Below are 70,722 nucleotides of genomic sequence, written 5' to 3'. Positions count from 1 at the left end.
CATCTTCTTCCTCGACGCACGGGCAGCGTGGAAGATTGACCCCCTTTGTCTTTCTGCGAGTGATGAGGAAACCCATCACAGCAGGGGAATGCGTGCCGGCTTGAAACAGATCTAGTGAACTTAACAACAGGCAAAGGAGTGCTCACAGACAGGGCTTAGGGCTTTGTAAAACCAACGTGGTAGTCATACGACGTTGTTGTAATTTATTTTACCAGGCCACCTGGCCGTAAGTTACATCCACGCAAGTCACGTCTTGTTCCTTTGTGGGTTGTCAAGCCCGCGAGGACGTCTCGCGTACCTCCAGCGGTGCGGCGGAGCGGCGGGGGGGGGGCAGTATACGCGTACCAGAGATCGGAAACCGCTGGGTTAGTTAAGCCACATGCCGGAGGGTGCGAGCTATCGTTGTCGGAAAAGAGAGGACACGGCCGCTCGTTCCTCGGTACACGGCCTGGCTCAAAACGAGTTGGTCCGCACACCATTCCTGCGGGCAGTGTGCCGTAATTGAGTTAGCGTCGTGCTGAGACATCTCTCCCCGATTCTCGCCTTCGGTTGCCAACTTCTCGGCGTGGTGCCGTTGCGAGCCGGGCCGCGGTGGTGTGGTGCCGAGGTCGAAGAATCCCGCCCGGGAGCCCTGCCCGCGGAGGGGCGGCACGTCGCCTCGTGTTTCACGGCAAGAGAATTTACATTTCAAAGAAAGCAAAAGTGTGGGAGGGGGGGGGCCTCCTCCTCCTCCCGCCTCCTCTCGGAGCACCGCGTGACACCCAGCGGCGTGGCATGGTGCCTTGAAAAAAGTTGCGTTTGTTATCGTGGCACTGCCACGGTGTTACATGCTGAAATACCGCAGCGGCCGTGGTTTATTTTTAAATCGAGTTTTAATGGCCTCGTGGCCGTAAGAGGAGGAGTAGTAGCGAGCAGATATTTTTGTAGCCGACGATGTTTGCCCCCCACCCCCCTCCCACCACCACCAAACTGCCGCTTTGCTTTAATGTTTGGCCACGATACGAAGATGACCGACTCGCTTACACAGCTTGCAGCGTTCGAGTAGAACTCTCAGATGCGGACGCCCGTGGGCACACAAGTCACACGGAATGCCGCCGCCGATCTCGGAAGCGAAGCGAGGTTGAGCTTTGATAGTTGCTTGGGGTGCCCGGCCCATGTGGACAAGAGGCGTTACAGGATGCCGCTGGGCTACACTCTGGACAGTGCAGCACGTATGTGTATGTAGAACTTCTTTCGCACCGTACGTAGCCAACCGTGCTAGGCGCAGTGTGGGGGGCACTGCTAACGGCTCCTCCCGTGGCTATGCTCCCCGCTTGCAACTCCGATGAGCACCGTTGGCTACGTACGGTGCGAAAGAAGTTCAACATACATCACATCGTGGATAGGCAAACGTTGCACTCTGGTGGTAGTGCCGTACGCCGATGGCTACTCCAGGCCAGCCAAGTCGTGGTACAGCCCCCCCCCCACCCCACTCAGTGCGTTGACATCTGAAAGCCTCTCCAACCTTGCGACATCACACGTCATTCGCCGTGTCACTTTCCTTCATTCAACACACACATACACCAACCCGCCCTCACCAGAGTGGTGAAGTATGGCCAACCCCCCCCCCCATACCCCCCATCACACACACAACCTCCACGACGTAGAAAGCTTCTCATCCTGCGGTGGGTTGACACAAGAGCTGTGTACGCACGCAGCGCACTTGTATGTACGTGCGATGCCAATTGTCTGACGAGTGTGTGTAGCTAGTCCCCCGACATTGCTCGGTTTGCGGTAAAGGTGTAGATGACTGTGACACCTTCCGTGACACCTTCCACGACAAGCTGGCCAGCACGGAAGGGGGAGGCCACAATGCCCTCGCGAGAGGCTCGCGAGCAGGAGACCCCCATGTTCGCTAGCGGGGCTGCACTTTTACATTGTAGGGGCTGCACTTTTACATTGTAGGGGCTGCACTTTTACATTGTAGGGGCTGCACTTTTACATTGTAGGGGCTGCACTTTTACATTGTAGGGGCTGCACTTTTACATTGTAGGGGCTGCACTTTTACATTGTAGGGGCTGCACTTTTACATTGTAGGGGCTGCACTTTTATCTTCACCTTCTGGCTATCAGTCCTTGAGTACTCCGTGTTGCAAGTGACGAGGTCCTTTCCGAGTGTAACAGCAAATATAAACAGAATTCCCGTTCCGTCTTCACACGTGAAGAGTCCATCAGCCTATTGGCTTTCCCGACCATTATTGTTATTATTATCAACCAGCATTTGTTTAAGCGAGCAAACTCTGGTCAGGTTTTAACCTTCTGGGCCTCATCAGCAGTTCGGCTTGTTACATTCCGCTGTATTATTTATTTACCAGGCGCCACGGTGGCGGAATGTTAACTACCTCGCTTGGTATGCAGGAGGTCGTGGGTTCGATTCCGACCCTGACGCCTGCTGCTGTATGTTTGGAGTTTTTGTGTCTCTCTCCCCGTGGTGGCGTGGATTTTTCTCCGGCTCCAACGGTTATTCCCTCCAACATTTAGTATCAACTTCAAGCTCTTTCGGCGTTAAGTTGGGTCTTTCGGCAAAATCACGTAGATAGGTTCAAAGAAAATAACAAAAAATACAAAAAACTACAACGTTTCGATCGCAACACAAGCGATCAAAACGTCGTACGTTTTTGTTATTTTCTTTGAACCTATCTACGTGACTTTACCGAAAGACCCAAGAATACTTAGAATCAACATCACGCGTTTAGAGTATTTAGCTTTTATAACAGTCCACGCGATAAGCCACGTCGTTGAGCTTTCATTTGTGGCCAGGTTCGCTTTTGAAAAAAGAGCTATTACAGCTCAGTGGGCCTTACCTGGTAAGACAAAACAAAAAATGTTTAGAAATCATCAGAGCCTATTGGCAAGAGCGCACCGTCGAATGCAAAGATAAAAAGCTTAATACCGCACGCGCGTTGGTGTGCAGGAGCACGGTGGGGGGTAGTAGGGGTGGGTGTCTGTGTTTTACTCCCGGGAATTGCGGCAGGAGCGCGTCCTCGACGCGGCCACGTCTAGTGGGTTACAAAGAGGGCCGGGGAAAGTGGCCCGCCACCCACCGCTGTGAGCACTTTAGTTAATCCGGCACAACAGCGTTCGTGGAGATTGATTGCTTTTGCTTCTGAAGCCCCCGTTATTGCGCACACTGAAAGAAAACACTTGTAGACCGACCCCCCCCCTCTCTCCCCGACTTGCCGCCGTCTCCCCCCGCCATGAGCTTGTATAGGGAGTAACAGAATTCTGGGTTCCTTAACCTTTAAAGTGGCACGGGCCATGGGTCATACCCGCAGTAAGTAAGCCACTCGTTTAGCGGCTTCGCAAAGGGGCCATCTCAGCTTTGTTTGCTGTTTCTAAGAATGAAAAACAGCGCCGGTCGCTTGATGGGAACGTCGTCTTTTTCAATCCGTTTGGGGTATTTTTGTTTTGTTACGTCTCTGTGGGTTTCCCCTGCCCCCCCCCCCCTATTTTCCCGTTGCTGCGATGTTTGTTACGCATAGATGTTTACGCGCGCGTCGAAAAGGGGGCTCAATTTCGATTTAGTTTTTTCTTTGACCCCGTGTTTCTATCAACGGACAGCGGCGAGCAAACGTCGCGGTGGTTGAGAGGAACCGAAGCGGGGCGATTTGCGCGTGATCACACACACACAGAACGGATCCAGCTCCGAGGTTCCGGCCTGTTTATCGCGCCACGATAAACGTGGCGGGTCGGAGGAGCCCAACGCATTCATAATAATCGCATCCTCTTTCCTCTTCCTGCGCCTTAACATTTAACCGACTTTGCATCTTCGCGGATGAATCCCGAGACCGCGCGTTGGCCAGTAAGTTGTGCTACGGTAACCATTATCTCTCGCGCACGTCAACCGAAATTGATCCTCTGCTAAAAAAAATCAATTGCTTCTGGTGACCCTCGACCTGAGACCGCAGAATTATCCGTATTCGGCGCACATCTCTTGAGCAAAGTGAAAACAAAATGTTCCATTACGGTATTTAAGCGTGGGCTAAGCTGAGTTGGCTCACGATGAACTTAATTTCAGCCAGCCTCCCCCAAGGCGTGGAGACTTAATACTCATGCATGTGGACATATCTTACCCCCCCCGAGGGCTGGGCGAAAGACACCGAGAGCCGGATAATAGCGGAGAGCTTTCATTCAAACGATGGCCCTCCAAAGTGATTCCATGTCTTCCCCTCGGCTGGGAAAGACGGTATGTGGGACCGCTCCAGAATGTGTGAACTTCTGACCGCAGATATTGCGGACGCCAGGATTTGTACGCGCTCTCGGTTATGCGATGCCTTTTCATCTGCTGTCATGCTGTGCCTGACGCTTTGTATCTTTAGTTGTTTTTTGTCGGGGAGGGAATCGCAGTTTCTCGATTGTCATGGTTTTTTTGTTGTTGTTTTGTTATCCGCCCCACGTCAAATTTGTGCACGCGGACTAGCGAGGGCTGGCGCAGCGGTCCCATGCCTGCCAGAAAATGTCGTGACGCTGTTTTATATTTGAAAAGTCATGGCAATGAACCAAAAGGACGGACTACTCTCCTCTCCCGACCGCGCCGGACAGCGTTGCGAGGACGCTCCGTTTTCGAGTGTTGTCGGCGCTGTGGTACAAGCGCGCGATTTCGAGAGTGATTAATGGCGTGGAAGGTCAAGGCAGCTCTTTAAAATTCGTGATGGCATTTCGAAAGGGCAGTAGTGATTGCCGAGCAGTTGAACCTATTGAGGGTTTTCAAGAACCCCATGGTCAAAATGAGTGCCTCGAGAGGAGGCCGGGTGACTCAGAGGTGCAAGAGCTGTGCAGGCGATGCCGAGATCTCCGATTTGAATGCGGGTTTCAGCCACCCACACGTGGTTTAACGGAGTTATAAGTGCATTAAGTTGATGGTCTCAGCCTTCGTCACCAATGGCTGGATTACAGTTAAAAACAAATTAATTTGGCTTTGCACTTGATTTCACTAAACTCCAGCCCGGAATATAAACAAAAACATAGCTTTGAAAGTGTGACCCCCTATTGTGTAAAGGATGAAAAGGCCACTTGAAGGATTTTTGGGGGAGAAAAATCTCTCCCCGCATCCATTCTCTGGCACACACTGCTCTGCGAGATGTCGGCGTGGATCCATCATCTCATGCCATGACGCAGATAGCACAATTGGAATTACACTGGGCGAAACAACACCAAAAAGGCTGATATACATAAAAACAAAAATTCGTACGGAACTATTTTTTCCTTCTAAAAGACTTCACGGCAAGGAAGCACCATTGGTAATACACATTCGAGCACAATCGGCCCCTTCTCGAGCAGTGGCTGAACGTCCGAGGCGCCTTCCCCCTTTCGCGTCTGCTCGTTGCTGGCGATTCTTGGAGCGAGCTCTCAGCGCCGTGGGACCTCGGTATCGGCGGTGCGGGATGCCTGCGCGCCGACCGCCGAGATAGCGCGCTCCGCCGTGAACCCGTACCGCTTCCCAGGAGGGAACCCGATGACAGAAGCCGAAGGCCGAATAAACACCGCATGTATCTGGAGTTATATTTAAACGACAGCCACGTAGTCCAACCTTGGCACATGGTCCATTTCCTTCCCAAAGCCTCGTCGTCATCATCGTCCTCAGCCATGGTCAATCCACTGCTGGATTAAGGCCTCCGCAGCTGCCGTCATCTCTCGCGCACACGAGCTGATTTCATCACTCCGTCTCCTTGATGCACGTCCTGACAGTATCACCAATCAGAAGTCCTAGAGTTAACTTTGGCCAAATTGATCCGAATGGTCCAGGCTATGTCATATCCAGCTTGGAGACGTGACCACAGGGCCTTTCCAGGTGTTGTAGGCGTGGGGTTGGGAAGGTTTGGCCAGGAGATGGCAGTGCTGAGTTCTACTCTTTTGTATTCCTGGTGGATTTTCTCCAGGTTCTACAGTTTCTTCTCACATTAAAATGGCTACTTGTTCGTGGAAGTTATTAAACATCCCAATGTAAGGCCTTTATGAAAAAGTCTCGATATTGAGTGAGGGTTTTCTTGGTAAATAATTGTAATTATTCCGAAGATATATTATACATGTGAAATATAATGGTGTGACATTAATAGATGGAAGCATCTTGATATCGTGGAATGGAAGTTGATATGAAGTTTATGACTTGTGCCTTAAAATGGGAGAATTATTATTTTAAATGTAAGTTGCAGAGGCAGCTAAACTGGAATTTAATCATGCGGTTATTATTATTTTTATTATGTTGGATTTGATTACTCACAGAGGGCTGCATTTTTGAATCGAGGACTCTCTAGCGTAAGCTTCCGGAATGTTTTTTTTTTGTCTCATAAGAATGTTGGGGTTTTTTTGTGTAACGAGACAATGTCCGACTCAGCACACATTACTGTATATCGGAGTTACATTTGAGAGGCCGAAAGAGGAACACATGGATTAGAGAACACACGCAAGTTAGAGACGCGACCGTTGGGAAAAAAAAGTGTGTGGGCTTAGCGGGACCGCGGCACGGCTGGAAGGGATGAAAGCCTGTGTGGTCAAGACTCACGTCAGACAGCCAAAGTGGGTAAAATACGCCAGATGAAATCAGTTGGTGTACAGCTGTTATGTGGTTTTGCTACGTCGCACGACAGATGCTAACATCGCTTTCGGAGACCTTCATCCAGCAGTGGATAGTTCATGGCTTCTTCGGTGGAAATGATAGAGTAAAATGCAATGAGGCCATAGGCCCTGCATTCAGCAAAAAGCGAATCACCTGCGTAAAATATCTCGACTCGTCAGCTGTCGCGCGTTATCCTCCAGTTCCTGACGACTCGTGGCGAAACACAAATGCCGCCCGATGCGCGCCAAAAACGCATGTGGTCATCGTTACCGCGTCTACCAAAGCACCTGGCGAGGAACGGGAACACAAATGTAATGGCTTTTTATCGCGTCCATCACTCGGCGCACGCACGCACGTACGCACGCACAAGCGCGCACGCGCGCGTGCGTTGCTGGCCCACTTCAACTCCCTCTTTAAGCTTTAAGAGTCGCTGGAGAGCGAAGGACGTGTAATTAAATTCAGCTGACTGGGCAAGCGAACGGACGCACGGACGCGTGCCTTTCAAGTCCACGCGCCAGGCGCTGAGTGATGTCATTAGCGTCCGGCGATGTCATAGAGCTGGCGTCCGCTGCGGGAGACAATTTGGGTCGGCGTTGGCAATTACCTCGTCAATCGACGTGTTCCGTGCGCTCGGAACCTCCGGTCGGGTGTCGGGACTCGCGACACGACGATGGGAGAGCCGCTCGGTTGGTTTGGATCGATTTGTTGGCAAATGCCGTCGCCCCACGCCCCATAAATGGCACGATTCGATCGTCCCACTCCGCTCCGCGTAATAGTGCGGCACGCAAGTCGCAGAACATGACCGCGCGTCGCGTAAAGAAGCGGGCCCTGCGCTTGGGCCTTTGCCTGGTGAAATAAAAATGTCTAGATTTGAAGCTTTCGTGACTGCAAGCATTCATATTCTTAGGTTTTTTCGGTAAGGTCACGTAGGTAAAACATTAAAATTAATAAAAGTAAAATAAAATAAAAATCACGACGTTTCGGAGGCCACACAAGCTTCCACCTGAAGACGGAAGCTTGTGTTGCCTCCGAAACGTCGTGATTTTTATTTTATTTTACTTTTATTAATTTTAATGTTTTACCTACGTGACTTTACCGAAAAAACCTAAGAATATGAATAGAAATAAAAATGGCTTGCGGTTGAATTGCTGGCTCACGGCACTGCTGCTATCCGCGGGGCCTTCACGAGAGGGCGTTTGAGAGAACCTCTCTTGACGGTGGTCATCTGTCAGCTCTTCCACGAAGGCCGACGTCTTGGAGCAGGTGGGAGGACCCAAACTTGACCGCAGGCGACCTATACCGATCGACTCACGAAACGTTTTTGAGCTTAGTAAAGAAAAGCAGCATTCCATTTTAAAATCTAGATTGAAAACTAATTTACTTAGAACTTCTTTTTTGTTGTTTAGTTTGTTGTCCTTCCCCCTCCCCCCGCACTTCCGATTAGCACGGTTGGCTACGTACGGTGCGAAAAAAGGTCAACATACGTACATGCATACGCATCGCAGACAGTAAATGTACCAACCAGAGCAACAACACAAAAGCAACAAATGAATGACGCGAACCTGACGCCAGAACTCTAATCCGTAGCGTGGCCGGTCATACTTCATCATACATACCATACATCAAGATGAAAGCGATTACCTGTTGCATGTGACCTGCTAAGATACGGTGATCGCGGAGACCTGAACGTTGACGAAACTAATTTTCAACAAAAGCTTAAAAAGTGTTAAAATAAAGCTTGTACAAGTGCACGCTTGGGAATGACACTGACACAGAGAGAGAGAGAGACATGAACACAGGGATTGGAGAGCGTACACAAGTTATATTCTTGGTTCTTTCGGTAAAGTCACGTAGAAGGGAAATAATAAAATAATATAAATATAAAACAATAAAATTTATCACGACGTTTCGACTGCAACACAAGCAATCATCCTCAGGTGGATAAATAATATAAATATAAAACAATACAAATTCTCACGACGTTTCGACTGCAACACAAGCAATCATCATCAGATGGATGATTGCTTGTGTTGCAGTCGAAACGTCGTGAAAATTTTTGTTTGTTATATATTTATATTATTTTATTATTTCCCTTATACGTGACTTTACCGAAAGAACCAAGAATATGCATCCCTGCAGTCACGAAAGCTTTACATTAAAAATCGTAAACAAGTTATGAACATCATGGTGACTGCTGAAGTTAGCAGGTAGTGAGTGGGGTAAGGTCACGTCGCAGGAATGGACGACGGCCCAGTGGTCGAGACTAACGACGGAGTGGCAGCCAAAGGAGGGGACGCGCCCGAGAGGACCTCCACTGCGGGAGACGGAACAAGGAAATCCGTTTGTGTGCGGGTGCTCATTGGACGTTTGAAATCGAGGAACGGCGAGACAGCCACGGCTTGGGAGACGTCTTCATCCGGCAGTTGGATTGATCGTGGGCGATGATGACGTGACAGCAGGGCCTGAGAAGTCATTGACATAAGAGGCTTTCATTTATTCATTATATCTTTTTGCCGTTCCTGTGCCCCTTTGAAACAACAGCGCGCGCCCAGAGCGACCCGAATTTATTTGACGAGGGATTTAGTGGCCCCGACGGGTAACCCCCCCTCCCCCCGCCACATTCGACAGACGGAGCCGTGCGTAAAAATTCCTCTCCCGACTTCCTGCCGCCTCGGCATTGTGTGCTTTATAAAGCAAGCGCAGTGCACGGCTTTACAAGGTAAAGGCGCGGCCCTGCAATTGCTTGCCGCCGTCTCCCATGGGCGCTGCTCGAGTGGAGACGTGGCCCACTCTGCGCGGTGAGAAATCGCGACCCGCGCCGTCGTTACGCCGGCGGCGACCGAACATCGACCAACGATCTCCCAGTCTCCCACAACAACAACAACAAATCAACTGCTGCTGGCAGAAGGACCTCCCGCTCGGTGGATCTCTAAGACAGCCAACCTCCTCGAGGGGATTTGGTCTACATCATGGGACCTCCTTTGCCAGTGATAATAGGTTTTCCCCCTTTTATCTGGCAACAAAACAGGTGTTAAGATGGTTAAACACCAAACTGAAACCTTTTACAAGGAATCATGTCTGCATTAACCACAATGCTTGTGGTCAGAATGCAAACAAAACAGTACTCTGAAAATAGATGCATTGTCCTTGAAACTGATTGGTCCACACCAGAGACAGCTTTCTTTTGAGCCTTTGTCTCAAACGGTGTTAGACCAGAGGACGCCAAAAGGTGTACAAAAGGGCTGTACGCCTTTTGGCGTCCTCTGGTTAAGATGTGTTTTAACATCTTAACACCTGTTTTGTTGCTATTATCACGGTATTTGGTATTTTTCTTCACGCTGCTCAGACACCTGCGAAGAGGTTGTAGTGCCCACACTTCACCCCACTGCACACAACCGGCCTATCGACCAACTGCGGGTGAACCCTTTGACACTGCTGGGTGGACAGAGGTGGTGGTGGTAGTTGGGGGGGGGGGTGGTAGGATTTAAGAGCACAGTGTATGCGCGCGTTTAATTTGCGGCCGGAAATATAAGCTGCCGTTAAACCGAAATGCAAGCTAATTAAAATGACGTGCAGCGGCGTTTGGTGATGGAGCCGTAGCGAGCGGGGAGGGCTTGGTCCTGAGCGAGCCTCGTGCCGGTTGCCCCCCATGACGCTCGCTGCTTGACGAGTCGCAGTGCAAGAGGGGGGGGGGGGGGCTTCCCCTCCCCTCCGGGATGGAGCCCTGCTCGCACGCCACTGCATGATTCATTGCGCGACCCATTCACTTGGTTCAGCCAAAGTCTGGCAAATCGCTTCCTCGCATTGATTTGTTAAGTTGCGGCCTTTGTACAGAAACACAGCAAGATTCGACTTTCGCTGAAGCCTGGACAGCTTTCTACGGCCAGTGCTTTGTTTTAGCCGTAACGGTTCGGGACCCGCTGTTCCGGGAATCATCCATTTTTATATAAATTTGCCTTCTTCAGTCTGTCTTTCCGACAGACCTGTTCTTCACCTGAGGACGTCTGCTTGCGTTGTGGCCGAAACGTCGTGAGAATTATTTTATTATGTTTTATTTTTATTATTTTATCATTTCCCTTCTACGTGACTTTACCGAAACAACCAAAAAGATGAATCCCTGCAGTCACGAAAGCTTTAAATTTGCCTTATTTAATCCCGTTGATTGTTATCAACCTGTCCGTATGACTCTATGAATAAAGGGTACAATAATCTAGGATTACCGCACCTCTGATTAGCACGGTTGGCTACGTACGGTGCGAAAGAAATGAAACATACATCAATCACATCATGGATAGGCAAACGTTGCACTCTGGTGGCAGTACCGTACGCCGATGCCTACTCTAGGCCAGCCAAGCGGTGGTACAGCCTCCCCCACCCCACTCAGTTCGTTGACATCTGAAGGCCTCTCCAACCTTGCGACATCACACGTCATTGGCCATGTGACTTTCATTCATCTCGCGTCCATCAAACCAACTTAGTGCAACGACGACCATTCGTGGTGGTGGGGAGGCACAGGCCCCCAGCCCCCCCGTACACGGTCAGTCTTGGGTGCTTGAACCCTCAGCCGTGCACGGCTCCATCGAGCAGACGACGCTGGAGCAGATGAGCGAGGGAGGCATCGTCTGCTCTTCACACAGCGGACAACTGTACGGACGTGGTTCATGCCACCAGTGGATCTTCGCATTCTCATCTCCTTAGCAGCAGCTGAATGCTGCTCGCAGTCGTGGTCTCTACGTAGGTGAGCCGAGGGGTCCCGTGGTGGTGGTCCTGGTAAAAATAACTATTCTGAAGGAGCAGGGGGTAATGTGACATCTCACTGTGCAGCTTGAAATGTTACATTATTATCAACAATTAAATATTTCCGAGGACAAAGCCATGTTGGAAACATTGCAAAATCATGGCAGTGCGTTATTGCTCTTCCTTGTTGCTATAAACGCCGACACAGAATTCCTCCACTTGTTTTACAATGTTGTCTACTGCTCGACGAAGTCCTCCCGCTACGCCATATCGGTCGTGGGGGTTGTTTGACAATACTTCACTTTGCTGGTAAACACAGGTCGGTGAAGTGCGGCTGCCAAGCAACGGTTGTAGAATTCACGTGCCACTGATGTTAACTGTGGCCGCGAAATGAACTCGGATCATCATGAAGTCCTCACAAAGAGAAATAGAATTTGGTACGCGAGTGCAGCGGGGTCTTGCTGCTTCACAATTATCTCTTGCGTGCCGCTTCACTCTGCTGATGTTCTATGGCATGCTGTTAACGTCTTTGATGTTAGTGTCCACAATATAAACATGTTGGGGATTCTTTGGCAAAGCAGTCTTCTTTGGGGATGTAAATATACGTTGATTAATATCCAGCTCACGACCGCTAATTTTATGTAAATAAAAACATTGCATGTGTAATGTTTAAACAAGATAGAGCTGATACAAGATGTAAGTTAAAAGTCCTTAAGAATGTGGAAGGTTTTTTTTTCGAGATGATGTTGAATCTGGCAAAAAAATTGGTTTGTTCTGAAATTGAAACTGTCAAACATCAATCTCTTCTCTCCCTTGGGAGATTTCATTCCCAAGAAAATCTGCAGCCTGGATGATACAGATTGTAAATGAAGGCAGGTTTATCAAAAATATATAACGTATTCAATATCATTGCACCAAACGATTACCTTGTGAACTTTTAGCAATTTAATACGGAAGCATCGTTTATGATTTATAAATTGTTAGAATGGTTTCCACAGGAGAGTATGCTTCAAATTAAGTTCCGTCTCTTAGGGAATTCATATTGGGGGCAAGTTTTATATTTAAAATATTTGGATTTCAGATTCTTATGTTTTCAAAGACACATTTGTAGATACATTTTCACATTTCAGATTATTATGTTTCAAGGACACATTTCTAGATACATTTTCACATTTGAGGTTACTTTATACGACACAATAGCCTGATGCGTCTTCGTGCTAACAGACATGACATTACCGGATGCCACGTGGCAGCCACCTTTTGCGGGAAAGCACGGACACATGGCACTTTGTGTGACGTCATATTTCCGGAAAAATCCCAAAAAACTAACTTTGGATTGTCAGAAATTTCGTATCTAGGGCCAATTTTCCGATATTTTGGATGAATCCAAAGAACTGGAACGTATGCCTAATTAATATTTATCAGCTGTCTTAAGTTTGATGGAATTATTCAAGCTTACAGAGGCTGACTTCAGGACAGTATTCGTATTGTACGCGTGTCATCTTGGTATTAGGCATTTAACATTGTGTGAATTCAGCGACTTAAATCGATTCTTGGATTCACGATACACGCGTCGAATTGTGCGTGATAATTAATTACGTAGACACGTTATCATCACCAGCAGCCATGGTCATTTCTGGATGAAGGCTTCTACAACATTGTACCGTCATGATATATGTAAATGCACATTTTATGGAAAAAAATTACGCAGTACAACTTTATCCCATGTCGCTTGCAACACAAACGAGATGGTGAAAATAGGAGACGAGAAATGATTGACTTTTGAACAAAATTGTGATTCGAAATTGTGGCAATCCATTGTAGCGCTGTCAGGTGAATTGTCCCTGTCCTAATACAAGGAGATGCCTCTGCTTACGAACATTCGACTCACACGAACATTCAGAGATACTACAAAACTCTCCGTGTGTCCAGTTGCCCGTTCGAACCAAGAGTCGTAAGTTCAACCGCCGCACAATAGATGGTGGTGGTGACATCTACAACTGCAGAACGTGAAGAACCAGTGGCATCTACATCTACAGATTATGCAACTTTTAAAGCCATTCTCCGTGTTTAGTGTACATTCCGTAAAACATGTTTGGATTCGACAGAAGAGAAGTTAGGACTTATGAACAAATCGACTTACGAACAGACTTCTGGTAAGATATTTAATTAAAATAAAAAAGTTATTGCAGCATAATTGCTCGTGTTTTATCGTACATTGCCCACTTGCACCACACCATGAATTATTCAATGCTATTGAATCTGAGTATAACATTTTACATCTTGGCCACTATACTGACATGGGTCGGAAATATGGAATCTGACAAAAAAAGAAAACCCCCCCTTCAAAAGTGCGCATAGAAGCACCGAGAGATGGGCGCTTGGAATTACGCTGAGAGGATGAGGAGCACGCGGATTAGAGCACATCTACAAATTAGAGTGAAATGACAATTATTCTCAGGTTTTTTCGGTAAAGTCACGTAGGTAAAAACATTAAAATTAATGAAAGTAAAATAAAACAAAACAAAAATAAAATTCACGACGTTTCGGAGGCAACACAAGTCTCCGTCATCAGGTGGGACCGTCACAGCCGAATTAGCTGCATCAAGTGTGACGGTCCCACCTGATGACGGAGACTTGTGTTGCCTCCGAAACGTCGTGAATTTTATTTTTGTTTTGTTTTATTTTACTTTCATTAATTTTAATGTTTTTACCTACGTGACTTTACCGAAAAAACCTGAGAATATGAATCATTGCAGTCACGAAAGCTTCAAATCTAGAATGAAATGACAATGTTGACTTAAAAGATAGGAAGTGGGGTTGTGCAGGACACGTCGACAGAAAGGACGGGAGGCTGCGGTTGACGCCGAGCGCTGGTGCGGCATCCAGAGGAGAGGCATCGTCGGAGAGGATGAGCACCACGCAAATGTCAACTCCCTCGCCTGGTATGCAGGAGATCGCGGGTTCGATTGCGATGGATTTTTCTTCGGGTCCTCCGGTTTTTCACTCCACATTTAGAAACGTGCGTTTAAAGAGTTTGGCTGCTATAAATTTCCACGTGATGATAAGCCACTTCTTTGAGCAATCATTTGTGGCCAGGTTGCATCTGAAAAATAACTATATAGCTCAGTCGGGATGCCTAAAATGTAAAAGGTGCAGCTCTGCAATTACTTGACGATGCAAATTCTAGTGGAAGGGCCTCCACGAGAATAAGTTCCAGAAATCCCCCTCCTGAGGGTATTCGGCCTACTCTTCGACGCTGGCTAGACATCCTGGAAGAGGCGGGGGTTCTCACGACGAACCCCATTCATCCTGCTGGCTGGACAGAGGCGAGTGAAATTCAAGGTAAAACACAACCTTTTGTTTTAACTGCCGCGCTAAGAGATGAAATCGAACCGGCCAACCATTACACACCACGGCATCGTCCATCAATTTGTCTCGGTGCATTCTGCGATGATGTCTTTGTGTTGCGGACACATGCTTTGTAAGTGATGCCAGTGCATTTCTGAGGCGTCGACATTTCACTGGGACCGCTCAGCGGCGGAGGTTTTATTTGTGTTTGCGTAGCTGCAAGGCATGAATCGCGCTAAATCGTTCGTCGACCGCTTGATGCCGTTGCATAATTACGATTGGGCAGGATGTGGACGATGAGTATCGCGTTCAATGTTGCCTTTGTCATCCAAGGAAAATGTCTCGCTGGTGCTCCCCCCCACACACGGACACAGGAGACGTTGCAGTGTTTGGAATTGAGGACCACAGATAAAATACGGCGCTCGCCTGGAGCCCTGGCAGATTAGGGCTTTCGAAAAGTTGACTTTTTAGTGGATTTTTGTGGCTTTGACCGAATATTGCACTCCGTCCCTGGGAAGGGATTTAGATTATTCTCCTCGACGTTTCTGCCTATTATTTCCACGGGTATTTCTCGAAGCAAATGTGTGAATGACAATTTGTGAAAATAAAATGATGGTGCAATAATAAACGGTGAGATTATTTTAAACGCAATACGTAAAAAAAGCTCAATAAATAATGTATTACGTCTGGGAAAGTGTTGCCTCCTTGCGTAGTATGTGCGTATAATTTTGTCATTTTAATTATAATGAAAATATCAAGCTGTTTTCAGTGGCGTTTGTAGCAAAGCCCAGATAAATTTATTTCGATACACATCTTTAAAAAAATAAAGTTGATGTACTATCCTTTAAATAACGTTCACGACGGTTCAATGGGGGCGCTACGGTTAGAATTAATTCTGGGGACGCGCAAGTGTATTGTATCACTCCTTGCCTAATGATTCTACCAAGTCAATCACCAGCACAAGGAACTGATGGAAGATCCGCCGCAGGGATGAGCTTGGCTTCGGCCTTCGTAGAAGACAATGGAGCTGCGTCCAATCAAGGTCGAGCAACGCACAACAGGCTCGGCCATTTCCCTCACAAATGAACGCTGACAGTCGTCCTGTTGTGGACGTGCTGCGAGGGAGCGGCGGTTGCTCTAAACGTCGCCTGCTACATACTTTTCCTTTGAATGCCACACACCAGAGGTCGCAACCGGGTACCCGATACCCGTACCCTACCCGATACCCGGCTACCTGTTCCCTGCCGGGTACGGGTACGGGTAGCCGTTTGCGACCCTGGTGCGGCCGGGTACGGGTCCGGGTAGGCCGTGAGTCACTGGTGAATCACCGTTTGTCACTCATTTCGGGTAGGGTACGGGTAGGGTACGGGGTACCCATTTGCGACCCTGGTGCGGCCGGGTACGGGTAAGGAATCAAACCCCGTTTGCGACCTCTGCCACACACACGGTGTTATTCACAAATATGTTGAGTTTCTTTGCCTTCTGCGAACGCGGTGAAGTGCAATCCGTTGATACGCATGGACCGTATGTTGAACTTCTTTCGCACCGTACGTAGCCAACCGTGACAATCGGAGCACTGCCCGTTAACGAATACACGAATGCACTCGCTTACATGGGGGAGGTACAAGCTCCCAATGGCATCGAAAGGACGACCAGACTCAACGCACAGTTGTTGTGGTGCCATTCGCTTTTCAAATGCAAGACAAGAGAGCGAGGATTTTCTGTTTGCACATAGTCACTTTAAGATGTTTTCTTGTTCATGTTTTTGTTTTTTTTGTTTGTTGCGGTTGCACCCGATTCAAGAGCCGAATGGCTCACGGCAAAACCTAATAAATGAAACTTGAAACTTGAGTGTACCACGGCGGAGTTTCCACCAGGTGGTGCTGTGTTGGTGTTTTTTTGGTGCGTGTCCGCAGGCCCAAAAATCTCGCTCATAAATACTGACTCCCGTTTAACTGGCTCACTTTGCACTTGCAAATCAAATTATATTGTGACCGATCCAGGATGCGATGTACAGAGCTGACACGACTATAAAAGTTACATCCTGGTAACAGAGCTATCAGAAAAATATATCTGCCATAACAATAACTTTGGCTGTTTTAAAGCACTTGTTTTTCCGTTTACTTGCTTAGTGGTGAATGCACCGAGCCATGGACCTGGCAACGCAAGTTTGATTCCCTTCCACGGCTAATAGAAGTCACTCGCCACCGATGTTCACCACCGACGTTTAGCAGTGGCCAGGAATGAAACTCAACGCATTGCGAAAACTCCCGCTCATTGTGGTGAAATATGGTGAAATGACCCCTGTGAATGAAACGCGTGGGGAGGCCTTCATCCAGCAGTGGATTGACAAAGGGCTGTAGATATACTTGCTCGTCTGTTTGGTAAATATGCCATTTTTGTAAACATTCACGACAGTATTTGCGAGTACGTTATTCAAAAGGGATGCTGAAATAAACTAATAACACTGTGTCGTCACGTCAGTTCCGTGATGTAAATTGAAAAGAGTTGTGGTCAGATGTGCAAACACATTTTTAAAACTTGTTTTCCACAGAACCAAGTTACGGGCTCTTCTAGCCGATTCATTTTTTCCCCTTCCTCTCACCCACCTTCCCTTCAAACAACATTCGACTTGCTTTGCAAACAGTCCAGAGGGGTCCAGGGCTATGCAGCTAAGTAACCCGATAATATATTGACTCTTGCTAGTTACGTTTTTGGACCTCTACAGAAGTGATCCCCGCCCCCGCCTGCTTATTCGTACATTTGGACAAAAATAATAAGTAGAACGATATTGGCTTTGAGGTCTTGACACGGCCTCAGTGAGAATTTGTAACTGAAAAAACGCAAAGTTGTTTAAAAGCCCTGTTTGGCACCAGGCGCCCCTGAGAGCTTGTGGTGGTGCTTTTAAAATATTCTGGCCACCTGGCACAGCTATGGATTTTATAACCGGTCTGACTGCAGAGATATCTTTTAATATATATACGCACACACACACGTATAACTGAGCTGCCTTACCATACCTAGCTGAAGTCATCCACCAGACTGCACGTGTCTTCAGGGGAGCTGTGTTAAGAGGAAGCCAAGTAAAATCTAGAGTTAATACCCCCGTGTCGTAATACCTCCCTCCGCATAGTTCCAACTGCCGATTAGACGGGCACGGCCATAGGGCCCCCCCCACCCAACTCCTCCTCCTCCTCCCACCTTCCTGAGCGTGGCCCTCGATTGGGCTGCCCGACGCGGCGGATTGACAGAGTTTGAAGCGCAAGGCGGGCCAATTTGGAAATCAGTGCGATCTGTGCCTTTCAGAGCTCCAGGCCGCATGTCTTGGATCTCATTCAACCAAAACTGGGCTGGGGGACCGGTATTTAATTCTGGCAGCGAGGGCTGAGCAACAAGTGAAAGAGAGAGAGGGAGCGAGAGGAGAGAGAGAGAGTGGCCGGGTTGGGAGTTGCTTTCCAGATGCAGGGCTTGCGAGCTGCAGTGCGCAACACGGGGATCGGGCTGAGGGCGTTTTTTGCAGAGAAGGTAGAGTCTGCTGTTGTAAACGACCTCTGAATTGCGGTGTCTGTTTTGCGACCAAAAAAAAAACCTTTTTGTTGGGAGGATCTGCAAAATGTTTGAAATTTTTGGTTTTGATTTAAAACTGTTTTGCGGAGTTTGCGCACTGTAAATAAATATTGAGGACCGCTAGAAAATAAACTCCTGCGGTGACGTTTGAAGATATAAATGTTACTCATTTAGAAATTTACAAACATTAAAAACATGTAACTATAAATCAGTTCCTATAAATCTCTGTTTGTAAGATAATAAAAAAGTGCTTTTTAGAGTTAATGGGAATTTTTACAGCAAACCCACCGAGTTGAGGCTATCACAAATTGCAGTAAATTAACCAGAGCAATATCACAATCTTGGATCTGCCAGCTCTCTCGTATCAAAGACCCAGGGCTCTGGGCAGCAGCAGCAGTTCTCCGCGTCGCTCCGCGAGCTCTCGTTATTTTTGGATTCTCCGCCGAGCGTTCGCTGCCCCGACGCTGGGCGTCCGGACGGCCTCCTCCGCCGGGAGGGCACAACGAGGACACATGGCCATGCCGGATGGGGGGCGGCTGTCCAGCTGCTGCCTGCTGCTGCTGTTGGGGATGAGCGCGTGCCGAGCGCGGGCCCAGGGTGGCGCGGGGGCCTCCTCGGCACGCGGCGGCGCCGGCGGCGGCCGCTCCGTCGGCTCGGCCTCTTCCCCGTCGGGAGGCGTGGACGCCTCGGGCCGGCGCTACCACCGGCTGCAGCACGGCGCCTGCACCTACACCTTCCTGCTGCCCGAGCTTGTGGGGGCGGCGGACGGCTCCGGCTCCGGCTGCAGGGCGGCCCCGGCGGCGGGGGGCGGCCCCCCCTTCCCGTCGCCGTCGCTCAGCGGCAACGCCCTGCAGCGCGACGCGCCCCCGCCCCCCGCCGCCGCCGAGCCCGACTGGGCGCTGCAGCGCCTGCAGCAGCTGGAGGTGGCGATGGAGAACAACACGCACTGGCTGCGCAAGGTAGGCGCCTCCTACGGGGCTCGCTCGACCTGCGGCTGAACTAGAGATTGGCACGGCCACCGCCAGCCTACCATCTGTTGTAGGTGCCCCCCCTGCCCCCGAGTTAGCTGAATGGCATTATTCACAAATCAATTTGCTTCGAAAATTGAATTATTTTTTCAACTGCATTTTTGTTTGTTTACTTTGACATAATAAATGACCAAGTGACCGTTGGGGAAATTTAAAATATATTGGGGGTTTTCATGCAGGGCTTGTCATTGAATGCTGTCGGAAAGTAATTAGATTTTTTGCAAGTGTGTCATTTTTGTATTTCATCGAGTGGCAAAGTGGCCTTGTGCTGCCCAGGATGCGTCAGAACGCATCCGAGCTCCTACATCTCGGAAAGTCAAACCCTGTTACACATTTCCTGGCTATGCCCCCTTATCCATCCCGTGCGATTTTTTATAATGAAATCTAAATTAAGCTTCTGCTTGGCCCAATTATACAGGAATTAATTTTTACTTCATGCTGAACTTCATATATTTCTGCCAACTCCAGTGGCCTGCACTTGTAGATTTGAGGGGAAATGAAACTGCGGCGAAATTGGACTTTTAACGATTAAATTACGCGGTGGAATGACGGCTTACTTAGTGCTGGGCCGACAGCCGCGTGTCTCTCACGAGCCGTGTTCAGGCGCTGCACGCGGTGGCTGGGGTGCGGTAAACTCTGGGGTAAGCCACGTTCCTACTGCGTCCCCTACTCCGTGATCTCCCGTCTCGCGGCGTGAGCCAGACTCGCAACCTTAGACTTGCGTTCGGGACCAGACGCATTGGCGTGCGCGCGTCCCACCTCCGCAAAAATGTAGAAAATCCTTGAATGCGGCACCTTGCTCAGGAAACCAGGCACTGACCCCCACCGCTTTACAAATTTGTATTTTGCTGAGCAGTCGTGTCCACTAAGGCTCGGGTTGAAAAGCAGCTGATTAGCACTTATGATGTGGGGGGGGGGGTTCTATAGAAACTGTGCTGTTTCTGCGCCGACCTTTCAAAAGTGGCGTGCATGTAAGCGGGAGGAGGGCACTACCACACACTCTATTGCTCTAATCTAAAACAGCACATATGCCACCGAAAACCAGCGAAGGGGAAAAAAATAGACAGACAGCGTTTGTCCAATTAATAGGGCGTAACGTTAAACTAGCGCACAGGCATTGCCGTCCGCGGTGTAACGGTCATCAGCGCGTTGGACTTGGCAACTCAGAGGTCACCGGTTCGATTCGATCTCCCGGCACTGCAGTGGTTAAACAACGGTTGCTTTAAATCGTAAATAATCTTGCCCATCGCTGGGTACAAGCCCAGTGAAAGTTGACAGGCGGGGTCGTGTGTCGTGTGGGGAAAAGAGTGGATTGCTCCAACACCTTCCAAGACGTCTGGCTTAAAATAATCTCTTGGAGGGGCTGTCTTCAAGCTGCCCTCGAGTAGAGGTTCTTCTGGTAGCAGTGGTGTGGGTAGCTTTACCTTTTTTTTTATGAAACTGCATGCACTAAGCATACATAGCCTGCACCTCATCACTCTAATAAAAGCTTCGTTTCACCGGAATAACTTTGCTTTTTAGTGCAATCGTTGAAGAATTTATTTATTTACTCATGGGCTGTGGATAATTTAACAATAAGCAGCCACATATGCCGCGTTGAGCAAGGTGGGAGGGCTGGCAGGGGGCGGGGTAGACAAAATATATTATGCAATTGTTTGCGAGAAATATTTTGGAATTGCGAGTTGGCGCGCCTGCCTGCCTTGCCTGCCTGCGTGCGTGTGCGAGCGTGGGTGAGTGCGTGCGTGAGCGCGTGTGCCAGTGTGCGTGTGTGCGAGCGAGTGCATCCGTGTGCGGGTGCGTGCGTGCGTGAGTCCGTGCGTGCGTGAGTCCGTGAGTGAGTGAGCGAGCCCTTCGCTCGTGGTGCTGTGCAAGACGCGGGGTCAAGCGCGGGGGGGGGGGTGGATGGGGGTAGAGCGCCCGAGTGTTTACAGACGCGGCGTGGGGACCGCCGACTCCTTCGTGTTCACACGCCGTGGCTGAGCTCAGCTCCGTCTGGGGCCCAAGGGTTTTTAAACGCCACGCGGCATCGCGCGTTGGGAAACGCGCGGACGGAAAAAAACGCTGCCGCAGCGCTGGGAAGGAAGCGGTCTTCGTCGCTCGGGCGGCGCTGACTCAATTCGTAACGAGGCCGAAAGTTGCGAGAGCACGCAGCCGTTACGCTGCTGCGGATGCTGCTGCTGCTGCTGTTGCTAACAAGTCGAGAGTCGCCACCGTGGAAGCAACGGTCAGCACGCCGGACCTGGCGATCGCTCGCTCATATTCAATCTCCCGGTGGGGCAGTTGAAGAAATGGGGAAAAGTTTTTTCTACTTGAAATCCACCCCCCCCCACTCCATCTCTGTCCACCAAGCAGTATAAAAAGGGTTCAAGACGTCTGTCCAGTGTGGAAGAGTAGGCCAACTACTATCTAGAGGGGGGGGGGGGCACCCTTGAGCCCCCGCTAGCGGAGGCCCTTCCGGCAGCAGTGGCGTGAGCCGGCAATTGCAGGGCTGCACCTTGACCTTGCCCCCCCCCACCGCATGCCCCCTCCCTTTTCAGTGACATTGCAGCCCTCAAATCTTTTTCTCTCCGCTGGTGCAACAGCAGCAGCAGCAGCAGCTTGTGTATTCTGCACAAACGTAGAAATTGTGCAAATTAATCTTCGTCAGGGATGAAATAAAAAAAGTTGTACCAAGAAGAGGGGTCTAAAATGGAGCTGGCGAAAGGCCTCCACTGGTCACTGCTTTTAATGACCCTATTGGGGGTCAATTAGTGCTTGAGAAAAGGCAGCTTACTTGCAAGAGGTAGTCCTCAACTGGACACGTCACCTTTGGTGATGAATGATCCTTCGACCCCTGGAGATCGAGTCTATACTTTTCTGTTTCTCTCGCGCCCACGGGATTGAAGCCTGCGGTGTTTTACGTTTGCCCCGGTTTCTCACTGCTTGCAAGACGAGCGTTCGTTGCAACAGTAGCAGCCGTAGCAGCAGCGCCGGCGACAGGGGGCACACCGTGGCGAGAGAACGTGGCGGTGGTAGTGGTGGCGGTGGTGTTGGTCAGAGTTGGCCGGCGTCTGTCGATTAGCCGCAGACGTACAGTGCGTGGTGGCTAAAAATAGTCTCGCACGGTATCATCTGTGCTGCGTCGGAGCGTAGGGGGCACGAGCGCTAGAGGGAGAACAGCCACCTTCTTCTACTACCCTGCTTAAAGTTCAGGCCAGCCACCTCCCCTCCACCCTCTCCTCTAATTGTTACATTCAGTTCTACAAATTTGGTACAGAAATAGAGGACAATTAAGCGATGGGCATCGCAGCCTTTCTTCACAAACACGGCGGTGAGAGCCAGAGCAGAACGCACGACAGCCGCAAGCGGATTGCAACGTTACTCATTCTGCTTAGCGTTCAACGTTTGTTTCGCGATCGTTTGACACCGGCGAAGTTGTGCCCCAACTTCCCATGCCCTCTCCCAAGTGACGAACTGTCCCTGTATAAGACGGCGCTTCTCGCCACACCAAGAATGCGCACTTGCACTTTTGACAGCATGGAAGTTTAAAACGCGACATTTCCACGGAAGGGGAAGCGGCAGTTAACACGGAATGCAGGACGAATAGCTTTCATTCTGGGGCTCCTACACTTCCATTTCTCCCGTTGGCTCCCCATTGATGGGTGCCACGGTGGCGAGATGTTAACTACCTCGCCTGGTATGCAGGAGGTCGTGGGTTCGATCCTGATCCTGACGCCTGCTGTATATGGACTTTGCGTGTCTCTCTCTCCATGGTCACGTGGATTTTTCTCCGGCTCCTCTGGTTTTTCCCTCCACATTTAGAATCAACATGCGTTTATAGCATCTGCCTGCTATACATTTCCACACGATAAGCAACTTCGTTGATCTACCATTTGTGGCCAAGTTGCTTCTGAAAAAGAGCTGTATACCTCAGGGGGCCTTACCTGGCATGCCTTACGGATTGGCGTGCGTTGGTCTTGCAAAACTGGCCATCACTGCTCCCGTTCGCACGAACAAATATTCCCGGCACTGCATCAAAAAAAACAATTAGGGTGCTTGGCAGGGGATGATGCGGTTCCTTAAGCTGTGCTTGGGAAATGTTGCTACGAGTTAACGCTTTGCTGGCCTAACAAAAAAAATCCGTGAATGAATTAAGAAATGAATTCTCCATTCACACAACACACACCTCCTCCTGCCCCTGAAGCACAATTTAAATAAACCCTGCAATACGCAATGTGTTTTTGGCCGACCGCTGCAACAGAAAATCGTAACGCATGCGCTGTCGCTGCGCATTCTGTGGCTGGTGTCGTGTAATGTTCGCCACTTTTTCCAGCGCCCCAATAACAACCACATACCCAAGTTCTGCTGTATTTTGGGGTCGCATAGCCAGACATGGTGCGTTAATAAAGAGTTCTTGATAGCCTGGGACATTGCGCAGTGTGTCAATGCCACCCACAACATTACCCAATACCACCACCGACCACCACCACGATACCAACACGGCTACTGTACAACATTCTGGCAACCGCTTCTGCCATCGCTACCAACATAACCACGATCAAGACCACTGCTACTACTACCAACAAAGTTACTATAACTAGCACCACCACCATTACTACCAATACCCCCATCAACACCACCACCACAAGCAAAGCTACCACTAGCAGCGCCACCACTGCCAACATCACCACTCTCACAGCAACATCAACCACTCCTCTCAACACTGCGACTACTAACACTACCACCAACATTACAACCGCCAGTACTACCCCCACCACCACCACCAGCAGCCGCAGCAATAACACAAACACCCTAACAATCCTCACCATGACGACCATCGCCACCACCACCACCCTGCTTTGTGGCTAAATTCATTTTTGTACATTCTGCTGAGGCCTATTCCTTATATTGGGGGTTAGGGAACACGCTTCATGGCTGCACATAACGTGTTCTTCACGGTTTGGGAAGTTATGTTCTTGACAGATTTCAAGCACTGCCTTTAGCGGCGGCGGCAATTCGACAGCGATAAAAAAAGTATACGGTCTTGCGTGTGCAGACCGGAAACAAATAACATTGTGTACGCAAACAGATACGTTCAATAGTAACACGTGAAAGGGATCCTGCCCCCCCCACCCCCCAGAATGCTTTGCATGTCAAGCTGACATGTCAAGATGACACGCATATCTCCTTGGGGGTGTCCGTTATGATTTGCTGTTAAATGCTTCGAAGGTTTTTGCAGTTTTGCTCAAAAGGTCTCCAAAGTGTTTTTCGGATTGTCCTGCAGTGCTGCAGTAAAAACCAAGGACACATTTGACCACTGCTTTGCTGCGGATAACATTCATTTCCACATATAACATCATTATCATCATCATTATCATCATCGTCGTCGTCGTATGTCACTACCAACTTAATGTGAAGTTGTTTCGGATGTTCACGGTCATTTATTTACAATTATTTTCCATCAAAAGTGTTTACACATTGCTTCAAGCCCGTTCAGAGAATCGTGGAACCATACTCTTAGGTTTTTTTCGGTAAAGTCACGTAGGGGAAAATAAAGAAATAAAAGAAGCAAATAATAATAGAAATAGAAAAATAAATATTATTTATTTATTTTTACCTACGTGACTTTACCGAAAAAAACCTAAGAGTATGAATCCTTGCAGTCACGAAAGCTTCAAATCTAGAATCGTGGAACCGTTTCTTTTCGCCGTATCAGAGAATTAAACTTGAACTTTGTTCTGGGCTGCGTAAACATAGCTGCGTATAAAACCGCCCACACATAGGCAGCACGATATTTTGATGCAAAACAAATGGCCGAGGCCAATGGGGGGGGAGGAGGAGGAGGGGATGGAGAGAGGGGGGTTAAGTATCAGGGGGTGAATGGAGCTGTGAGTCAGCAGTCTTTCCTGACAAAGTGCTGATGTCAGCCAACCTTCCGCAGAGAGCGAGAAAGACATAGCCACTGGCAAACTATCTATCTGCAAAAATAAACTCCGGAAGCAATAGTTGATTAAATAGTTTACTGCTCCTTCGCCATTTTTTGACTGAAGATGAAGCTAAACAAAATCCTACATCCTCATCGCATAACAACAAAGCTCATGTCCCCCCCCCTCCCTCCCCAGCTCGCCGCCGCCCACTCACAACATTTATTTATGTTTTTAAACATGTTTTCTGGACAGTGTACATGTAACGATAAAAGGATGCAGCTTCGTGTGGAATCCGGTTGCTTGAACGTTTCTGGTTAAATTGCCGTGGGTTTACGACGGTAGGGTCAGGCCAGGGTCACCCGACGAGCTCTGTATTTCACGCTAAGAAGAAATGACACTTCTTACATTTTTCTCTTTCTTCCCGTCGTTACACTGTGTGCCCCCCCCCCCCCCGTTGGCTGTAAACTTGGCAGGAAATTGGCTGACGCACACGGTAGCTCCTCGGAAGACCTGGGGACAGAGGCTTTGTTGTGCTAAGCGCTCTTAACCGCCGCTCACTCGTAAATCCCCTGGCATGACAAGGAGCGGCAATTATATTAAAATGCATTCTGGTTTATTTTGGGTCAAAACCACGAAGAAAGTTTTATTGGCCCCGCTAAAAAAGCTTAAATGCGCAGCCCTGCAATTGCCCAGTGGCACCAATGCCGGCAGAACGGCCTCCACTTTGAGCCTCTCCACAACACAATACGTTGGGCCGAGTCTTGCACGCCGGCGAGACGTCTTGAGAAGCGGTGTTAGTACAGACACTTTACCCCCACCATACGCGACGCGCCCACCGACTAACTTTGGTGGACCTGTTAATTGACTGCTTCGTGACGTTATTAAATTGAGGGCCATCATCTTCGTATTCACGCGCATTGCGGCTCTTGAAATAGTTTTAGTTATCGAATTCGAATAAAAAAATGGCTTTCCTTGTAATTTCTATTCCCTGATTGAAGAGAAGAAAGTTGATTGGATAAACTTTCGCACTGAATCGTTGGTCTCTTTTTTTCAAGAGGGTCCTGCTTTCAGTTTTTACTTTAAAGAAGTTTTCAGCCAATGAATTAACATTTAAAAACTGTCACACGCGGAGATCGAACCATACCGGCCACCTCTAGGAGTCCAGTGTGCTAACCATTGCAACCAGGGCTTTACACAGCTCGTTAAATTAGCGTCGTGGTGTTAATGCTTCATTACGGGATGCCATCTTGGCTCATTCGTACATTTATTCGCGTATACTGGTGATTCGCGGAGGCTGGATGTGTAATTTACCACCTGCTCTTGCGTTGCCCAGTTTTGTATGTGGGAGAAACTATGTAGCATTGATTGACATTGAATGCTGTGTTGTGTGTGTGTGCTTAGTAAGGCACAAGGCAGGCTTCGTCCTTCCTTGACTGCAGTTACTGGGAAGTTCGTTTTTGGAAGAACAGAAAGTTTAAAAACTCCTTCAAATTTGTATTGAGATGCAGTCACATTCCATCATCATCATCACCAGCCATGGTCAATCCACTGCTGGATGAAGGCCTCCCCAAGCAGTCACCACATGTCACGCTCCTGCGATGTATTAATCTGGCTAGCATCTGCACGTGAGCTAATTGCATCGCTCCATCTCCCTGGCAGGCTACCTCTTCGATGTGTTCCATTCCTTGGCTGCCACCCCTTCATTATTCTTGACCATCGGCCATCATCCCTTCTGCCAATGTACCCTCTCCAAGCCCAATTAAGTCCATTTACAGCAACTTTTTTATGCGAACTGAAACTTCAAAAAATATGTGATGACGTTTTGAGTGGCATATTTGTGCCAGTAAGTGCGTGGCTTGCAAATGGAAGGTTTCAAAATTTCAAAAACCCAGTTGGGGGCTGGCTTAGGCCATCATCACTCCATAAACAGTGGTTGTCCTATGGAAAGACTCTTCCTCGCGCCAGGAGGATGAGGAAAAATCCACTGGGGTCTCACGGTTGTAAGCAGAAGAGTGCCCGCTCACGCCACTGCTAGGGGAAGGTGCCACAACGAGAGGGAGCTCAGGAGAGGCCCTGCAGAGAGTATTTACGGCCCTGTGCTGGCATGGCCATGATGTAATAGGGCGCTAAAGCACTTTAAAAAATTAGTTTCCCAAGAGGTTTGCTTTCAAATGCAGTCTAAACACCGATCGAGTGGCAAATAAATGGAAACCACGGTCCTCGTTAAAGGGTGAACTGGGTCACAGCCACCCAAACTATTACTTTAACATTTTCAAGAGTTGTAATTATTGGCAGGAGCTTTCACGCAGCACCTTTTCATCTAAGTGGACCCTCATGGCCATGTCTAATGGTGATAATCAGCGAAACCTCCGGGCTATTTGCGTTGTAATGATAACGCCGGGAGTTCTCGTGGAGACGAGAAACGGAGCCGGGTGTCCCCGAAGGAAAAGCCCAAGCGAAAGACAAACACATCCCGCCCTTCCCTTCTTCACCTCCCACTCCTTAAGCACACACACACACTCGGTGGCCGTAGTAGTGACGTGGTCCAGCAGTAGCACGTCTGTTGCTTGTGGCAGAGCTGGGCGGTTCGAATTCCGCGGTCCACCACGGTTAATTATGCGGGGCGGGGTAAAGATTTTAAAGAATTCTACGCTATTGTGTGCCGGGCCAAATTTTGAAATATTGCGAAAATTTACTGGGAAACGCACAGCGATTGTCGCCCCTTATTGCGAAAGGCATAGAAATAGAGTACTGAGACTCAGCGATGCTTTCCTGGTTTAATCAGCGTAATAATAAATACTGTCAAACGCATAGATGCTACGAACTCAACTACAATACTGTATTACGAACTCAACTACCATACAAGGGGAAGTAGCACATCTCTTGTTTTAGACATTGGGAGTGGGCCTGGAGCTTTCTGTCAGCTTTCTGGGGTCTCTGGGGAGGTCACGACCGCGTACCCAACGCAGCCATTGCAGCTGCGCGAGTCACAGTACTGGACCTCACGCATTTCCCCTCGGCATCACGAGGAGGAGGGGGGGTGATGCCAACTCCAGCTACAAGCGATGATGAAATTCTTGCTTGCAACTTTAATCAGCTAGACGAGACCAGGCTATTGTGGATTTGAATAGAGTGATTGGATAGATGTATGTCAGTGCATGCAGTGGGAATATGGCAGGCGTAACTTAAGAGATGGCAAGCCGATGGTCAGCGGGCACAGCCCAATGATAGGTACTGGTGCCAAGGACACAGGCCCATATTCTCTGTTCCATCACAATGTAGTCCAGCAAGCATCACCACACACACAAAGACACACACACGCGCGCGAACGCACGCGCATTCATGAACCCCACTTTGGAGGAACATTGTTGTGTCTGCCTGCACTAAATCAGATCCGGAATTGTACACAGTCCAGACGAAAGCTGGGGTCAGAGTTTTTAAGTCTTTGCATATTTGTCTTGTAAGCCCATTCATTAGACTGCGCTGCCCAGGCAAGGCATTCAAGGCAGCACGTTAAAACACTGCCCCGTCTGGATATGTATGTGTGTGTGTTGAACTTCTTTCGCACCGTACGTAGCCAACCATGCTAATTGGAGATGCGGGGGAAGGAAAAAAAATGCATCTCATGAGAGCCCCATGAAGTGCTCGTTATGCGCGGTTATCTGTCTATAGATATCACACAACGGTTGCCAATCTACTAAACGTGCAAAACACCAAGACACATCATCGGAAGTTGAAAACTACACGTAAATGCGGGTACGCCAAATACACGGCCATGTCATGTGTGGTGGAGTTAAGCGTGGGTACGTCTTTAACCCACCCCCCCCTGCCTCTGTTCACTCAGCCTTACACCACAGTCGTTCTATTGGCAAGTTGAGCGTGGTGGGGCAGAGTGTAGGTTCTCCAGTGTGGAGGAGCTGGTCAAAATACGTTCTAGAGGAGCTCTCCCTTCTGGTAGCAGTGGACTGAGCAAGTACTTCACCTTTACCTTTCATTGACCTCTTCGGATCGCCTTCTTCTAAGTCCTCCGAGGTCAAGGGCTCATTTCCTGGGGCGATCGGGCCATTGCCAGTGCAGCTGCCCCATGCTATGAAATGACGCTTTGCCTTTGCTAATAAGACAGTCATTAGATATGCTTAAGTCCGTCTTGAAAGCTGAACTCTTTAAACTGGCTTCTACCCTCTAGATCTGGATGTTTACCCTGTAGGTTATGTTCATTTCCTGCATTCCATACATGGAGGCGCAATGGGATCTATGTAGGAAATGCGCCCTACAAATAAACGTTATGTTTAGGCTTTTAAATAAACTATTTTCTCTATACAGTATATTGTAGTGTAACTTCTCCCTATTATTTTAGCGAGGTATCTATGAATGGATCAGCCCATACTGTATCGCACCCTCGTCTCCCATTCCCTTCAATTGGCGCGGGGAGTTTATGTTACGCGATGTGGGGGGAGCGGGGAGAAGGGAGGCAATGTGGTAGGTCACGGGGATTAGTGTGAAAAGGCCAAATCGCCCAATAGACTCCCCCCAGCCCCCAAAGGGTACAGCACATCCGGCCAAGTGCCACCGGCTGTGGGCCAGTTGTGGCTGTTGTGGTTTGTTTTCCAGGAGCCGTGAATGGCACGTGGCTCCGGCTTGGAACACGTTACATGGTGTACTTGCGTTTCTATCACTCCTTTGCTGAAGCAGCAAACATCGCGCACGCAGATCCGTTGAGATACTCATGAGAGCACCGCCTCGAGGCACAACTCTTGTTTTCAACCCTTAGCCAGTAGTGGAAATTCCACGTTCCTTTCGCGTGGGCGAGCCAAGACCTAGGACAATCACTGGCGACTTCAACACGACGTGGCACTTATTTTAACGTCAAAGTCAAGCGTCGGGGATTTCCCTTTCACATGAGCATTGGGGTAGTGCTCACCTCCTGTTTACAGCCCTGAGCCAGTGGTGGAAATTCCACATTCCTTGGTGGTGAGGGGGGCGGGCGGGTCTCTCCAAAGGACAACCACTGGTGACTTTGCCAGAAAGTGGCAATAATTATATTGACACTGGCAGGAAGATGGGCCGATTCAACCCCGAACCAGAGATTGAACTCTCAACCTTCCGATCGCAAGCCGTTTTGCCCTGCCGTTGAGCCACCTGGCCAGATGCCGGGCCTGACCGTGCTTGCGTGTGAAGTGCAAATCTAAGTATACATTTTCACACGCGATTAATGATGTTAAACTGCAAAAACTGAGAGCGAATATTGAAATAACGTTGCCCATTATTTAATGTTTACGTTACACAATTTCTCAAACATGCGATCGTCCAAATCGACCGCGAGAAAACCTGTAACCTGAAAAAAGTTCGCGAGCGGCGTCGCTCGCAATATAAACAGGGGTCCATTACTTGGCTGACCTCCAAAGGGCCGATCTCTGTTAGAGCCATAAATCTGCCCGAATTCAAGTGAAAAATCTCTGTGCCAAATGCCAACTCGGTAGCATTATAGGGGCTTCTGGAAACGATCCATACAAGATGTTCCCAGTCAAAATGTTATGTTTGAGGTACCATAAAACCAAATGTGGGCAAACACAGACTCAGTCGGGGAGGCCGAGGTGGTAGGGGGAAGGGAAGCGATAAGGTTTGTGCCGCTGCCTATCTGCACGAGATGTCTGTGCCACTTTGTTCCTGCCCGTTTTACGAGACCCGTTATCTTGGAGTGGGGGCCTCCGAAACTAAATTCAAAGCAGCCAATGTCCGGTTTTTTTTAACGAAGGGGGAGAAAAAAACTCCAGTGTTTATTTTACATTTTTGTTGAGTCATAAGATGCTGTTTTGAAGTGACAAAAAAGGGACAGTTACAGTACGTTGAGTTGAAACATACTTTTGCGGAATTTTTTTCCTTCCGACTCCACAAAGCGTGTGCAAGCTCGTGTGGTGTTATTTAAGTGAATGTTGAGATTTCAATTGATGCTCTACACATCCAGACCACTTCACACCGAACCCTTGTCCAGACACGTGTCTTGACCCCGTGACAGATAAGCCCCCCTCTCTCAAACATTCCAGCAGGCAATCTGAATGAATCTGTTACATAAATCTACATTTTCCTCCAAACTAACCCAACCCTCACCCCCTTTGCCTGCACTTTTATTGCTAAGAAAAATTATGTCTAAATACTGTATATACAGATTGTACTTGAAACAGAATATTACCAAAAAATAATGGCATGGCCTCTTAAAATCCAGTTTTAAATCACATTTAGAAGCAATGAAATAACACTAGAATTAATCATATACTTTGATAGAACCCAAAATTAATTGTTACAACAAAATGACCGGCAGACTAAATAAGGCCTTTAATCTTATCGACCTAAATAAAGTTTAAGTGTTCTTGCAAGCCTCTAACCGAATTGTGATCATATCGCCATGTGAAGTTTAATATACGAACGCATATGATATGTTGGCCTCACGTTAATGTCTGCGCATGTGGGAAACTGCAGGACTTAGCAGACAGAAGCATATGCAAGCACAGAAGTGGATGTGTAGTTTGTAACGATGAGATAATTCCAGGCCCTATAGACCGTCATTTCCGAGGTCCGCAGAGGGCTTCGGAGCCTTCGGGCTTCAATGATAAACCACGAAGAACTATACTCTTAGTTCTTTCGGTAAAGTCACGTAGGTAAAAAATGAAATTAAAATTAATAAAAATAAATTAATAAAAATAATTAAAATTAATAATTTATTATTTTATTTTTATTAACTTTAATTTCATTTTTTACCTACGTGACTTTACCGAAAGAACTAAGAGTATGAATCCTTGCAGTCACGAAAGCTTCAAATCTAGAATTAACACGAAGAACTAACGTGGAATAACATCTAAACTACTCTCAGTAAGAAATATGTAGAAAATAACCTCCAGGATTTGTTTTTCTTTCAAAAACGTAATTTTTTCTAACCTCTTCATAGGACCCACGTTATCCGTGCATTTTCCACCTTCGTCCAGATACGAAGCCTTCCCGAGGCAGAATCTTGATGCCCCTTTGCTGATTCCAACGCGCGAGTATTCGCACGTGCAGTTTTATTCGTAGTGACTTTAAAATTGCCAGAAGGGAGCAAGACTCCAATTGTCTCCCCGGTGATGGTCCTCGTCTCGTGGGCGGTTATATTCCTCCTGAAGAGGGGCTAGAGACCAGATTTTTCACACACACACACAAAAAGGCTAGAAATGTGATTTAGTCAAATATAGTGTTATGTACGCACTGCATGTTGAACTTCTCGCACCGTACATTCCCAACCGTGGCTAATCGGAGGTGCGGGGGAATGTACAACAAACTAAACACACAAACAGCAGCTCTTACAGCGATGAGTTTCACTGCTACATCCGTACGTGACGTCACTGTAAAAGAGCCCCCCCCCCCTTCATTAATATTCGTGTCCGCGTGGAAATTTACACTCACGCACAAGAAGGTCGCGCACTCCACATGCCGCACACCTCCCCTCATTAATAATCATGAGCGGGTGACGTCACTTCACATGCCGCACCCCTCCACAATAACGATGAGGGGGTGACGTCACTCCACATGCCGCACCCCTCCACAATAACCATGAGGGGGTGACGTCACTCCACATGCCGCACCCCTCCCCTCATTAATAATCATGAGCGGGTGACGTCACTTCACATGCCGCACCCCTCCACAATAACGATGAGGGGGTGACGTCACTCCACATGCCGCACCCCTCCACAATAACCATGAGGGGGTGACGTCACTCCACATGCCGCACCCCTCCCCTCATTAATAATCATGAGCGGGTGACGTCACTTCACATGCCGCACCCCTCCACAATAACCATTAGCGGGTGACGTCACTCCACATGCCGCACCCCTCCACAATAACCATTAGCGGGTGACGTCACTCCACATGCCGCACCCCTCCACAATAACCATGAGGGGGGTGACGTCACTCCACATGCCGCACCCCTCCCCTCATTAATAATCATGAGCGGGTGACGTCACTTCACATGCCGCACCCCTCCACAATAACCATTAGCGGGTGACGTCACTCCACATGCCGCACCCCTCCACAATAACCATTAGCGGGTGACGTCACTCCACATGCCGCACCCCTCCACAATAACCATGAGGGGGTGACGTCACTCCACATGCCGCACCCCTCCCCTCATTAATAATCATGAGCGGGTGACGTCACTTCACATGCCGCACCCCTCCACAATAACCATTAGCGGGTGACGTCACTCCACATGCCGCACCCCTCCACAATAACCATTAGCGGGTGACGTCACTCCACATGCCGCACCCCTCCACAATAACCATTAGCGGGTGACGTCACTTCGCATGAGCTGAACAATTTTTTATTTAAAACTTGCTGTAATATAAATCGTCCTTGGACGGGCAAAAAAGCTCGTACATTAATAGGCCAATAGCGCTAAGTTGCACACTTCAGTATTGTCCACCACATTGATTTTTTTTTACCGAAATTGACACAAATCAAATAAAAAAAAACTTTTTCTCTCTCCCAACGATTCAAAGTAACGTTTTCATACCTTCTCGTCTTCTTCCTTGCCGAAGAAACTTGTCATTCAGACTCTGTCTACTCGACAGACCTGCTCTCCACCTGAGGACGTCTGCTTGCGTTGTGGCCGAAACGTCGTGAGAATTATTTTATTATGTTTTATTTTTAATATTTTATTATTTCCATTCTACGCGACTTTACCGAAATAAACCAAGAAGATAACTTGAACCCCTCGGGATGTTTTCACGAGAATTATCGCCGCTCCAACTGATTCAGGAATCGCGTTGGAGGATCGTGAGGGGTTGTGGGTGGGGGCAGGCGGGGGGAGTCGTAAATTAATTATTTTGGTGCCGTAAATATAAGATTGGTCGTCGCGTTTGAATGTGGACGTCGTAAAACCACGCGCGGGCGAGTGCGAATCTGACTGTCGTAAACCGGAGCGTCACCGTAGAAAGTTTTAGCCCAAGGGGCCGTCCATAAATGACGTCACGCGCCTAGACGGGGTGGGGTCAGACATTTGTGACGATTCTAGATCTGAAGCTTTCGTGACTGCAAGGAATCATCTTCTTAGGTTTTTTCGGTAAAGTCACGTAGAAAGTAAAAACCTAAGAAGATTTGTGACGATGTGTGACGAAGGGGGGGGGGGGGGGTGAGAAATGTGACGTCACATCAAAATGCGCAAACTTTAAATAAATAAATATTTGTTATAACAACACTTTATTGTTATAACAACACTCCTAAATACGCACTACAATGACAATAGTTTAAAGCGATTTGAAGCGTGTTATATTTTCAAAATGGAAATATGGTTTGGGGGGGGGCAGAGCTATGTGACGTCATATTTGAGGGGGGTCTGACTTTTTGTGACGCCGTGTGACGAGGGGGGGGGGGGGTAAAAAATCGTCCAAAATCGCGTGACGTCATTTATGGACGGCCCCAAACTTTTTAGCGGCATTTAAAAATCTAAAACATTCGTACAATCGATACTTCGTTGAATGTTAACGTTTCGAAAATTGGGCTTTTATAAAATAAAAAAATCCGGACAGAGTAACCACGAAGTGACGGAGACTTCACGGCGCCTGTGCCAGGCTAGGTGCACTTTGAGGCCACGTGAAGTGTCGAAGTCTCGCTGACAGGAAGAGGTCTCGGGGACAGACCCAGCAGGTGCCATGGGTTGGTGAGAACTGAGATGACCGGCAGATGCACCCAGCTTTGCCCCCCGACTGTTGTGTTCCCTGTTCCTGTTCCCATGAACAGGGAAAACAGAGTGACAGACACACTCACGCTTACCCTTTGGTTCTTTCGGTAAAGTCACGTAGGTAGAAAAATAAAATAAAACAAACAATAATATTTTGATTTAAAGCTTTCGTGACTGCAGGGATTCATATTCTTGGTTCTTTCGGTAAAGTCACGTAGAAGGGAAATAATAAAATAAAAAAAATATTAAACAATAATATACCACGACGTTTCGATCGCAACACAAGCGGTCGTCCTCAGGCAGTGGAAGTGCTGAGCCAGCGAGAGAGCTGTTACAACAAGAACACTCACACTTGCTCCATTCTAGTCTGAGATGGTGATTCATGGACAAACCACGAAGGGCCTCACTGACCACGTGGGCTTTGGCCCTCGACCATCACACGGGGTGCGCCGCGTGCGATGGTCAGGCGCTGTAGTCCGACGTTTCGCTCTCCACGTGCTGGGAGTTTATTCAGGAACTGACTCGGATCAGCTCAATAAGCTGTACAGCATTGCCGGCTGCTGACGCTTTTGCCACTTGTTCCTGATGCTGATTGGAACAGCTCTCTCATCTCGGCCGGCAGATTTAGTTTTTTTTACCTTTAGGGAGCGCTATTCCTTTCATATGCACACGTGGTGGAGTTTTCACCCGGCGCTCCGGTTTCCTCCGAGACAAACAAAACACTTTTTCACAGGAAGCTTTTATATTTTTTTGTAGTGGAGAGTGCGTGGAAAGGAGGCGTGAGGAGGAGGGGAGTGAGACTTGAGGAGAGAGGCAGGCAGGAGAAAGTCCACGGATGCTTTTGAAGACGGTGAGGGCGATTGGATTGGGAACCGTGGGAGTGATGCATAGCCGTCAACCCAGACGGTTTACCCCGTATGCTTGTGCAGGGAGATTGAGTTTTCAGGTCCATACGGCGTGCAGCCGTTTCAATACTGGCACACAAAATAATTGTCTATTTGTTTGTGTTTCTCCCTTGTGGTGATGGGACTTTGTAGGATGAACGTTGAGGTTTTGTCAGGGGCACGGGGTGACCGATGAGGTCTGAATTGGTCTGTGAGAAGGTAGGGCACTGATAAGGGGTTGACAGGCATCGTGACGGGAGGGAGTATTGCGGTGATGTGGTGATGTTTATGGTGCGGGTGAGAAATCTGGCAGAGGTGTTTTGATTAATCGAGAGTTTGTAGTAGCGGGAGTCGGGGGGGAGGGGGAGGCCTTTTGAGGGATGGGATGAAGGCACAAAACGACGATCTCGGCACAAAGCCGGGTAGGGAAATGGTGAATGCGGGAAATTTAAGTTGATTTTGTTTTACCAGGCGAGGCCATGATGAGTCTCGTTCGCACGAGTGACGGAGTCGCAAAATGTACAAAAGCAAAACAAGCAAAGTACTGCGTTTAAGCAAATAGAAACCAGAACCCAAACATCTCTGTCATATGACAAATGGAAAATATGTTGCACAGATGTAGATAATAATAATTAATATATATAAGGCGCCCCTTAATGCATCTCAGAGGGCGTCAAGAATTGAAACGAGGGAAGCAAGTAAGAAGAAACTGGGGGAGAGAACGACTGATGTGACGAGACGAGAACGATTGAAAGAGATCAAGTGAAGGCTTTCTAAACAGGTGATGGCTGAGGGTTCTTCGGGCGAGACTTTAATTGCACCTCCATCGCCTTGGGATGGATTCTTTCACCCTCCGATGGCAGAGAAATCCCTCCGCCCCCTGCAGAGTTGCGATTGTGATGAGCGGGGTGGGGGGGTATGAAGGTCGTAGTAGCCACGACCTCGATTGATGACGAGCGCGTCACGGCCGTGGTTGGTGCCGCACGCAGCTGGAGGACTCGGTGAGGGTGGAGGTGGCGCCATCGCAGCAGCAGCAGCGGCAGCAGGAGCAGCAGCAGCAACAGCAGCAGCGGCAGCAGCAGCAGCAACAGCAGCAGCAACAGCAGCAGGAGCACGCGGCCGCCGCCATGCTGGAGATGGGCACCAGCCTGCTGAGCCAGACGGCCGAGCAGACGCGCAAACTCACCCACATGGAGACACAGGTGGGGGGGAGGGTCACCCACATGGAGACACAGGTGGGGGGGGGGGTCACCCACATGGAGACACAGGTGGGGGGGGGGCTCACCCACATAGAGACACAGGTGGGGGGGGGGCTCACCCACATGGAGACACAGATGGGGGGGGGGCTCACCCACATGGAGACTCAGGTGGGGGGGGGGGGTCACCCACATGGAGACACAGGTGGGGGGGGGGTCACCCACATGGAGACACAGGTGGGGGGGGGGGGGCTCACCCACATGGAGACACAGGTGGGGGGGGGGGGCTCACCCACATGGAGACTCAGGTGGGGGGGGGGGGTCACCCACATGGAGACACAGGTGGGGGGGGTCACCCACATGGAGACTCAGGTGGGGGGGGGGGCTCACCCACATGGAGACTCAGGTGGGGGGGGGGTCACCCACATGGAGACACAGGTGGGGGGGGTCACCCACATGGAGACACAGGTGGGGGGGGGGGGGCTCACCCACATGGAGACACAGGTGGGGGGGGGTCACCCACATGGAGACTCAGGTGGGGGGGGGGGGTCACCCACATGGAGACACAGGTGGGGGGGGGGGGGGTCACCCACATGGAGACACAGGTGGGGGGGGGGGGCTCACCCACATGGAGACACAGGTGGGGGGGGGGGGGGCTCACCCACATGGAGACACAGGTGGGGGGGGGTCACCCACATGGAGACTCAGGTGGGGGGGGGGGGTCACCCACATGGAGACACAGGTGGGGGGGGGGGGGTCACCCACATGGAGACACAGGTGGGGGGGGGGGGCTCACCCACATGGAGACACAGGTGGGTGACTAACGGTGACTAAGGGTGACTACGGTTGATTAAGGGTGACTACGGGTGACTAAGGGTGACCGCGCGTCGCGCCGTGGCAGGTGCTGAACCAGACGTCGCGGCTGGAAATCCAGCTGCTGGAGAACTCGCTGTCCACCCACAAGCTGGAGAAGCAGCTGCTGCTGCAGACCCAGGACATCGGACGCCTAGCGCAGAAGAACAAGTGAGGAGGCCGCCGCGTCGCGTCGCACCGCGCGGCCGTCGGGTCGAGACGATTGCCGGCAGCTCCTCAGTGGCGCGGCCGCCGTGGGTACAGGGAGGGTCCGGACCCCCCCCCCCCCCCCCCACTTGTTTAGCCGTGGCCGAGAGACGCCGCCAACACGCGTCGTGCGTGTGACCCCCCTACCCTGCCCCCCACCCCTGGCCCCCTCCTCTGCCCCCCCCCCGCCCCTACCCCCTTCCCCTGGCCCCCCCTGCCCACTCCCCCACCCCTGGCCCCCTCTACTGTACCCCCTCCCCCCCTCCTCTGCCCCCCCTCCCCTGCTCCCCCTCACCTGCCCACTCCCCTGCCCACTCCCCTCCCTCCGTCCCCTGCCCCCCTCTCTTTCTCCCCTGCCAACTCCTTCCTCCCCTGCCCCCCTCCGCTGCCCGCAGGGAGCTGGAGGTGCGGCTGTGGGAGCTGGGTGACAAGCACCACGCGGAGCTGCGCGCTCTGCGCGAGGAGAAGGCCGAGCTGGAGCGACTGGTGGGGAGGCAGAGCCAGGCGGTGGGCGCGCTCGAGCGCCAGCTCGGAGCCGCCACCGCCAACAACTCGAGGCTGCAGCGGCAGCAGCAGGAGCTGACGGAGAGCGTGCGCTCCCTGCTCGCCCTGCTGCCGCAGTACGCGCAGGGTGAGCGGCGCACGCGACGGCGTCACCCGGGCAACGTGCGCGCCGTGCCGCCGCTGAAATCCACGGCCACTGCAGCCGCTACGGCCACTGCCGCCTCGAGCCACCATCACCACAGTCACCACCACTACAGCCACCATCACCACAGTCACCACCACTACAGCCACCATCACCACAGCCACCATCACCACAGTCACCATCACCACAGCCACCATCACCACAGTCACCACCACTACAGCCACCATCACCACAGCCACCATCACCACAGTCACCATCACTACAGCCACCATCACCACAGTCACCACCACTGCAGCCACCATCACCACAGTCACCACCACTACAGCCACCATCACCACAGCCACCATCACCACAGTCACCATCACCACAGCCACCATCACCACAGTCACCACCACTACAGCCACCATCACCACAGCCACCATCACCACAGTCACCATCACTACAGCCACCATCACCACAGTCACCACCACTACAGCCACCGCCACTACACTCACCACCACTACAGCCACCATCACCACAGCCACCATCACCACAGTCACCATCACTACAGCCACCATCACCACAGTCACCACCACTGCAGCCACCATCACCACAGTCACCACCACTACAGCCACCATCACCACAGCCACCATCACCACAGTCACCATCACCACAGCCACCATCACCACAGTCACCACCACTACAGCCACCATCACCACAGCCACCATCACCACAGTCACCATCACTACAGCCACCATCACCACAGTCACCACCACTACAGCCACCGCCACTACACTCACCACCACTACAGCCACCATCACCACAGCCACCATCACCACAGTCACCATTACCACAGCCACCATCACCACAGTCACCACCACTACAGCCACCGCCACTACACTCACCACCACCACAGGCACTTCAGCCACCTCGATTGAAGCCACTGCGCCTAAAGCCACCGCTCACGGTTGGGATTTGTGGAGTGCCACCTGGGGTTGCCACCTGTCCTGGTTTTCCCAGGACATCCTCGAGTTGAGGTAGCGACTGTAGTTGCTGTCCTGGGAAATCTGTTGCTTCAGAACAATAATCCACCATTCAAGACAATTCCTGTATTGTAAGGTATTCTCATTCCCAGGATATGTCCAGGTTTGTTTCTGCACCTCAGAGGTGTCAACCCTAGCGTCACCTCAGAGATGGAGCCATGGGGTTGTCCCGCATGCATCACGTGAGCGTGGGATACTGCAGGATGTTCACAGTATAATACATTTAGTGTCTTTTAGAACGACAATATGCGTCTAATCAGCCACCTCAGAGGTGGTCATGTAAGCTCAGAGTTCAAAACACTGAGCTGGCACCACTGAGAACCTGGATTAAAATTTGGGTTTCAGCCACCCATGATTAATCGATGTTCCCAAGTTCAAGAAGTGGATGGTCTCAGGCACAAAAAGCTATCATAATATTAAAATTGGCAATATTCCAGCTACGAGAATGAAAGATTGGCTTGACCATCTCGTGACGGTTCCATACACGAGTGTGTGTGGGGCAGTGCGCTCCATGCTGTGTAGAGCAGCGGTCGCCAGCCTGAGCATCCGCAGCCGCGTGCCGCTCTTTAAGGACTGCATGCGGTGCGGCTCTTGAAATTAGAAGAATTAGAAGAAAATTGTCTCTTCTTGTTATTTTCGTTGCTGACCCCTGACCACGGAAGTCCAGTTCAACCATGGGCAGGGATGGGCAACCTGCGGCTCTTTTAAGGACTGGCTTCGTGACGTCATTTATGAAGGACCCACCGTCTGGTATTCAAATTGCATTGCGGCTCTTGAAATATTGAGGGGTTTTTGTTGTTGTTGTTACCGAATGCGATACAAATAGCTCTTCTTGCTATTTTGGTTGGCGACCACTAGTGTGGAGGATTAAAAACACCCACGTGGAGACACAGGCGGGGGGGGGGGGGGCTCTCCCACGTGGAGACACAGGCGGGGGGGGGGGGGCTCTCCCACGTGGAGACACAGGTGGTGGGGGGGGGGGAGCTCACCCACATGGAGCCGCAATGCAATTTTCAGTCGAAACTATTATCTGACAACCACGATGCACTGCTCTGCAAGACTTCCACATGGATTCTTCATCTCTTGACGACACGCCGCTAGCCCAACTGGAATAAATTGTGGGAAATAAAGACCAAGTGTGAGTAAATAATCAAAAGCAGCCTTTAAGAGCAGCCGAGTATCTCAGAACGCTGTACATCTTGGGGAAGGGCCATGGGATTACATGTACAATTTTGAAGGTACAAAACGTTATACCGCAAACAAGCGGAGGAACTTTATGGGGAAGTCATGGGATTAATATCTGCGTACAGTTTATTTACATGGTAGCAAGGGTGGAATAATTCATGCATACAGTACGCACGGGGATTTGCGGCACAGTTCTTTGGGGAATGAGTGGGAAAATTAGTCGGAGGCGGTCGAGAAACATAAAGTTTCAATTCCAAAATAAATAGCGGGAGGGAATTTATTTAACCAGGTGAGGACCTGCCTAAATACGCATCAATCCTGTGGCGAGGGAGCCCTCCCCCCCTCCTTGTAAGGTGGACAATAAAAGTAAAGAGGCAAAGGTGCAGCCCTGCAAGTGCTTGCGTATGCCACTGCTGGTGGAAGGGCCTCCACTCCACTAAAGGGAGCTCTAGAGAGAATCTTTCAATCGGAACTCTGGCCTACTCTTTCATGCTGGCCAGACACTTTGGATGAGGTGTGTGTACCCGTGATTTTCCGAACCATATGCGACCTGCCGATGGATTGCGGTGGACACATTTATACTTTTCGGTGGACAGAGGCGTGGGCGGAAGGACAGAGGCGCGAGCTGCGGAGGGGGGGTGGAATTTAAGAAACCTGTAACATTTTTCTTGGTTATTTCGATAAAGTCACGTAGAAGGGAAATAAAAAAAATAATAAAAATAAAACAATAAAATTCTCACGACGTTTCGATTGCAATACAAGCAATCATCATCAATTGTGAAAACCACAGCAAGAAAATTTTAAAAATGTGGCGGTTTTTTTCCTTCAATTTTTCTTGCTGTGGTTTTCACACCTGATGATGATTGCTTGTGTTGCAATCGAAACGTCGTGAGAATGTTATTGTTATATTTTTATTATTTTATTATTTCCCTTCTACGTGACTTTACCGAAAGAACCAGGAATATGAATCCCTGCAGTCACGAAAGCTTTAAATCGAAACCTGTATCATTGTTTCGACTGCCGTGCCATGATTCAAGCCGCCGACCTCTGGATTGCATGTCCAATGTGCTCGGGCATTAGACCACGGCAGCATCGGTGGGTAGACGGGTAGACAAGGCCTACTTTTGAGACCAGTTCTAACAATGTCTGTGAATGACGAAAAAAAAAAGATGTTAGATGGAAAATTGCAAGCAATGATTAACTTTACTAAACACATACCCTGCGCTTCGAGCTCAGATCCGTGGGATACTGCACCTTGGAATACTTTTGCATTCGCTCTTTAAGTTGGACAGCGCTGTTTATTTTCTCAAAATTGTTTGAGAAACTAAATATTATGAAATGCGTTTATCGGCCCGGCCAATAGATTGCTTGGCCCGCATCACCCTACCCGTTGCGCTACCTCTGATGTTGGCAAGCGCTGATTTAATTTGCGATCCAAACGAATTTAAATGTTCGGCTCACGGCTCCTCCGGGAAGGGCGTCAGGAATGGAGCTTAGGTTTCGGCTGCCACGGGTGTATGTTCTGCTCACGAGATGAGCGACGTTACTTACATTGAGGCAAATGGAAATTGACTTGGCCTCGGCCAGTCATTGTTTACGCCTCTCAGGTGAACGTTTGGCGCCGACCAGTTAATTCTGGATCTGGGCCAAAAAATACTTCGGAATTAGAATTGTTTTTTCTCACGAGCATATTAAGAACAACCTCCATGCATCGTTATTGTCATGGTCGCCGCCACCATCGCCACCACAACCAGCACCACCACGATCATTATTGCTGCTACCATCACTAATCACCGCCATCATCATCATCATCCAATGTTTAACCATCCATCACGGTTCTGCGATGCCACAAACCATCACACTCCTCCACACGAATGGATCTTATGACTCCATCTGCACGGTGATCGTCCTCCGCAATTCTGCTGTTATATAAAAAAAAATTCATAGTGACTGAATGCGTTTTCTGGTTGTACGGCTTATTGTTTGGCAACGTCTTGCTCCACGAGCTTGGAGCAACTTCAGGAACCGAGTTCAGTTCCAAGTTTGAACCACCCACTCACTCCCCGAGGGAGCTCCCTCCACGTGGAGTAAAACGTCTGACATCTCGCATCGGGAGAGCACGAAGGGCGCATCCGCGAAAACCTACGCGGTAGAATAACGGGAGTTGTAACGGTTGCGATGAATGTTTCCGACACGTGAGCGTAGCGCGCGATTCGACGGAATCGGCTCCGCCTTTTGATAAATGTTTCACGTTGGCAGGTCACGTTGTGCCTGCCGCCGTCAGCAAGGAGGAGCGAGTCCCCTTCAAGAGCTGCGCCGACGTGCACGGCGCAGGCCTCACCAAGAGCGGCGTCTACACCGTGCAGCTCTCCAACTCCTCCGAGCCGACACAGGTCAATATTATCACTTGCGACAAGTAAACCAACGTTGCAGAATATCGGTTCACGTTATGCATATATATATGTGTGTGTGTATAGCTAAGAGACACCCACAGCATACCCACACCGAATATTTATACCCCCTTAATTTCTTTGCGAGTGTGGAACAGTAGGCCAAATACATTCACCAGCGGGCAGGTTAATGAGGTATACAGAACCATTGTGTAATGGTTATTCGTGTGCGGGACGTTGCTGGTTAGATTCAATCTGCCTGTGCGGAAGTTTAAACAATGGGGCAATAAACTCCCCCCCCATTCCCCTCGTCCCTGTTCACCCAGCAGTATCAATGGGGGTACTACACCAAGACGTCTGGCAGAGGAGGCCACAGCACCCTCTGGGAGGGCTTCTCTCTCGAGCTCCCTCCAGTGGAGACCCTTCTGCCAGCAGAGGCGTAGGCACACAATTGCAGCGCTGCTCCTTTGAAAATAATAATAGGGCCTTTCATTGTCTCACTTACAAGGTCCTCTTGCAAGAGGATTGATGCGTATTTAGGCAGGTCCTCACCTGATTAAATAAATCCCCTCCCACTGTTTGTTTTGGAAGTAAAAGTTCTCCACTGCCTCTTAAATACTGTGGAAACATATGGGTGGAGTTAAACTGATGCTGTTAACACATGACGCTGTCAGATCTTTCTTCATGTAAAAACTCGATATTTCCTGAAGAAGGCCAGATGGCTGAAACTTCTAGATTTTTTTTCTTTAACCTGTGAGCAGAAAAGCGTATGTGTCAATAATCGTTTGTATGTTTTATTATTATGATGCTTGTTTAACCGGGAAAGCCTCACCGAGTCTCAAGACTTTTTTGCAGGAGGGTCCTATCAAGTATGCGTAGGATTGGGCAAGGTTTTGCTGTGTAATCCCAAATGAGTAATTTGCAGGTACATTTTCATTAATTGGGATGTTTAGCCAATATCAGTCACATTGTGTGTGTGTTTTTCGTGGATACACACGCACACAACAGGTGAACAACCCAGGCGCTTCTTGTTGTGAAGTGTTATCATTGCACCACCCTCCCGCTCTGGACCGGATTGACCCATAGGCTAATAAGGCCCTCATATGTTGTAGGCCCTCCATTAGGCCCCTCAATTCCACATAGAAGTTAACGGCTGAGCGACGGTAGCGCGACCATCGAAAATGATTTGTCAATGAAATACGATGACATCATCATTCGTGAACTTTGAAAGGGGAAAAAAATAGTTCGGAGAAATTAGTGTAGTGAGTGATGTATGTTTCCTGCATTTACCTTGAGTCGAATGAACGTGTTAATTTTATACAGGTAAATAAATATGTTTAATGACTTCGCAATTTTCGTTGCAAAATTGTAGTACATACTTAGGCCCTTCCCTCCTATCAGCCTTTGACCCCTCATAACCTTAATCTGGCCCTGCCTGCTGCCCAGGTGCTTCTAGGCCATGTAAGGAATGATTGGCCTCTACGAACCTGGAAGTGTGAATCTCTGCGGCGCCCTTTGACTGTGCTGGCACGACGGTCCCTGTGGCTCAGGTGTGGTGCGACATGGAGACCAGTGGCGGCGGCTGGACCGTGATTCAGCACCGGAGTGATGGCAGCCTGGATTTTCACCGCACCTGGGCAGAGTACAAGCTGGTGAGAGCGCACATGCAAAACTTCGACAAAAGTTCCCACCATATGGCTTAACATAGACGGTTAGAGGAAGTGCTGTTATCGAGCACGACGGAGTTGTGGAGCCAGCACTGCACCCAGCCACCTTTGTCTCCCCAGTGCTGATTGGGTCGACCTACGGGAGGTCCAGGACTGGTTTTCATATCCCTCGCTGCTGACGTTAGCCACGAGCGGCAATCAAACTTGGGTCACCGGGTCCGTAACGGAGTGTGCTCACCACTACGCCACCGCTCCCCACATACGCACGCGTACGCACGCGCGCGGCACGCCATCGCTCACTTGGGAGCCGAGCACACGCACGCGCACATGGCAAATGTATTTAGAAAAAAGCAATACCGCATGGACAATCCGTAACGTTGACAAAGAGTGACGTGGCAATGAAAAGCAATTACAGGCCAACGCAGATTACGACATTGCGCAGTTAAGATTACGCGGGGGCGAGCGGCAATTAACTCCGCTGTGCTTTAGTTCCCGATGAGATTACTTTGGACGACAAAATTACCACCTCTCCCCCCCCCCCCCGAGCCGGAAAGGCTTCCACTGCCCACACAAAGCGCGAGAGCGGAACGATCGCGCCGTGCACTTCGGAAAGCTTGTGCTGCGGTAGCCGCTCCAGCGCGTTCAGCACCACAGCTTGAACATCTGAAACGCGACTCCTCGCATCGTCCTTGAACCCCCTATTCCCGGAGAGCGTTTTGAAAAGAAAAAAAAAATCTGTCTTTGAAAACACAAAAAAAAAACCGCGTGGGTTTGCCTGAGGTTATGCTTCGTGGGTTCACTTGAAACCTCTTGAAATGAGTCGCTTTACTCTTTGGTTGCTGCGTCGTCAACCGGCTCGCCTCTCTTGAGTGGCACAAGATGTTTCTCGCTGAACCCGTGTACAAATCCGGCGAGCGGGGTTGATTGCATTACAGGAGGAAATGGGGAGGGGGGGGGGCGGCGGTGGCGGCGGGGGGGGCGAGCAGGGAACAAAGCAGCGGGAGCAAAAGTCGTAACGCTTTCGGATTGTTGCTGAAGTACGCGTCGAGCTGAATTCTTGCAAGGGGTGCGCGGTACGGTGCCGCCAGATAGGCACACGCTACATCGACCCGCCGCCCCCCCCCCGCCCCAGACCATCGTGCGCGGTGCCAAATATAATTGGCGTTCTCTAACGGCGGCTCTTTTCCCGAGAGCCTCGCTCGCTCGCTACATGAAAGCATCATTTAACACGCAGGTTGCCGCAGCCAACAGAATTTAAAAAAGTAAAAAAAATCACGAAAAATATTTTGGGTAAGGCCATGTAATGATCTGACCAAAATTATGTCAATAAAATCCTCCACAACCTCACACAGCCAAACAAATTAAATCGTCACGCGGTGTGCAAGCGTTTATAGCGGCAGTTGTTATTGTTTCAGCTTGCTCGCCGGTGAGTTGAATAACGATTCTCACAATTAGTTTATTTTGGCTCTGATCGTGTAGGGGGGGGGTATAACATACTATGTAAATCTTTTAATATAACCCTCCACCACCCGACAGAACAAGTTAAGTGAAGTTGTCACGTCGTGGGAAAATGTGCCAATTGATTTGGTATTTCAGCAAAACTGGAGAAATGTAGAAGAGGAAGCAAAATGTTGTCAAATTTGCACAACGTTTAGCTGCAAATTCCATCCAGCATCTTCAGCTATTAACAAAAGCTCAGCTCTTGAGTGTCTAATTGGCATAGATGCGAAAACACTAATGAATGCGAATAATATAGGTCGTGAAAGGCTATGCAATTTAACAATTCTCACAACCACACAGCAAGGATTATGAAAGCTGGAATTTGTGTTTGAATGTATGTGTATTATGTATGTGGGGAGCGGTAGTGTAGCGGTTAGCGCGCTGCACTACGAACCTGGCGACCCGGGTTCGATTCCCGCTCACGGCCAACGATTATCTGAAGCGGTCCTGGGCCTCCCCTAGGTCGACTCAGCCTCAAATAAGTACCTGGTGCGATGTGTAAACATCGCCGCTAGAGAGACAAAGGCGGCCGGGCGTGGTGTTGGCCACCCACCCCCTCGTGTGCCATGCCGGCCTTTATAGGTGCTCGCTAACAGCACTTGCCCCTACAGTCTGTTAAGGCTATACGGGGGATCTTTGTCTTTGTATTTTGTATGTTGTTGCCATGTGGTGGCACTACAAAGCCTGTGACCTGAGTTTGGTTCCGGGCCACGGCTAACATCAGTGGCAACGTGGTACCCATAACACTTTTCGAGCTTCTGCTACACACACGGCCTTAAATTGCATTGGGCCGTTGAATTCACAGGAAATGTATTCACCGAGTCGCACCTTCAGATAAGTGACTGCTGACCTCTTGCTGGTTTCTAGAAGTCGTCTGTAATCAGGAGGAGGCAAGGGCCTTGAGTTGTTAGGCTCCCTGCCTCTGGAACGCCGCCCGAACTCATATCACGAATGGCTGCTGGCATGATCAAACCTCTTTACTCAAATTTATCAACGTTCGTTTTAGTTATCCTACGTTGACCTACGTTGATTGGGCGACAGCTTTTTGTGTTTTTATTGTGATGCACTCTGGGATGTTTGGCATGAAGATACGTTCCATCCCTCGGTTGCCACTGTTATTATCCATAATCATCGGCCATCATCCCTTCAAATCGGCGCTCGTGTGTGTTGCAACGTGCGCGTGCCCCGCAGGGGTTCGGCGAGCCGGCGGGAGAGCACTGGCTGGGGAACGAGCACGTGCACCAGCTGAGCAGCCAGCAGGCGCATGTGCTGCGCGTGGAGCTGGGCGACTGGGAGGGCCACCGCGCCTTCTCCCTCTACGAGCGCTTCTCCGTCGCCTCCGAGAAGCAGCACTACCGGTGGGGGGGGGGGGGGGGGGGGCACCGTCACCGCCACCGATGAGAACCCCAAAAAACACGACGTCGTGGGCAGGGCTGGGGACTCGGCAGCTCGCGGGGTTAGAGGTGGCCCCAGGGATTCGTTGCATATACGCCCCATGGGAGATATGTATATACATCAACATACATACATACATATCTGGCCCAGGACTTTATTATTTCTGGATACGTCCACATAAGACCTGCCGACTCTCTGATGTGTTCTAGATTTGAAGCTTTCGTGACTGCAAGGATTCATATTCTTAGGTTTTTTCGGTAAAGTCACGTAGGTAAAAAATTAAAATTAATAAAAGTAAAATAAAATAAAAATCACGACGTTTCGGAGGCAACACAAGCTTCCGTCTTCAGGTGGAACCATCACAGCACGATAGCTGTATCAAGTGAGAGAAATTCCAAGAAACAGTATTTGTATATATACTGGTTGAGGGTGGGAGGAGCCAAGGTAGGCCCTGAATATTATTTTGTGAGGTTAAATAATATTCAGAGCCTACCTTGGCTCCTCCCACCCTCAACCAGTATATATACAAATACTGTTTCTTGGATTTTCTCTGATGTGTGTTGCGCGTTGTTCAGATGTCTTGCCGACAAAGACGCGGCACAACCCGAAAGCACATTGTAGCGCTGTACAGCACAACCTCGGAAACCTACACGGTATTGTAAAGGCTTAACGCTTATAAACGTTCTGCAAATGATATCATATTAGCCACACTAATCAGGTCCTCGAGGGGAATATTCCAGGCTTCTGCTTTTTCATTTAGCGATTCCAAAATATTTGCGTACTCAGTCACTGCAAGGGTCCCTCCTGCCGTGACAGAAGTGGGCCAGGTGTGTGTGTGTGTAAGTGTGGCCTCATGCCAAACGTATTTGAGAGTCCTATTGGGTCCTCAGTGAGGAAAAGGCTCCCTCACCCCTACCATAAATCCAGTGTTCGCGGCTCCGGTGATGCGGCGTTCCTGTCGTCCCATGTGATTTCCATCACGCTGGCGCAAGAGGAACTAAACCGACACGTGACTCGAGTTTAGCACCAGAGTTCAGGGTTTACACGCTCGGGGTGTTTGTCTCCCGCGTCAAGCTCAGCGCGCATCGCCACTGAATTCTCTGTGATTCGGAGCCCAAATACTTGAACACAATAGGGCTTTTGTACAAGGCCTTGGGGGGATGCTGCCGTGGTGAATTGGTTAGCCCACTGGACTTGCAATCCAGAGGTCGTCGGTTCGAATCGACCTCACAGCGCGGCGGTTCTGCGGTGCAATGTTCTTCAATCCCCACCGCTTCTGTCCAACCAGCAGCATTGATGGGTATGCTGCAGTCGACCGGCAGGTTGCGTGTAGTGGGGCAAAACGTGGGTACTCCCTCCTCTTCCAAGATGTGTGACCGGCGTGGAAGAGGAGGCCAAATGCGCTCTCGATTGACCTCTCCGGGAGGAGGTTCCTACGCAAGTAGTGACAGGGGCAAAGCAGTTGCAGGGCTGCACCTTTACCCTGACCCTTCACAATGCTTTGCCAGCTGCGTATTCGATTTTAAGGCTGACGTTAGCGTGCAAGTCATTAATACGGTGAATTATTACAGTGTCCATCAGCGAGCGTCTAAATTCTAAGCTATTTGCTCCGCTGACTTGGGGCTGTCATCGTCTTCCCACGGAAACGCGCGTGAGCGGTGATTTCAGCCAAAACACGAAGCGGGTCGTTGCCGCTGGGGCGGTCTTGCTTGCGTACGGTCGTTCGCAAGGACTCACGCCGCTTAGCGCGACGCAGTCACATTTATTCACGTCAGTCGCCTTCCATCACCACAATACGCTTCCCTGGAGGTCACAGGAATTTGTGTATCGCCCGAATTTAGTTTTTTTTTTAAAGAAAATAAATTCAGGACAAACGGGGGGCGGGCAAGTGGCGGCACATTTCATCCCCGTCTGCCTCACACTTTACTTTTTTCTTTCGCGAAATAATTGTGGAAATTTACGGCCGTTTCCACAAACTGGGCCTGAAAACGCGAGTGTTTGTGCGAATCGCAGCCACCGAAAAACACCCGGCGGTAAGTAAAAGTTAAAAATTTAAATAAAAATCCACGATCACGCGGAGGATTTTTTCATTTTAATCCGGCGCGACTGTTCTAAAGAGAGCAAGTACTTTCGCTCCCATAGACTTAGTGTCTCATAAATGTCTTTAAAATCTCCCCAGTGCGCAGTTCTACCATCTCTTGGGCCCTGTCATGTTTTTGGCATGTGGTATAAAGAAAGAGGGGGGGGGGGGGGGCGGGTGGCTGAACATTGCAAACACATTTTTTGTCCACCCCCCCCCCCCCCCCACAAGACATTCTCGGGATCGTGAGGAGGAAACCTCGGCCAATACAAACGCACCTCAATCGTGCTTTCTCGCGGTCCCTTTAAACGCGCCGCGTAGCTTGACACAGCGCCGTGCCCCGGTCTTGTTTCGCGATGATCCCACAGCGAACGAAAACTTTTGTCACGAATAATACGTCACGCGAAAGCCGAACGTGATACAATTCAAGCCAACGTGCTAATTCAAGTGCTTCGCTTCGTGAGAGAAAAAAATGACACGCTACCTCGGGCGCGGCTGCCGGCGAAACGTTCTCTCGGGGCGGAATGCATTCGTGCCTTTTTACTTTTTAAACGTGACAAGGAGAGAGAGAGAGAGATTTCAATGTCAGCATCATGATGGGCCGCTTTGAGGCTAAGCAGCCGTATCCGTCGTGATATCCAAATGATTTTGCCTCAGACCCGTACACGTTTTTGCCAGGCTTGCAAAATGAAATTCCTGCCGCGGACACAATAATTTATGATTCGCGTCATGGCAAAGCAAAACATGAGCACTATGCACGCACATCTGCGAACGCGTGCCTGTGTGTTCATATGCCATCTGTAAAATGGAACGTCTTTCAAATTAGAACGAAGTTACGTCAATTGGCAAAAAAGTGATTCCTACGCGCAAAGCTAATGATCGCGAGTTCAATAAATCACTGCCGTTGGTTGAGTTGCGGGTATGTATATCTCATTAAGTGCGTACAGGATTCTGTCCCAGTGTAATGGTTGGCATGCTGCACTTAAGATCTACAGGTCGCTGGTTCGATTCCATATCCCGGCACGACAGTCAGCGTGGAATAGGAGGCCAAATAATCAGGAGAGAGGCGCCCCCCCCTCCTCCTTTGTCTGTCACGAGCAAATCAAAATTGCAGTGCTTCACCTTAAACTTTTCAGCATGAATTAACTGTGCATATACCTCGGTAGGGCGCGGTGGTGGCGAGATGTTAACTACCTCGCCTAGTATACAGGAGGTCGTGGGTTCGATCCCAACCCTGACGCCCGCTGTATATTTGTAATTTGCATGTTCTTCCCATGGTCGTGTGGATTTTTCTCCGGGTCCTCCGGGTTTTTCTTTCAAATTTAGAATCAACGTGCGTGTGGAGTAATGTGGCTGCTATCAATGTACACACGATGAGTCACTTCGTTGAGCTATGATTTGTGGCCAGGTCACTTCTGAAAAAGAGTTGTATAGCTCAGTCGGCCTTACCTGGTAATTTTTTTTTTATAGTTTTATAGACGGGTGGGGGGGAGCTGGAGGGGAAAAGCGACCGATGTTTTTTCATGAACAACGTCTCGACTGCCACATCAGCATGAGCGGTGTGCGCCGGGGGCACCTCGACACTCGGGCGACGTCCGCTCCGGTTTCGCCGTCGCTCCCAACGACGGGCGCCGCCAATCAAAGCTGAATGACCAATTCGCTCTCGCTCCGTACTTCTGCAGGATCTTCCACAAGGGCTACATTGGCACGGCCGGGCGGCTAAGCAGCATCGGGCAGTCGGGCATCGGCTTTAGCACGAAGGACGTGGACAACGACAACTGCGTCTGCAAGTGCTCTCAGTTCGCCACCGGCGGTAGGTGCCCCTGCCCACCAAACTTAATCCCCCGCCGACTCCACCACCGCCCCGGTGCGCCAACATCGCCAGCTTCGGCAATGCCCCCCCCACCCCCCATGCCATCCGGGTGCCAGTTCCCCGAGCTCTCGGGATGCCCGCCGCAGTCACGCTCCCCCTGAGACACCCGGCCGACGTTTTTTTTTTTTAGCCAAACGTCCGTCGTGTCTCAAACGTCCCTCATCGTGGGATTTTTTTCTTCTTCTAGAAAGCGCCGTCACCTCTCACATCTCCAAATACTTTCTTCCCCTCCGTGGTCTCCACAACCCCTAGTACAGTCTGCTCTCCACCGAGGCCATTCTGCTGAATGTGGTCTCCTGCGCGTTGGTGCGTCTCGCAAAAGCAGCCTGTTACGTCATAGACCAAATATGGCAGAGCCACGTGAATAATGTGTGAATGTGTAAAAATGTTGTCTTATTAGTGATAAGTGTCAGCGCCTTTGGCAGTCCACTGCTGGATGAATGCCTCCCCATCCTGTGTCAGTCATGAGGGCAGTCTTGACCACACTTCATCGCGCTGCTCAAAGCGGGTTGGTGAAGGAGGAGTCCAGGACCGGATCGCATGAGCCGTGGCCAGAAGTCCAACTGTTGGGTTGGTGGTGCGCTGACTAGACTATTGGGAGAGAGCTTTTAGCAAGCGGCTGTCAAATGTGGCGCGGCACACGAGGGGGATGGTGATTTGTGGCCGGCACCACAACCGGTGGGATCTGCCCGCCCAGCGGCGGTGTGTTAACGCACCTTACCGAGTGCTCGTTGCGGGAGATGTATAGCATATTGTGACACAATTCACATACGCCACGTGATCTCACCACCGTTCACGCAGTATGCTTGAATCACGATTCACAAAATAGACGTTTCATTCCGCTCGCATGCGGTGACAAATTGCTTTCCCCCCGTTCTCTTGCCCTTGCAGGCTGGTGGTTCGATGCCTGCGGACCCTCGAACCTCAACGGGATGTACTACATGTCGGGGATGCACACGGGCAAATTCAACGGCGTCAAGTGGCACTACTGGAAGGGCTCCAGCTACTCCCTGCGCACCACCACCATGAAGATCCGCCCCGCCGACTTTCAGCCGTCCTAAGCCCGGCACGAGGCAGCCTTCCTTCCCATACAGAGAGTCACCAGTGGCGCAAAAGTCGCCGTGACTCAATATCCGGCCTCCTCCTCATCCTCTTCTTCTTCGTGCTTTTGTCGGTCAGCAGTTAATGGCAGCAACGTCTCATTGTGACGAAGAGTAAAAAGGAGGTTTTTGTTCCGTTACGGGCGCTTTTACGAACGCGAGCTGTCGTCGCCGTTTTCCTTCGTAGAGAAAACCCTGCGTCAGGAACCGTCGCCGGCTCAGTCGGCTCGAGATTTCCCTCCGAGTTTCAAATCGACCACGAGGATCGGGCGGCTCTCGTAAGCCGCGGAGTTATCGCTCCCCACCGCCGACAGGAAGCAGGGGATGGTGCCGGGCTTGCACGACATTTGGCTGGAGGGGTGTTTGGCAGCTATCCCCAGGGTGCATCCACCTAATGCGGCGGGAGAAGCTTCTCGGCTTCGCGAAGGACCGCGCGCTCTACGTCATCTCCATGGGGGGGGGGGGGGGTGCTCTCACGACCGCATTTCCTTCGCAGTGAAGGGCGGGGGGGGGGCAGGGGGGGTGGTGGGTGGGTCAGTCGCGGGGGATAAGGGGCGTGCCACGGTGGTGAGATGTTAACTACCTCGCCTAGTATACAGGAGGTTGTGGGTTCGATACCGACCCTGAATGACGCCTGTGTAATTGGAGTTTGCATGTTTTCGCCGTGGTCGTGTGGATTTTTCTCCAGGTCCTTCGGTTTTTTCCCTCCACATTTAGCATCAACATGTGTTTAGAGTATTTCTATAAATTTCCACATGACAAGCCGCTTAGTTGAGCTATCATTTGTGGGCCAAGTCGCGTCGGAACAAAAGAGCTGGTTAGCTCAGTGGGCCCTTACCTATTAAATGAAAAAAAGTTTTAGCCGTTTAAAGTTTTAGGATCTGATGGCAGGAATGTACGCTGCAAACCCCTGAGCCGGTGACCGCCGCGTTGTTTGGAATCACAGCGGGTTGGGTTAATTCAGAATCAGCGGGTTGGGTTAATTCAGAATCAGCGGTTTGGGTTAATTCAGAACCAGCGGGTTGGGTTAATTCAGAATCAGCGGTTTGATTTAATTCAGAACCAGCGGGGTTGGGTTAATTCAGAATCAGCGGGATTGGGTTAATTCAGACCCTTGCACTGTTGTGGATCCACACGGTGAAGCGGGTCCCTTTTTTTCTGGTACGCGCTCTGCTTCGGTGTGTGTGTCACGCTCACTTCGCTCGGAGAATTCCGAGTGAGTTCCCTGTTTGCGGCTGAACGGCGTGATATAATTGGCTGCACATGACCAGGGGCTGTGTCAGAGGAAGGGGAAAAAAAACAGCCTCGGTTCTTTTCGCTTCCACGTTCTGGTGTTAAAACATTTAAATTTGGTGACATCCCCCCAGGGAGGTTATTATTTTGCGGAGTGGCTCAAAGCAAGCGAGCAAGCAGAGCAAAGAGGAATTTCGTTTGAAAAAACCCCCCGAGTTTTCAGAGGTCTTAATTGAGAATGGAGTTATTAAAATCGGAGATACTGTACAATGTAATCACATTAAGTTGAAGTGACGCTAGTGTTGTCTGTCAGTGTTATGCACATAATACTTTTATAACATACAGTAAGGCTCTGGTATATTAAAGGGTATATACTATGTTTATATTGTGGTAAGCTTAAATATATGTTGGGGTAGAGTGGTAACTCAGCTGTTTGCGTGCCGTGCTGTAAACCCTGGGACATGATTTAGTTTCCTGGCCACGCCGAACGTGGCCGGCGTGTGATATTTCAACTAGTTCTGGGAACCCACCTGACCAGCATGGTGAAGTATGGTCACACAACCCCCACGAACGACAGGTGCGGGGAGGCCTTCATCCAGCAGTGGATAAGAACTGTACATTACATTACAAACATATATGTTGCCTTCCCCAAGACTGTGAAAGAAGCAGCTAGATGTTTTGTTTGTTATTATTTTTACCCCAGAGGGAATCTTTACGTGCCCATGTCCCCAACAGTAGGTCGTGTTTGCCAGTTCATGGTAGTGCTGGTTGTGTTTACGTGATGCCACCAGCATAGTTCAACCGGAGGGGTGGAGTTAGCCGAACGAATTGCTATGGATTGTAGATTTCGTTGTAGCCAGTTCATATTTTCAGACGCAACGGGCCCGGAACGCTGTTTTGGGTAATTATTGTTGGGACGCCACCACCATCTCGCCTTAGTTATGTCCCCAACTTACCGCAGTGGTGTGCGTGCGGTGGTGTGTGCGGTAGTGTGTGTGCGGTGGTGGTGTGGTGTGTGCGGTGGTTTGTGTGTGCGGTGGTGTGTGCAGTGGTGTGCGTGCGGTGGTGTGTGCGGTAGTGTGTGTGCGGTGGTGTGTGTGCGGTAGTGTGTGTGCGGTGGTGTGGTGTGTGCGGTAGTGTGTGTGCGGTGGTGGTGTGGTGTGTGCGGTGGTTTGTGTGTGCGGTGGTGTGTGCGGTGGTGTGCCTGGTCCAGTGGTGTGTGCTGTGGTGTGCGTGCGGTGGTGTGTGCGGTAGTGTGTGTGCGGTGGTGGTGTGGTGTGTGCGGTGGTTTGTGTGTGCGGTGGTGTGTGCGGTGGTGTGCCTGGTCCAGTGGTGTGTGCTGTGGTGTGCGTGCGGTGGTGTGTGCGGTAGTGTGTGTGCGGTGGTGGTGTGGTGTGTGCGGTAGTGTGTGTGCGGTAGTGTGTGTGCGGTGGTGTGGTGTGTGCGGTGGTGTGTGTGCGGTAGTGTGTGTGCGGTGGTGTGGTGTGTGCGGTAGTGTGTGTGCGGTGGTGTGGTGTGTGCGGTGGTGTGGTGTGTGCGGTAGTGTGTGTGCGGTGGTGTGGTGTGTGCGGTAGTGTGTGTGCGGTGGTGTGGTGTGTGCGGTAGTGTGTGTGCGGTGGTGGTGTGGTGTGTGCGGTAGTGTGTGTGCGGTGGTGGTGTGGTGTGTGCGGTGGTGTGCCTGGTCCAGTGGTGTGCAACAAACTTGCGTAAATAGTGTTTATGGTAGCCCAGATGCCCTATGAATATAGGGTACAATGATATGGGATGATTATGGAGTAGCATAGCTTGTACTCGAGTGGCAGTGCCTCATGATTAGCCTACTCCAAGCCAGCCCACGCAGCGTTCCAGACAGAATATCAAATTATAAATTGAGTGCTGGTTGTAGCTGAAGGAATGGTAATCTAGTGATCGGGTTGCCACCTGTTCCAGTTTTCCCAGGATTGTCCTTTCGTTGAGGTAGCTGCTGTTCTGGGAATCTGTAAGTCTCGGTTATTGTCAGTTGCGTAATCATAATAACAATAATGCACCGCGCATGCCGATGCATACACATGCATTTTCTCCACTCTCGCAGCATTGTGAGACATTCTTCATCTTTTTACCGTGATGTGCCTTAGTTTTTTTTGTATCTCAGAGGTGGTGGCCGCGTTTGGAGAATCTGGCACACATGCCCCGTTTCAGTAACAGCGATCGAAATTGGCTTGGAGGAGGTACTAAAGACCGAGTTTAATTCCTTAGCTATTTTTTTCACGTGTATTTTATTTGACAATTCGTACGTTAACGTGTGCCGATGTGCTTTCCGCAATGTTTACAACACTGTTGCTTCTATTAGCAATAGTGGCACTCAATTTAAAAGGGCTTTTCGCTTATTGTATTGCATATTTTTATACTGTACGTGTAATTTAATTCCACTTACCACGTTTTCATTGTACAAGCTCTATTATAATAGATTTATTCGCACACTAGTATTGTGTGCAACGAGTACAATTCCGAGAGGAACCTTATCGGGAAGATGCGTTCGCTTTGTGTGTAAAGACACAATCATAGATTGCTTTGTTATTTTGTTACTTTTCCTAAAATCTCGACGTTGCATAAAGATTCCAACGCGGTTCGAGGTTCGAACACGTATGAATTGTACAGGCTGGGCACTGTCAATGTTGAATACAGTAGAACCCCGCTCTTATCCGCTATCCTATTAACCGCAAATCCTATTATCCACGGGAGCTGTAGGGTCCGCGAACACTCGTATTATCCGCGCGACCATCCTTCATATTTACAATTATACGCAAACTTTTTTTTTCCCGTGAACGAGTGGAGTACATTTTTAAGGATTATAGGATCTGTGACGTTTGTCCCCCCCACATCGCCACAAAGACGAGGAGAGTTTCCGCTCTACAAAAGGGTATTTAAAAAAAATCACGCTTTAAGAGCTCGTTGCGGGCTGGGTCTTTCAAAACCCGGCACTGCTGTCACTTAACCCAACACGTGAATGCATTTGATGGCTGTGGCTCCACAGCGTACGAATTACGTTCGCAGCAACTCTGTACACACTTTACTCGGATTGTGGCGACTTCACCAGGTGTGGATGTGTATCGCAAGTGCTCAGTGAAGCAGGCTGAATACAATCGATTCTCATGTACAACATTAAAGCACGCATTCTCGCCGTAGGCTTAAACAGTGGGGAGCGGTTGACCAGCGGCTTGTCAGCACCTTCATCCAGCAGTGGATCGACAAAACGACTGTCAGAATTTTCGAGCGTGGTTTTCCAGTTCGCCAGGCACTGCTGCGTGGGTAAGCGTATGGAGGTTAGTCGACACGTTTGAAGATGCCCGCAGCACTGCGCGGCGATAACTTCAGAGAATAAATTCTCGAAGCGCAGCCCCTGTCCAGAATACCACACTTGGCTTACCAGTGGCTGTGAAACCTTATACGGGTTAGACTGTTGGCACGCGTATGGTCGTCAGCATTAATGGGTTAAATGGTAACACGTTAAATCCACGGCTCATGGTTCAACCAATAATCCGGCACTTTTATCTCGCGAAGGAGAATGCTGGCTTGCGCCGAGACAATCCAAAGGTTTGCGCAAGAAACGCGAGATGCACAATTTGTGGCGTGCGGAGGATCAAAGGCCGCTTCGCGAACGCAATCACTGACACGTGCTTTCTCTGGACAGGCTAAAGCGCCTTCTTGGGTGGTTGAGGTCATCACAAGACCCCCTTATCGGAACGTCTTCCAGGCCAGATGTCCTCACGCGTCACGGCAGCGCCTCGGCCATGCCCGCCTGTCTTACCCGTTAAACGCACCTCCGATTAGCACGGTTGGCTATGTAGGGTGCAGAAGAAGTTCAATGTGCGTACATTCAAACGTGTCCACTGGAAAGCTTTGATTTGCAGCTTGATGTTGGATTGGTAAGAATGTCAAGCTGAGCTGTGGAGGAGTTGGAGTGGGGGGATTGAAGGACTTGCGGTGGCAGTTCATGGGCCAAATCAGAATTTGGTACCATGGGAGATCACTAATATTTATGGATTCCAGTTTCTGTGTAAAAGCGGATCATGTCATGCATCATAACGTCTCAGTAGTAGAGCGAACGGCTTGCAATCGAGAAGTTGCTGGTTCAAATCCTGCTCGAGGTTTGACTCAGCCCATCATCCCTCTGGGGTCGATAAAATAGTTACCACTTAGTGTTTAAGTCATCAGTGATTGTTCTTTGCGTAGACTCGCCTTCGCCATAGGACCCTGGAATTTTCACCACTGGCTCAGTGTTGTTCACAGGTGATGGGCACTTTCTCAATGCTCATTTGTGCAAGATATCACTTGGACTTTGAAAGATGTTGCTACAACTCAAGGTTTGTCATTTCAGGTGGTTTCAGTGACCAAAAGAAATGTGGTCAGGGCCCATGAAATATTGGCGTTTCCCCTGCATGGCTCTACCCGATGGAGGTTTCACCACCTCCGAGACCGCTAATCCCATCACGAGTCATTTGTGATAATAACCACGGTCCATTTGTATTCACACAACCGCAACCAGCTTAGACAGATAATCACCATTTAACCAGCTGAGAGCCCACAACGATACACATCTCGCTCGAAAAGGAGAACCTGGGAATAGTCTCGGTCAACCCATTTCATGTTTGCGGTAATTGTCACTTGTCAAGTCTAAGGAGTGCGCTTGCTCATGTCAATTTGAACCAAAATTCCCCCGGTTTTGTTATTTTAGTTGTCGGTCGCACGGGTTTTGCACGACCCTCTTTTGCGCGCTTCATCCCTAGAGTGGCGCGAACGAGAGGAGCGGAGCGGCCTCAAATAGCCGGCAGAGTTGGTCGCTGGATCATCGATGCGTTTACACTTTCCTTTATTGCGGCGCTTGCGAGTTAAACGGGCACGTCGTCCTCGCGTTGCCAGATGCTCGTCCGAAAATATGGAATTTGCAAGGCAGCGCTTGTCACATCCGGGTTTTAATTTCTCGTGGAATATATTCTGGCACAATTGCCCCGCCCGCACCCGCAAACCCCCAGGGTGGGGGGGAAACTATATTTTCTAGAGCTCAGCCCCAGGAATCTCCGGCAGAAATGAAGCCCTGGGTTACATCATTATCCCGCATGGTTTATTTAACGTTGTAATTTTGTAAAGACTTGGTCATTGCAAAGCACTCTACATTGTAAAGCTAACTAAGATAAAGCAAATGCGGAAAACTTCCTTTTTAAAACATGTGTATGGTTAATATTTTTGCTTGCAAAAATGTAAAACGATTGTTGTTTTTTATATATGGCAAACTTATGCATTGAAAATAAATAGTTCAATTGTACTTATTTGTCCGTGTAATTAGAAAACCATGTTTATGACCATATTCGTGTATTATTTATGCCACTAAGCCTCCCATGCAGTACATCGAAGAGGAACTCGAACAAAGAGGTACTTGAGATGATTGCTCAGCACGAAGTGATGGCAGACCAAATGCAATGTTCAAAAACAAGTATAGAGAATATGCACAGCACGCGAGAATAAACTAAATTGGAAAGCTACATTATACTTGCAACTACTCGATTTTTTTCTACTCTACGTATGCTATCTGAAATTAAATCCTCAAATTTCGTTTTAAAACAGGCAACTTTTGTTGTTGTTGTTGTTTTACTTGTGGCACACCATCACGGGAAGGGGCAGAGTGAAGGATGTTACGAATGGGGAAGAGATAACGGAAGGCGAAATGGAAGAGGGAAGAGACAGGATGGGACATCAGTGGAAAATGAGTGGATAAACGGGAGGACAGGGTCAGGAAGAGATGAGGATGAGGGCAGAAGAGGCTGCATCAGGGCCTCGACACTGCTGCACGCAGCGGTGTCTGTTTTCACAGGGGGTGGCGGAGAGGGGTTCAGAGTGGGGGTGACCACATACAAGTCACGTGATTTAAGGGACGCTTGAGCTGATTGAGAGATAAAGATGTATTTATGAATTGTCGACTTATTCATACTATTTCTGGATAACCAGTGCCACAACTTAACACCCACTTACCCGTTTGGCAATAATTCATTTCAAACGCTGTTGATGTAATGAGCACGGCTCTATCGCTTGGGCGTAATTTATGGCTCGTGACGTTTTGTCAGCGATCAAATGCGGCGCTTGTTGTAGAGGCTCGCGGTTCGAATCCAGTAGCCGCCCTGATTAATACTGCGGGCGTTGTTAACCGTAATAATGCAATCTGCGTCGCAGCTGACGTTAAATATCTCCGGACGTCATTCGCAAGAATAGGAATAGTACGTGCAGGCGTCAGGGTCCAGATTTCCAGAGTTTGAAAATCGCGGTACGGTTCTCAACTGGGACCATACACGGCAACCATCGCCCCCTGCTGGCAGGCTAAGGCCTCAGGTCATGTGCCACATGGCGTCTGTCCTGGTCTCTTGGGCTCCCTCCTGGTTAAACAAAGCATCGGTCGGTTGGGATGCGTGAGGATACATTTTGGGTGCCACTGATTGTTCCAAGAATGCTTCACCCTCAGAGCCCTTGCTGAACGTGCCCTCGAGTATTAATCACGCGAGGCGACCGTATAGGTATTGGATAGAGTGAAGTAAACATTCTCCAAATATTTATCTAAATCCAGTTAGGAATGTATAGCCGTGGCACTTAAAAGTTTTTGGAATGTTTCAACCCTTGAGCTGTGGGCAAACAATACATTGGAGCATCTCCGCTTAACACCGTTGAATTTAACGTAACCAACATTTCTTTAAAATAAATTACTTAAATCAAAAGAGTGAAGTGTATGTTAAACTTCTCCAAACAGTCTCTGAATATCCAAAAGATGACTTCACTGGGTTTTTAGGTAGATTCTAACATCTTGACATCTCAACTTTTCACAGTTATGCAACAATGTGATACCTACTGCATAAAACGGGTTCCCATACCGATGTAAAATTACGTCGTTAGCCCCTGGACCAAGATGTCCTAGCTGGTCGGTGCCACCCAGAGCGGCAAATGCCACCGGTGTCCACCACTGGCAGTGTTCACCACGTGCAGAATGCCCCACGAGCAGAAAGCTTGGAGTATATTACAGCGTCTGGTGTAGACACTCCTGCTATTTATGTGCACATTCCATCGATGTGTATTGTACCCTTCTTGAACAAAAAAAAAATGTCTCATATAATGCTACCACCGTGACCTTGCTATCATACACATTGTTGATTTGGATATTAAATATTTTTTTATAAAATATTTGTTAACGTTTGTCACCGTGGGTGGTACCAAATATGCACATTTTGGATCAATGGCTTCAGGACGATTGGAGGTCTGGGAAAAGCAAAAGGCATCGTCTCCCTCTCACGCAAGCTGCAGTTAAATTGTCACTCATAGTAATTAGACGGCTCATTTAGCAATCACGGAGCAGTCAGCTGGATGCTCGGTGGATAATCAGGTGTAGTATATAAGTGGGTAATCAGGTGTAGTGTAAAGGTGGATAACCAGGTGTAGTGTATAGGTAATCAGGAGCGCCCTCGTACAGGCAGGCGTCTGTGCATCAGTCTCAAGGCTTCACAACATGCCGTGCGTTGCTGTGTTGCACCCTCAGCGTGGGTCACTAAACGGTGGTTTGACCGTTCGGGCCACTGGGGGAAGAAGGGGGTGGGGGCGGTGGTGTTATCAGAAGAATTTGTCAGCACGGAACCCAGCGCGAGTTGGCTCTGCCATCGGACGCGGGTTGTCTCTGCTTAGTGTCTGCTCGGAGAACGTCGAAGGCAGGCCGAGTGCAGAAGAGATTCGTGCCGTGTTCATCACTCTCGCTGCGCAGCGAGTGTTGTGCTTCTTGACTCTACTCCCCAAGTTATGTTACTGATTGTGCTATCGGTGTCGTGTAACGCGATGACGAATTGCCGTTGCTCCGTGACTCCCGCAGAGCAAATACAACACCCACTCCCGTCCGTGTTCGAGAAGGGTCCGTGGAAGGTGATATCGCAGAACTAATTATGAGACTCCTCTTCAAGTGATGCTCTTGTCCGCACTTAAAAGGGGGCACATTTCCTCGCGTGCCCTGCTACATTTTTAATTCTCAGAAGTGGGCTTCTACCAAATTAAGTGTGGTGGGGGTGGGGGACAACTAATTAGAATGAGATATTATTTTTGTGGGGTCATTGGTGAGTGGGCAGAAAACCATCAACTCATTACACTTGAAAACCAGGTTTAATCACAGGAGCCTGCCAGGTGTCGATCAGCAGTGCCAGGCTCAGTTCTATCAGTATCAAATCAAACTCGTGTTATATGAGAAAAAAAGTTTTGCCTGGATTCCTGCCTGCCTGCCTGGCTGGCCTGGAGCCAAGTGCGTATGCGTGGGGGAAACGTCACCGCGCATTTCTGCGTGATGACGTCAACCCGCATCCCACAGAGTTGAGCAGGATTCGTGCGTGCCCACGTCACGTCTCCCCCACCCCGTGTTTCCTTCGGAAATGCGTGCAATACTCCATCATATCATACTATAACATTATTATAGAAAGTTTCGCTGGCTGGAGACGGGAGGAGGGACGGACGGACGGCCAGTCACGTCCAAAAAGGACACGTCCCAAGGAGGACCCTCCGTGGAATGGGCAGTGAGACTCAATTGTGGCTTTCTGAATGCACATTCGGCACCATTACATCTTGACAAGCGCAGGAGGAGACCGTGGTTACGAATTTCAGTTGCGCGCCTTCGAGATCGTTCCACTTTTGCGTGCGGCTTTGGAGGAGAGAAACTCCACATGTGCAATTTCAGCCTTCAAGTCGGCTGCGCTGGAGGCTCGGCGGTAGAGTAATGACAATGAGAGTGATTAAATAATTAGGAGTACATATTACTGCGTTGAACTTTTACACGGCCCAGTGTCGAAATGAACGCTGGTGACAAAGTGAGTTGGGGGGGTTAATTATTAAATAAATCAGGGGTTGTTTAAAAAAAAAATGTTACTCCGCGTGAAGCAGAAACATATGGGCTGGACGATCGTTGCTACTCCCATAACAGCTTTGATTGCATTGTGATCCTGAGGCCACTGCTTCTCACAACGATCTGCTTTGTGTTTCTTACAGCGCCATCAGCCGCTGCAGATGCCAGCCTCCGGGGTTGGGTGAGATTGGGGGCGAGCGGGCGGGGGGGCGGGGTAACATTGCAGGTGTGTGGTGTCCAATTTGCGAAGGTACATTGGTTTGCTTTGTGTATCTTCAAAAGTTAGCTTGTGGAGAAGACGGCACTCGGACTGAAATGTAATTCCCCGAGCGATGTTCTGGACCTGAGCCCCAATCGAATTGTCAGCGGCTGTCTTTTATCAGTCCATGAAGCCAATGCCGCGGTTGAGACCAATAACTTTTTATCTGGGTGCCAGTGTCAGGGCCAGTCAAGGCCGGGGTATCTCGGCTGAGGCCAGTCACTCAGGCTGGTGGTGTCTCTAAGCCAGTGTTCTTACTTGATTTGAAGCTTTCGTGACTGCAGGAATTACTCTTTGGTTCTTTCGGTAAAGTCACGTGGAGAGAAAATAAATTAAATAATAGAGTACGACGTTTCGATTGCAACACACGCGACCGTCATCAGGTGGAACAAAATTTGAGAGAGAGACAAAACACAGACTTCACGAGCTTTCAGAGGCGAGCGGTGGGGATGGGCACATTCACATGCTAAGACATCATCAGTGTGTGCGGTCCGCCACACACTGCAAACCATTGGGGGTTGACAGCAGCACGGCGGTGGTAATGGGGGGGGGGGGGGTCACGTGTCGTATATCGTCGGGGAGCCGCACCGAAGGTGACCAGGACACGCCAGTGACCCGCTGGGCCTCGTAATGAAGTGACACTGCTCCAAGTCAAATGCTGGGACAAGAGGGCCACACCGCCCGAGGCGAGCTGAGTGGGTGTGCTCGAGCCGGCCTCTCGCTCCACGATTGGCCTCGAGGGGCCAAGATTGGTTCTCGGTCTCATTGATGTACAGGGACATAAAGCCCACCTCTCATGTCCCCCATTGGTTGTTCCACCAGTTGTTATGCAAACCATTACATGCAGGTTAATGTGCTTCAGTAATGAAAAATTGTTCAGCATTTTTCAGCCGCGATCATTCCACTGCTGGATGAAGGCCTCCCCTCCACCGAGTCAATCATGGGTTTTTGTTTTACGTAAGCTTGGCGGTCTGTGTGTTCCCAGTAACGTGGGACCGGTTCAGGCACCACTCGTCACTGACACGAACGGTGGCTGAGAATCAAACAAAGAAAAGTAGCTGAGTTCGTAGTGCAGCGCGCTAACCACTGTGCCACCCCTCCTTCCCACCACCTGTGTACACAATACAGCAAGTCTAATGGACTTCGGGGGTTGGGTGGTTGGTGGTCGGGGGGGAGGAATGGGTATTTTGTACCATCGGACACTCCACCCCACAACTCCCAATTGATGATGGGGCAGTTGTGGGGAGAGTGGAGAGTTTCTCATACCTGGGCAGTGTGCTCATGATCGGCTCCGGTTTGACAGCAGAGGTCTCACTCCGAATCAGTCGAGCGGCAATATATTTTAATCGGTTGTGTAACGCTGTGTGGAAGCTACCTGGTCTGTCGCTCTGCACGAAGTTTTAGGTCTTCTCGGACACGGTCATTTCCTCCCTTCTCTACGCTTGCGAAACGTAAACCCCCATAATGGAGCATCTTCGCCGGATGGAAACATTTAGGCTGGCTGCCTACGATCCATCCTGGGTTTAATCAGGCTGGATTGTGTGAGGAGCTCACAAATCCTTGAAAGATCTGGAAAAAGTCCCATCCGTGAGCTCCTCCGGCAGGCAAGGCTGCGTTGGCTGGGTCATGTAGCCCGCATGCCCAGCCACCGCATTCCTAAACAGCTTTTGTTCGGCCGGATAGAGGGGGCTAAACGTGCGCGGCGCGGGCTAGAGAAGAGATGGAGTGATGTGGTACAGGAGGATGTGGAGCTGAGTGGACTTGCCGATGACTGGTACCAGCGGTGTCAAGATCGGCCTCTGTGGAGGAGGCTCGTGAAGGACGCTCCTGGCCAGTTAGAGGCAGTCGCCCTCCAGCAACAACGGAGGGCAGAGGAGCAACGCTCACAACAACGAGCGGCTAAAGCACAACATGTTGTCACAGTAGGGGGCACAGGTGGTGCATCAGCCACTCATCCCAGTCAGTCGACCCGTGGCACCTGCTGAGTCTGCCCCGTGACCTCCTGCCAGCGGGCGTTCGACACTTCACGTGGCCTCAACGTACACACAGCCTGGCACAAGCGTCGTGGTGACGTCACAGCAACTTAGTGGCGAATGGCGCTTGTTGTTGGGGGGGGGGGGAACTGCATCAGCGTCACTGTGTGACAAGGGACGGAGACGCATCAAGTCTCTCTCGCTCATGAACACAGCACGCGGCACAGAAGCGGAAACCATCATCAGGCCAACTCCGGTCATCCTCGCAGCAGCGGATTCTGGGTGGCCGCTGAACAAAGGCGGTGGTCATCCCATGGCGGTGCTTTTCAGATGCGCGCTGCTGCCGCCGTCTGGAACGTTCTTCGGAAGCCACTGGGAGCTATGCACTTTGAAATCACCTAGATTGAAAACTCATTTCTTTAGAACTGCTTTTTGTGTTTCGTTTGTTGTTCCCCCACCCCCGCCCGTATATGCGATTAGCACAGTCGGCTATGTGCGGTGCGAAAGAAGTTCAACAAACATACATAGATACATACACACATGTCATCACAGTAGCCGCTCTGCTTCCCATGTTGTGTGCACCTGCGATCATTCGGAAACGTCTCGGCTTGGGTCACAAAGGACCGATGTCACGATTGCGACGACAGCGAACATTGTGTGTTGTTATTGTTGCTGTTGTAGAGGGTCAAGCGGAATTTCACTTCAGCCGCCACAACGCACCTGCACCAACATCGCTTAATTAAAAGGACAGGTCTTTGTGTACGACTCTCGTGATTTGTAGTCGGTGTCACGGTGGCACAGACAGCCCCCCCTCCCCCCAGGGCATGCTGTGTGGTCCGTCTCTCTGCCCAGGCTCAGGTATAATCTCTTCTCTTGTTTTATGTCCCTCCCACTCCCCACACGCGCACACCTCCGGCGCGAGTGAATTCATCAGTTCACGAGTGATGTCATGCGCCGTGCGTGGTGCCACGCGGTTGGGGGGGGGGGTGTAGTTTGTAACGATTTGGGTTTCGGGGCTTGAGAGCTACGAGTCTGGACTATAACAAATGTCACCGAAAATGGGTTCCGGCTGCGTGTTTTGTTGGACGCGATTTGATGGACGTCACGAGAACACGGCCGAGCGTTCATTGAACGGACACCTGGAGGGTTTACATGTCGGACGTCGTTGCCAATTGAGATGAACCTGCAGCACGATGGTCTAAACTCAATTTACGTTTATACAAGATTCTGGATTAGCCGTGCCTCTCGTGAAGAAAATGAGAAGGGATAGTTCGGAGTAGCCGCCACACAACTGCGAATTGCAATGTGCTGCATTCACAGCACGGTGAAGCATACTTATATAGGCAAATAGTTTTGATCGACATTAATACCGATCATCGGTATACATTTGCATAACCCTCGTGGTAATAGAATAACTGCAAACATCAACATTTATTGTGACTTAATTGGCAGTGTAAATAATGCATTCACTCATGAACTTTTGTGAATCGCCTACTGGATGAAGGCCGCCTCATGCTGTCCAGACCGTCGGGGGTTGTCTGGCCATACTGCACCACACTGGTTCGTGCGGGTTGGTGAAGGTTTGTTGCTCAAGGAGCGGTTCAGATGTCACTCGCCGCTTGCGTTCGGCGTGGGCAGCAATGAAACGAGAGTGGCGTCGTGGGGTTCACAGCGCGGTTGAATGGCCACTCGCTCCAACGCAAAACTCCAAATTTGACCACGTGTGGTGGATTAAATAATTTGTGAGAGGGCATTAAGTTGAAGGCACTTTGCAAAAACTGTCGGAAAATATTATTGAAAGCAGGCACTAATTGCTGGCACAGTATTTACACGAGTTGATCATTCAGTGTAACTCCTAATCACCATCAAATTCCACCACAAATTTTAAGATCATATCACGACTTACATCTTTCTTCCTGAGTTACCACCCACTTGTGAATTGGCAATCGTCAACCACATTTTTTTTCTCTCCGGAACAACTTCTGTAATTAAATCTTCGTGTTTTTTTTTGTTCGAAGCAATCATTGATTATCAGCAAGCATCGCTTTTGTTTTCTCGCCCCCCCCAAAAAAACCCCGGATAAAAATGCGAAAATTTGGGGATATTTGTGTGCGCGGGCAAACACACAAAAAATGAAACTTTCCGCTGGGGCCCTCGGTGCGCAAGGGGCCTTGTCTGGTTAGTATCGCGACCCGGTACCCTGCGGGGTGTCACGAGTCCTTACAGCGCACACGCGTCACGACGGCGTGGGGCTCGCTTCGCCGACACGATAGGCCACCGCCTGAGCCGGAGCCGGAGCCGCAAGGGGCTCGCGTTTCAGCGGCGCCGGTGACGTAACAAGGGACACAACATCTGACCGCCGGTCTGAACGAAAATTACATTTTGAGCAGCAGCGTCAACGCGACCGCCCGTCTGAATTGCGGCCCTGGGAACGGATAGAGACATGCGTTATTAACCTGACCGAACACGTGCGTGAAGGCGTGGGGGGGGGGATGGGGGGGGAAGAATGCACCCGTGATGGGGGTGCAACGGTGGGAATTTTTACCGAAAGAACCAAATAGGTGGGAATTTCATTGGGGAAAACTGCTCTGGAGATGTCGTGACACGTTTCTCTGTGCAAGCCACGCGAAACCGATTGTCCGCGGAGTATTTTGGGGTTTTTTGTCGAGGGTTTGTCGAGCGGGGGGGGTGCCTCTTTATTGATGGTTGCGGGTACGAGTTTTTCCCACTGTCGGCTCTGTTGGCATAATTCTGCACGAATTTTGCTCGCTGAAGCTTCGTTTCAGCAGGTTCATTATGATGCCCCCGCCCATACCCGAGCAGCCGTGTTATGCGTGCGCGTGTGTCTGTGTGTGTCTGTGTGTGTGTGGGGAGCGGTAGTGCAGAAGTTAGCGCGCTGCGCTACGAACCCGGCGACCCGAGTTAGATTCCCGCTCACGGCCAACACCGGTGACGATTATCTGAACCGATCCTGGGCCTCCCCTAGGTTGACTCAGCCTCAAATGAGTACCTGGTGCGATGTGTAAACATCGTCACTAGAGAGATAAAGTCGGTCCGGCGTGGTGCTGGCCACCCACCCCCTCGTGTGCCGTGCCGTCCTTTATAGGTGCTACCCGCTAACAGCACTTGCCCCACCAGTCTGTTGAGGATATACGGGGGATCTTTGTTTTTGTGTACAAGCGGTAGCTTAGCGGTTGATGAGCGCACTGTGCTTACTAACTCGGCGGAAGGCGTTCGTTCAGTTCCTGTTCATCGGTGGCGTTATTTGAACTAGTCCTGGGCCTCCCCTAAGTCGACACAGCCTTAAACGAGTACTCGATGCGGTGTATAAAATATGAGTACTGGGGAGACAAAGGCGGCCAGGCATGGTACGTTGCCACCCCATGTCTTCGTGCGCCGTGGTTGCCATCAAATGTGTTTGTGAACAGCACTTGCCCCAACGGCCTGTACGCTTATATATGGGGTCCATTGTCGATGTAGACGGACTTTAGTAAGCCAGTACGTGTCCTGTGAGCCAGTGCTTGTCCTGCTGTCGCGAGGCATATTCAAAACTCCAGTGTCATCACATTTTCAACCCTTTGGTCAATAAAAATTTGGATAGAGACGTCCCCACACGGCGTTGGCCACGGGAGTTGTTTGACCATACTTCACCACGATGGTTTTGTTGCGGGGTAGTTAAAGAGGCGACCCAGCACTGACATCGCTCGCCACTGAATGTCGACCATGGCCCGTAATCAAACTCAAGGTGGCCGGCTTCGCAACACAGTCCGTAGATCCACTGCGCCACTGTTTCATGCTCGCTGTTCAGCAGACACCGACTCTGTGAGACGCCTACGCGAGGTTAGGGTGATAAAGGTTCCGCGTAACTCCTTACCGTTGATGTAACGCAGCTTCTGCAAGGCGCCCGGACACTTAAACGTTGCTTTAAAAAAAAAATCGCTGATAAATGAGTCTCCACCTCCTGGTATTGCATAATAACAATATTTATTTTCTCTTCAATCACCATGGTACTTGTTTGAACAAATCTACGCGCAAAATTGACGACAGTGAAATGTCTGGGCTGTGAGTCGAGCTTGCTCCAAACTGTGTTTGCAACGTTGCAAATTATGCAATCAAGCCGACAAGGGAGCAGACGCGGTAATACGCATCGTGGGTGTCAGGAAAGCCCCATTGTGTTTGCATTTTGCTTAGAGACGCGCACCACATGCCCGATAAAATTCGTGGTATTTTTGAGTTCGGTAGTTTCCCTCCTTCAGCGAGGTGACGTAAATTTTGATTATACTGACGGGACCTTTAAATGCAGAGTAACAGCATGGGCTAGTATCGTCTTTGAGCCATGGGCGAAAAAAAAACACTTGTTTGGGACCACCCAGGATGGCAAGCGCTAACAATGATTTTGTTGCAGAATGTCGTCTCTAGGTCATACAAATATGCGTGTCAGCAATGGAACCGCGGTGGCCAGATCGTGAGAAGAATGTTGTGAAAGATTACGGAGAATATTGTGGTTGTGCGAAATATTACGCAATATGAAAAACAAAATAGGAACGATGTACCCCAAGGTATCTTGCCCATGGATGAATTTGCCACCCCAGGTAAAGAACCCGCCAATCCCCTTGGCTCATGTGCTGGTTAGACTCAGCGCAGTAGCCAGCAGTTGAGATTAAGACCAACTCCTCTTATCCGTGACGAAGTGGGGATCAAACTTAGCATATTCTATCTTTTGGGCGAACCCGATAGCAACCGGGAACCCGTTGCCAGTAGGACTGACAGCCCGAGTTTGCAAAGTGTGGCTGCATTGTGTTAACAAATCTACGCCCAAAATGACGTATCGTGACACGTTTGAGTGGTCGAGTCCGGCTTGTGCCAAGCCGCGTCTGCAGCGAGGCAGATTACGCATTCCGAGTCGAGCGTTGGCAGGGAGTTCGGGACAAAAAGGTCTTTAATTGAATCTGACCACGCGCAGCGCCTTGTTAAAGGGTGAGACACTGCTCGAATTCGGCTTCCAAGTAGATTGAGTGTCAAAGCCGTTAATTAAAGCAACGTGAGGGTCAACCGGCAGCGTGGAGCTTGACGTTTGAGCGAGACCGCGTGCGTCGTGCGTTCACCTCCCCGTGTCATTTTTTTTGGGGTGGCTTCTGAAAAAAAACATCTCGATTAAAATCCCCCCCCCCCATCACACCCCCTCCCTTCCCCAATGAATGCAATAGCTGAAAAGATGCCTCGCAATCGCCTGGTTCAAAAAACCCAGAAGAGCCTGCGGGAATTAAGCGTTAACTCGGAAAAGAAAATTAAGCTGACGTTGACAAGACTTGGAAAACGATCGTAATGTGTTCCATTGCCTTCCTGGAAATCGAGGCATGGCCTTGTAGCGCCGAACTGGACCACGTCTCCTCTTCTCCGAAATCCACACCCTTATTTGTTTTGTCCCTTCGTCGTCTTGATCATTAATAATAATAATTAGCACACTCTGTTATTCGTGCC

The 70,722-nt window shown here is 49.8% G+C and overlaps 1 protein-coding gene across 1 annotated transcript; it reads left to right on the top strand.

The window, feature by feature from the left end:
* Positions 1–17,904: 17,904 nt before the first annotated feature.
* LOC144946201 (angiopoietin-2-like) lies at positions 17,905–53,344 on the top strand. The gene is made up of 9 exons (XM_078875043.1): positions 17,905–19,208; positions 36,763–36,975; positions 37,871–37,992; positions 38,424–38,659; positions 43,141–43,274; positions 44,822–44,923; positions 47,630–47,796; positions 51,596–51,726; positions 52,678–53,344. The coding sequence occupies exons 1-9, from the start codon at positions 18,762–18,764 to the stop codon at positions 52,845–52,847; spliced, it is 1,722 nt and encodes a 573-aa protein (XP_078731169.1). The 5' UTR covers positions 17,905–18,761; the 3' UTR covers positions 52,848–53,344.
* The last annotated feature ends 17,378 nt before the right edge of the window (positions 53,345–70,722 follow it).

Source organism: Lampetra fluviatilis, chromosome 2 (assembly GCF_964198595.1).
Source record: "Lampetra fluviatilis chromosome 2, kcLamFluv1.1, whole genome shotgun sequence".
NCBI lineage: Eukaryota > Metazoa > Chordata > Hyperoartia > Petromyzontiformes > Petromyzontidae > Lampetra > Lampetra fluviatilis.
The sequence above is the reverse complement of the archived record's forward strand: the minus strand, read 5'-3'. Positions and strand labels throughout refer to the sequence as shown.

What these genes read in the sequence shown, in the direction of transcription:
- LOC144946201 (XM_078875043.1), top strand. Translation starts at nt 18,762, where the DNA reads ATGGCCATGCCGGATGGGGGGCGGCTGTCCAGCTGCTGCCTGCTGCTG. An exon ending in CGCCTAGCGCAGAAGAACAA is followed by an intron (nt 37,993 to 38,423) that starts GTGAGGAGGCCG and finishes CGCTGCCCGCAG; the next exon opens with GGAGCTGGAGGTGCGGCTGT. An exon ending in ACTCCTCCGAGCCGACACAG is followed by an intron (nt 43,275 to 44,821) that starts GTCAATATTATC and finishes CCTGTGGCTCAG; the next exon opens with GTGTGGTGCGACATGGAGAC.